We start from the raw sequence: 72,089 nt of genomic DNA on the forward strand, positions 1-72,089 counted from the left end.
TTGTGTGATGAAGCAGCAGAAACTTGGAGATACGAGGTTTCTGCCCGACAGAAACCTCGGGCAGAAACCATGCGCGGTCTGCCATCGCATTTTGTTAACGGCTAAATGTCAGTAAAAGGTTACTTTCTGGTTTGCAGAATTCAACAGAACAATCAAGAGGAGTATTGGCCTGAAGGTTTATGGAAAATACTGTAATTAGAAATAAGAACAAACTAAATGAAAGGGAAAGAGACAGTTTGGTTCAGCTGTCATTTGCACATTATTTGTAATTTATATTGGGCTCGGCTAGAGGTCCAGACGAGGTCTCCTTTTCTTTTCTTTTTAATGAAAACATGTCAAATTGCAGGAGCAAAGCAGCATGAGTTCTACATATTTTACCACTGGGCTTTTAAAGCTGCTGTTTGTGTTTTTGGAAAAAGAGAAGACCCAACATGTTTTCTGAGTTGGCTTTGATGAAAATATTGTAAATTATGGAGGGTTAGGCACATCTGCATAAGTTGTTTTCCGTCTGCAAGTCTCACCACTATTCTCCAGACCCTCTTGTCTGTTCCAGACAATAGAGCGAGCCATTTCTCATAGACTATACAAGGTTTTCACGTGGCATTTTTGCTGTCTGTGTGTGGTTCCGTTTTTTATGTGCAGTGTATAGTAGATGGTTATTTCAAAGCAGACAGTCAGTACTAGAAATTAAATATAAGAACAAATACAGTATTTATTGATTATGCTTTTTTTTTTATTATTAATAATAATTTAGCTCAAATCTGTCTTGCCTCCCCTTTTTCCTTCCACCAACATCAAGTTAGTTTAAATGAAACTGGACTTAATGTGGTCTATCTAAATCAGCTCTTTATATCGTCATCAAACTCCAGAGTTTTATTCAACTAAAAAGAGGCACTGCACTAATATTTATTGAAACGACTGTCTGTCTGTACGTACACATTACGCTTTCACAACATTGTCTTTGCTGTTTGATCTTTAGCAACGTCACGAACTCTGTATACTTCTTTACAGGTATTTTTTACACTTTGTGCTTAGGCCTGAACGCAAATCTGTGTCACTTTAGATTTGAACCACTTGAACCATTATTAACTATTAAGAAATAGCAGACAAGCTCACAGCGAGCTTGTAGATCTGCTATTTTTGAAAAATCGTTAACATTTTGTGCAAGTCTTTTTTTTACCCGATTCTATAAATGTCTTCTAAATCCTTCTTCTGAATCTGTGGTTCTCGGAACGTTTTCATGTCAAGGACCCCCAAAATTACATGTATTTGGCCGCGGGCCCCCATCTCAAAATATGTTGTTCCAGGGACCACCCAGAAGCAGAGATTTGAGTTACAAATGTTCGCTTTTAAAAGACATATATTCAAAGACTTTGTGATCGTGATATTCAAATCACGATTTTTCAAAAATAGCAGATCTACAAGCTCGCAGCGCGCTGTGAGCTTGTATATCTGCTATTTTTCAATAGTTAAAGCATTAAATAATTCTAGGCCTAAATGGGTTAAATGTACACTCTGAAAAAAGGGAGCTGACATGCACATCCCTAACCCAAGTTGGGCAGGTGCTGAGCGACGGGTAGATACTAAAAGTCTGAAGAAGAGCAGTGTGCTCGAAACGTCACTTATATTTGGTGCAATAAAAGCACTTATTCGCATATGAGCCCTCAGTGTGCTAGCGTTTTATGTCCACTCTGCCTTCTCCTCCTCTGCCACCATCTCCCTCCTGCAGCCACCTGCTGAACTCCAGTCACGCTGCGCCCTTTGTCATCGTCTCAGAGGAGGCCATCGCTAAGGGCATCAGACGCATCGTTGCTGTAACGGGAGACGAGGCTAAGAAGGTCAGCAACGCGCCAGACACACACAGATAGACATGCACATACACTCACAATGACACACACACACACACACACACACACACACACACACACACACACACACACACACACACACACACACAGGTTTGCAATTGCTACTTTGTGGGGACATTACACATAGTCTACTATATTTGTGGGGACATTCCATTCATTTTGAACCCTAACCCTAACCCTTAACCTAACCCCTAAACACCTTGTGGGGACCTATTAATTTGTCCCCACATGGTTTTTGAGCGGTGGTCACAACGCTCCTATACGTGGCCGTGTGTGTGGGTCTGTCTGTTTGTCTGTCTGTCTGTCTCCGTGTCCGTAGCCTGCACTCCTGCAGTAACCTTTTCTGACCACACATGTTAAGGGAGGGGCGCTGTTGCACACACACACACACACACACACACACACACACGCACACACACACACACACACACACACACACACACCACCGCTCAGTTCACACGAGTGTGATTTTTTCCTCCGATTGTACTATCTTTGTGGGGACATGAGGTTCCCACAAAGTAGTAATTCCCTGTCCACACACACACACACACACACACACACACACACACACACACACACACACACACACACGCACGGACATGACTACACAAAAACAAGACACAGCCACTGCCCCTCATTCGTGTGCTCGCTTGCACAAAGTACATGGGCTGCGACTATAGATTATTTAGTCATTATTCTATTGATTACTTTTCAGTTAATCTAATAATCTTGCAGCACATTTCCTTTTCATACATTTTAGTTTTTTTAGTTAAAACATTAATTGTTTTTGTTTTTGCAAATTGATTCGTCTGATTAACAACTTAATCCCCATTTAATACTTTGTCTCATCAATGTGTCGTGCAAAAATAGCCAATCTAGAAGCTCACGGCGTGTTGCAATTGTTTGCTGTTTTGGGCAATTGATTATTCCATTAACATCAATTATTCTAATGGATTAAACTGATTTGTTTAATCCAAGCGGTACAGATGAAAACACGTTATACAGCCTTGGACTTGAGTGTACATGCCCTGCATTACAAGATCTATCATGATCGTACTGTAGGTGTGTTGTTGATGCTGTGTCCAGAGTCCAGTGTTCAGCATTCAGTGACTGTTCCACGGCTGTGCAGCCTCTCTTTCTAACTGGCTGCTGTGTGAGGCTGCTCTGTGCTTGAGATAAGGCGCACTGTGGTCAGACTCTGTGACCTTGTATGTTCAGTGTTGATATTGTCCATATCAGCCAGCCCTACATCAAATACAGGTCGCATTCTTCTGCTGAGTCACCATATCTGGCATACAATACAGCAGGGGTTCCCAAACCTTTTTGTCTCAGGGCACCCCATGAATATTTTTTTAATCCGAGGCACCCCTACATTATAAGTTTCACTCCCAGCACCTTAAATTTATAGAATATCGTCATTGTCGGGTGGAAACCTTGTATGTCCAAAACTGTTCGTTTTGTATTTATCATCTATACGATGTACTAAACTAGTGAAAACAGCAGATCTACATGCACACAACGCCTCGCATCGAGAGGCGTTGTGTGCTTGTAGATCAGCTGTTTTCACTAGTTTTGTGCGACAGTCTTGTATGATAAAGCAGGGCTTTGCTTTACCAAAAGACGTACACATTTGAAACTTGGAGATACGAGGTTTCTGCAAATTCTGCCCGACAGTGACGATATTTTAGTGATTATGTTGTGAAGAAAACGTTGAGATAATAGCCATTTTGGTTAGAACTGACTGAAAATATCTTTGTACTTCAAGTTTAAAATGATACTAAATATTTTTTCAAGTGTCCAAATAAATTCCAAATATTATCAAATGATCTCGCTGCACCCCAGGGTGCCCGTCACCCACTTTGAAAACCCCTGCAGTACAGTATACTTGAGGAAACTGTAATTAGGAAAGCTAAGAAAATAATTGCCGACCCCTCCCATGTCCTGTGTTCAGAATACGAACCGCTACCCTCTGGCAGACGGTACAGAGTCCCAGGGAAAAATAAGGAAAGACTGATATACTGTTATTGTAACTTTGTAACTTTCACCGCTTCCTAGGGCTGTCACAATTATTACATAATCGTCTAATCGTGATTATTTGACATAAACGTGATTATTTTTCATAATCGTCATAATTGTTTCCATGTTGAAAAATGTTCATATTAAAAAAAAAAAAAAAAAAAAGTCCAAAATATTGGAAATAGCAGATCTACAAGCTCACAACGCGTCGCGATGCGACGTGTTGTGAGCTTGTAGATCGGCTATTTCCACTATCAATGTTCTTTTTAAGTGTAAAGTTGTCAAATATGTCAGTAATTTCTTTGTATATTTTGATTGTGTCATATCTGCCATGTGCAACTTAAAAGCCTAAAAGCCAAACAGAAATGTAATTGTCAACGACAAAAAAACACAATTAAAGCCTTAATCGCAATTATTTGAGTGACAAATAATCGTCATGTAAAATGTCATAATCGTGACAGCCCTAATTGTAACTTTATAACTTTCACCGCTTCCCCAATCTGTTTCTCCTCACTCTCTCTGTGTCTTTTTCTCTCACCTCTAATCTACCCCATCTGTTCCCTCTCTCTCCCATCACCATGCCTCTCTCCAGGCCCAGAGGAAAGCTGATGCCTTGCGTCAGTCTTTGTCGTTGCTGGGTGAAAAGGTGAAGGCTCAGACAGCCCCAAACAAGGACGTCCAGAAAGAAATCGCTGACATGACAGAAGTAAGAATCTGATTGTGTTGTGTGCTGTTAGGTTAGGTGCGGTTAAGACATCTTTAGATTTTGACTTTGGTCAGTCACACGTGTGTGTGAGTGATATACAATAGCCAGCTCTTGAATTTTAGAAAAATGATTTACTGAAAGGAAGGTCTGTCAAAATGCACTGAACAGATCTGTATGTGTGTGTGTCAGTGTTGATTTCGTCGACTAAAACTATGACGAAAAATGTTTGTCGACTGCATTTTTTTTCACTGACAAAAAACTAAATAAAAACTAAGCTGTGATGACTAAAACTGAGACTAAATATATTGACAATTTCGTCAACAAAATAAAAACTAGACTAAAACGTTAGGGAGGGACTAGCGGAGAAGAGAGTCATATTATGTTTGGTTGCTCTCAGGTTTTGCGCGCTGAAAATAGCCGATCTACAAGCTCACAACGCGTCGCAGCAACCAAGTGTAAAATCAGTCATTACGATGCCACCAAGGCCTGCCAAAATACATTTTAGTTGACTGAATCAGCTGTAGATTTAGTCGCCTAAAAATGTATGATATTTAGTCGACTAAAATTAGACTAAAACTAAAACTTTTCAGGTGACTAAATTATGTCTAAAATTAAATGACATTTTATTCAAAAGACTTTGACTAAAACAAAATCAAAATGTGCTGTCAAAAACAACATTGGTGTGTGTGTGTGTGTGTGTGTGTGTGTGTGTGTGTGTGTGTGTGTGTGTGTGTGTGTGTGTGTGTGTGTGTGTGTGTGTGTGTGTGTGTGTGTGTGTGTGTGTGTGTGTGTGTGTGTGTGTGTAGTCCCTTGGCACAGCAGTGATCTCCCAGTGGCAGAAAGACGAGATGAGAGAAGCTCTGAAGGCCTTGAAGAAGACCATGGACGACCTGGACCGCGCCAGTAAGGCCGAAGTGCAGAAGAGAGTCCTGGAAAAGACCAAGGAGGTGATTGACGGCAGCCCCAACCAACCGCTGCTCGTCATGGCGATGGAGAGTGGCGCCTCCGCCAAGGTGGGTGAACGAGAATCAATTTCACTCGCACATTGGAACGTAAATGGCTGGACAGTTAATAACCATGAACTCAGAACAGTTATTCTACAATCACTAGATCCATGCATCATTTCTTTGAATGAAACTCACCTACGTGGAGAGGGCATTATTGTCATTAAAGGATACAAATGGTTCGGAAACAATAGAATAACACACGTAAGAGCAAAAAGAGCGTCGGGGGGAGTGGGGATCCTTGTAAAATCATGTTTATTTGCAAAATATACAATTAAAATAATTGACAAATGTATGGATGGAATTATCGGGTTATCTTTTAAGCATACGAATTTGGAATACTCTTTTGTTATATTCTCATGTTATTTACCTCCAGAATTATCTCTGTGGGGCAGAGACGCAAATTTATTTTTTTGTCATTTATTAAGTCAAGTTTATTTATGCTCAGAGATGGATGCCATTTATATATGTGGAGATTTAAATGCGAGAATAGGTGGATTAAACGATTTCATTCCGGATATTGATAGTATTCCATCCCGAGTTGCTTTAGATGATGTTGTGAATAAGCATGGAAAAATGTTGCTTGTATTCTTAAGAGACTCAAAAATGTGTGTAGTCAATGGTAGGATCTGTCCTTTGGAGGATAATTTTACATCCGTGTCTTCAAAGGGAAAAGCAATTGTGGATTACATTATCACCCCTTTTGACTGTCTGATGAATTGTTTTGAATTTAAAGTTTTATTGGCAAATGAGATGGTGGAAAATACTGGGTGTAATGATTTAAAAAGAGATCGTTGTCGAGTGCCAGACCACTCTCTGTTGTTTATGAAATTTCATGTTGAGCTTGTAGAATCTACATCTGATAATGTCGCATCTCCTACACAACCTACAAAAAAACAGGTTAGGAGAAATATCTCTGGGGCCTTCCTTAGTTCCAATATGGCTCAAGTAGCAATGAGGAATTTAATTAGCAAACTAGAAGTTTCGGCCCAAAAGCAAGATGAATTGGATAAGTGGTATGATGAATTATGTAAATTAATTCATGAAGAATTAAGGAAGGATGATACTGGATCTTCAAATTTAGAAACTGTGATTGGGGAATGGGAGAAGGGATCTGGTCCTTTGTCAAAAATTAATATAGGTTTTGATGAGAGCTTTTATGCCGATAGATCCTCACAGAAGAGAAACTTAGATGAACAAAACAGTGACAACGATCTGAACAGAGCGCTGAGTAGGGACGAAGTTCAACAAGCAATTGACAATGCTAAAAGAGGAAAAGCCCTGGGTATTGAAGAACTGTACAACGAGGTGCTCAAGTCACCTAAATTGTTTGAGGTCTTATATGGTTTATTTAAATGTTGTTTTAACTCTGGTATTCTGCCTTCCATCTGGCTTAAATCTGTTATAAACCCAATCCCTAAGAACTCTCAAGATGATCCAAGGGTGCCATTAAATTACCAAGATATTAGCCTACTTAGCACAATATATAAATTGTACTCATCTATTCTAAACCGTAGGTTAATGACGTTCTTGGAACATAATCACCTTTTAGAAGATGAACAAAATGGTTTCCGTAAGAATAGGGCCTGTATAGATCATATACACACAGTAAGCACTATAATTAGAAATAGAATCCAGGAAAATAGATCAACCTTTGCATGTTTTATTGATTTCCAAAAAGCTTTTGATTGTGTGGATAGAGAACTTCTTTTATTAGAAATTAATGGAAACTTTTATTCTGCCATCCAGTCTATTTATAAGGCACCTGTGGCCTGTGCCAGGTTAAATGACCATTATACATCAAGGTTCCCCACCCCATCAGGAGTTAAACAAGGGGATTCTCTTTCCCCAACTCTCTTTGCTATTTTTATAAACGATTTAGCAAAAGAAATAAAACAGCTGGGAGTGGGAATAATATGTGGGGAAACGAGGGTGAGCCTTTTGCTTCATGCAGACAATTTAATATTCATGGCAGAAAATGAATATGACCTGCAAAAAATGTTAACTTGTGCTGATGGATGGTGTAAGAGATGGCGCCTATTGATTAATCTAAAAAAGACAGAGGTTATGGAATTTCGAAAACCAGGTAAGAAAATAAGTGAATATCAATTCAACTTTGGCAGTAACAAACTTCAATTCACAAACAAGTACAAATACCTTGGACTTATCTTTGATGAACATATGTCATTTTTACATGGTACATCAGTGCTGGCAGACTTGGCAAGCAGAGCATTAGGAGGTATCATCGGAAAAAATGAAAATTTAAAGTATATGGGATATGCTAAATATACTGAGTTATACCAGTCTTGCGTCTGTCCTATCATGGATTACTCCTCTGGAGTTTGGGGATTCACACCTACAAATTTTAGCAAAAGTGTAGATGTGCACAATAGGGCTATTAGATATTTTCTGGGAGTTAATCAATTTGCCCCTGTAGCTGCTGTTAATGGTGATATAGGATGGATACCATGTGAGGTTCGGTGGAAGATTAATGTGGTACAATTGTGGAACAGAATGCTTGACCTGCCATATGATAGGGTGGCAAGAAGGATTTTCAGGTGGGATATTTCAACAGGAGGCTATTGGGCACAGAAAATGTCTGATCTTCTCCAAGATTATGGACTTAAGCATCTGTGCATTCGCAGGCAGAGGGTGAATGTGAGGATGTTCAAGAAATTGGCCATGATAAAATATAGTCATAAATGGTTGGAAGAATTAAATGCCAAAACTAAATTACATACCTACCGTCAGTTTAAAACTGTGTATGAATGTGAAAAATATGTTGTGTATGATCTATCTAAGAGCCAGCGATCTCTGTGTGCACAGTTTCGCTTTGGAATATTGCCACTACACATTGAAACGGGACGATACACAGGAACAAAAGTAGACCAAAGGCTTTGTAGATATTGTGACCTTGATGAAGTGGAGGATGGAACCCACTTTTTATTGTACTGCCCTTTCTATCATGACTTAAGAAAAACACTTTTTGATCAGATTTTTGGTAAATCCCTGGACACAGTGGACAGTGATTTAGTTAAATATTTAATTGATAACTATACATTCGATTTAGTTAAAGATTTATTTGATAACCATACTGTCGCAATCTCCAATTTCATACATAAAGCCTGGAATAAAAGAAGACATGCAACTTATACATAGACTGTGGCACTGCGATTGATCATACCAACCTATCACTCAAGTGTGTTTCTTGTTCTGTTTCTTGTCCATTCTATCTTTGTGCCTCTCTCTCTCTCTCTCTCTCTCTCTCTCTCTCTCTCTCTCTCTCGCCTATTGATGTACTTTTGATCAGAAGTATACAGTATGCAGTATTATTGTATTGGTCCCACCCTAATTTACAGTACACTAATAAGACAGAATACAGCCATAATAAGAAATAATGTATTGGTTATTAGAACTAATATTAATTTATTAAAGAAACAAAGACAGAATAACAGAAAGAGCGAATACATTCTCTGGCACCGGCACCTGCCGCGTCCGCACGACCGACAGTTCGACCGGTAGTTCGACCGGCAGTGGCGCTGCATCGCCGGCGATAGGACCGGCGGCCGCCGCACGGACCGGCAGTTTGACCGGCAGTCCTGGCCGTAGGACCGGCGGCTGCCACACGGACCGGCAGGTCCCGCCGCAGTAAACTGCCGGTCCGTGCGGTGGCTGCCGCAGCAGTTCTGCAACAGTTGGCGGTGCCAGAGAATGTATTCGCTCTTTCTGTTATTCTGTCTTTGTTTCTGTCTAATAAAATAATATTAGTTCTAATTACCAACACATTATTTCTTATTATGGCTTTATTCTGTCTTATTATTGTACTGTAAATTAGGATGGGACCATTTTATTTTGTTTATTTATTCATTTTTGTGTCAGCATGTTGGCACTTGAAAAACTGTTATTTAAATTGTCTGAATAATCCCGTAAGGGACGGGCTGTGAAAGGCAGCCAGATATGAAAATAAAATCATGTATTCATTCATTCATTCATTCATTCATTCATTCATTCATGGACAATTCTCTTCCAATACAAAGGAAATAGGAGGGGTGGATGGGGATTGCATCAACAGTATATGTATGCATGTTCTTCAGCAAACTAATGCTCTGTTCAGTTTTCCATTTGAAACTGTAAACCGTGATGCATCTCTAGTCTACACTGTAAAATACCCTCAGAACTGCTGGCTAGATCAGCTTTTTTCCTATTCGTTGATGGACGTTATAAAATAGTTAATGTTGCTCTAAACGACGTTAAAAGCACTCTTGATGATTCACAGAATGAATTGGTGATTAGATTAATTATAGCACTGTAATGACCATAATGCAGTACAGCTCCCCGGACCGCAAGTTGTGTCTCATCCTGCCATTTGATCGGCCAGTCTGTCTGGTGATGGAGAGTGTCTGTCCCCAGACGCAGCTCTGAGGATCGTGTGTGAACTAAGAAATGGCTCATTATATGGTGTCGTATCACAACGTGGAGCTGAGCAGCATTGTATTGATCCCACAACCAAGATCATGTTAAATCCCAAAACAGACATTCCCTCTTCTCACTCCCTCCGATCATTCTCTTAATGTGTCTGCTCACTATTTGACAGCTATGATGGGCAATCCAGAACCTTGACCTTCCATTACCTGAAACTTTATAGAACCTGTGAAGTTGATGTGTTTTGCATTTTTATTTACACTTCCATTAAAACCAGAACCACCCCTGAAACAAACGTATAAAAAAACATACAAAATTATAAAACGTAGAAACTTCTACAACTCCTTGTAAAAAAAAAGGTTTTGAGTTTTACTAGTATACCGTAGACATAGCAGGTCCCAAATTAGGTTCTGAGAACCGAGCCATCATAGTGTATAGAAACAAACCCAGAACCTGTGAAAAACTTGACTCGGCTCACTTAGTTCTCGTGGTTGAAACTAACCATTCGTCATTGCGTTCCCAACCTGTCTGCGAATCCCTCCTTCACCTTGCTCCTCCTCCCCTCCTCTCTTGCAGGCTCTGAATGAGTCACTGAAGCTATTGAAGACCCAATCACCACAGACTGCTGCCATGCTCTTCACTGTAGACCAGGATGCTGGCAAGATCATCTGTTTATGCCAAGTCCCACAGGTAACACACACACACACACACACACACACACACACACACACACACACACACACACACACACACACACACACCACACACGTGCATATATCACTGTACAGCTTCTTCTTATTTCATCCTCTCTCAATGTCTCTATTTCTCATTTGTCCTTTCTCTCCATTGATATTTCTCGATTGATTGATTGATTGATTGATTGAAGAATTTATTTGAAGTTTGCATAGGAAAAACTACAGTTTCATGACAGTACAAATCACTGGTACAATGTCAACTAAAAGGAGATCCTAGTAAGCTTTTCGCCTTATTTACACAGGAACCACTTTATGTATCTCATATAACATTGAAATAAAACAAGGGAAAAAGAAACAATAGTATTAAAGTGAAAGGAAAGGACCTCCCCTTTCCCTTTACAAAGGAAAAGGGGAGGTAGGTACTCTATGGGCTTAGTTTTTTATTTCTCTTTATCTCTGTTCTTTTTCACTCTCAATCTTGATTCCTCTTATTTTTCTGTCTATCTTTCTCCTCCATCGCCAGGACGTGGCTAACCGTGGTCTGAAGGCCAAAGAGTGGGTTGACGAGCTCCAGGAAGTGCTGGACGGCAAAGGCGGCGGCAAGGACACGTCTGCCCAGGCCACCGGCAAGAACACACACCGCCTGGAGGAGGCGCTACAGATGGCCAACGAGTTTGCACGGCTCAAGCTGGGAGAGAACTAGGAGGTGTTGAAGTACAAGGGGGAGGGGGTGGAGCAGACTGGGATGTGAGAGTCAGAATGAATGGTGGGATCTGTGGCGGTGGAGGAGAGAAGGGGAGAGGAGAGAGAGGGAACCTCCATTTATTCTTCCTTTCTATCTTCCCTTCTTCCTTCCACCAGTCTTGTTTTGCTTCCATTTAAGTTATCACTGATACGATACTGTGGTTGGTACAGAATGAGATTGCTGCTTTCCCCTCCGTTGCTGTTTGAAATATGACCACTGACGCGGCTGTGCCTAATGGTAAACAGACACACCATGACAGATTTATTGGAGTAGGAAGATCATTCAGACTCATTACATTGAAATGGTCCTCTCCTCTCTGGGAACTCAGTCATAAATAAACCTGCCTAGGAACAAACGGTTTTAAAAGGGAAACAACAACATAGACAGGTGCATGTAGCTTCATTTTGTCTGTGGTCTATATATGACAGCTATAAAAGCTAATGATGTTCAGTAGCACCCGTCCTATGGGGTCCTTATGTCCATTTTGCCCCTCTCTGTCTATTTACTTCCTGCTCTTATGTTGTTTCTCATCTCAAACAAGTCCCTGGAACGTTTGCTGCTTTGATGCTTTTGATGAATTGTACAAACTCTTTTTTTTTGGGCACCTCATCATGCCTCCTTTGCTTGGCTTCTGCTCACAGATAATTAAGCTAGCGAGGTCCAAGCACAAAGTGAATTTGACATATTTAATGCTGAAAGGACTGGGAAGGTTTACCAATGTAGTTCATGATTCCACTGATAATTCTTCAACCATCTACAAAATCATCATTGAGGGGTGTTGTCTGCGAAAGCCTGTGTTCTCCCCTGTGATTGGTTGCCCCGTTGACAGTTATAAGCCAATCGGTGCTGCGTTCTTGTTAGTGACTAATAGTAAATGCATATTAACACACACTTGTTATAGTTCTGTGGAAAGTCATTGTCCTGACACTGAAACGACTTGTTTTATCATTGTAACTTATCCATGTCTGAGAAGTTCATAGATGAACACAGAATAAATACTGATGAATGCAAAAACATGTTCTGTTTTCCTCTAATAACTATTCAATGAATACAGTGTGTGTGCTGACTGCTCCAATAACATTTAGTTATTAAGATTATCTTAAAATAATATAGATATTATTTCCATTCGGATGATTTACCACATTTACCAACTCGATACAAGGTAGCATAGTTATTTGAAAGGCCTCATTTTTCAGCCCATGAATCGATTATTCACTTTGTCCTCACTGCAAGGAAAAATCGAGTAGGGTTTCTAAAAATCCTCATACAGTAGGTTTCAAATACTACTACAAATCTGGGCCCTAACATTTTGTAGAGAGTTAACTGGTTAAAGCTGACAACCAAGTCATGTTTAAAGAAGGATTTATTTGTTCAATAGCATAATAAGATGCAGTCTGTGATGATCACATAATGATACAGATTCAGGTTCAATGTAGTAAATACAAATGTACTGGCTTAATCCAGTGGCAGTCTTCAACCTGATAGATGCTTCAGTAACAAAGCGCTGTGTGGGCATGTCCGTCGTACGACAAAAACATGTTTCGAACAGAAGAAACCTGTGTAGTACTGTAGTTACATGTCGCAGGTGCTTTTTCACCAAAGCATAAATCAGGCATAACTAACCAACAAGGCAACAACGCAAGGACTGTACAGTGATGTGGACTGACGCAAACCACCCAAAATGAAAGGTTAAACTTACTGAGACCATGTTCTTTAATACTGACACGGTAAAATAACACCATACAGCAGTAACTGTGTGGCTATTGATGCTTTGACACTGTTATCCACTCCTTGTATTATTGTCCTCATTATGAGACTATTCCACTGAATTTTAATCTATCTTATAGATCCCTTACAGGTAAAGTTATGCACCAAGCAGTATTTTGTACAGTAGTTGTAGTTTTGATATTACCGTGTAAGTTTACATACAAAAACATATATAAAAGATTTACTGCTGATGATTCGTTCACTCCAAAATTGTTTCTATTGTATGCATGTGGGGGTGTCGATCTCCATTCCGACATGTCGCCACTCCGAAATTGACTTCTTATTGTCGGAGTGGCGACACTTCCATAGGGGTTAAGTTTAGGGTAAGGGTTAGAGATAGGGTTAGTGTCGGAAAGGAGACATGTCGGAGTGGCGAGGTGTAACCGCATGTGGTAGCCTTAAAGTCTTTTTGATATGTACAGTCTGCAATAGGATGATTTATACTTGGTTGAATGCCGGTGTAGCTGATCTACAAGCTACGAGATCTGCATTTGTTGATGTGCAACATAGCCTGCAACCAACTATAAATATAGATATACTGTTCAACACAAACCAAACCAGTGATCTAATGCAAGAAAAATACACAAGACTGCCCTAACGGAACAACTTCACAGCCCTAAAATTAAGGATATGCTGGCAACCTCTGAAGCAATATTCCTTCAGATATACTAATACTCTTTTCTCCATCTAACTATGTTCATTTTGTCCGAGTTTTCAGCTTTGATCTCCGCTGCAGGCTGTATTGACCATATCAACGTACCAATTTTTTCCTGCAAAATCAGCTTTGTACGTCAGAGGGTTGAGAATTAAGTGGTACGTCCAACCATAAGAAATGTGGGAGATGGACTTCCTGAATGAGCTAAATACAAAATAAATAGCTCCTTTACATTTGGTATTAAAATCCCAGTGCAGATACAAGATACTAGAAATTGTGTAGACAAGCATCCAAGGCACAGATTTTTGTCAATTCAACCCAGGCTAAACAGAAACGTCCAATCCTACACGAGTTGACCTTTTGCTAAAAGTCAACTTGTTGACCTGTCTAAATATAGGCTCTTGATCCACTTACTTTGACACTAGGATTTTAATGTCCTATGTAAACGAGGCACACAAATGTAGAAGATAGTGGTTCTCAGACTTAAACCTCATTCACTGTTTTCAACTAAATTACATTTATTGAGTTTATACTGTAACTGACGTTCAGTGGCTCTTATTGTGGCTTTCTCACACGGAGAAAGGGATATGGGTTGTTTGATACATACAGTATGATACATATTCAATTTTGGGGTGCCATCCCATTTAGTTTTTGGAAAAATCCAAGAGTGTAAGCATAATTTGAAAATACCTAAACTAAAATGAATCTTGACTGAAACCAGCAGTTTACAGTTTACAGTTTAGGCATTTAGCAGACGCTTTTAATCCAAAGCGATTTACAATAAGCAGATACAACATCACAATAATAAACAGTTGTTGTGGTTGTTTTGGGAATCCTGCCTTTGAAAAGTGATGTCGGGAGTCACCCTTACACCAGTATGCTTTTAAATCCCTCTTGCATTAGGTGGTGATGCACAACTGCTACAGTACCTTCAAGGCAGCACCATAAATGGGTCACAGAGTTATTGGTATACCGAGGATTCTATTCTCTGCTGCTCTAATTTAGAACAGTGAGCCAGTGAGTAGCTTTAACATGGATCTAATTTAAGACGGATCTCATACATTGGCTTCTTTTGCAATCCATGGCTGGGTGTTATTAAACTGGTACAGATCTGGTCTTGTATACGTGATGATGTAGCCTACTTGAGTTTACATTTTGTAAAGCAGTTGAGCAAAGTCATGTGTTCTTTGGGCAGAGGAATCGATTCTTTAATACAGGGAGATGGGAAATGGCAAATGGAGTTAAGTTAAATATTGCCAATAACACTCACAACCAAAGTCACAACCTTTGTTCCACTATGAACTATAGCAGTCATTTCACAGTCATGAGGCAATAATGACAATAAAGACCGAATGCTTGACTCTGTTTCCCTATAAACGAGACATTTGACAGTCGTGGGAGAGAGATGGGTCTATTGGGTTAGCAGGAGGAGAGGAGACCTACTTTATGTTATGAACGCCCCAGGAAAAAAAACTCACCAATGTGTGTCACATGTAAGTGAAATACATCACATTAGAGCTGCAGTGAAACTCCAATCTAATTTAGGACAGAACAGTAGAGTGAGTTCTCTTTTTCTATTCCCTCTCGCCCATTTTCTGTTTCACCCCCATTCTCCTTCTCTTATACATATCCATAAGTTCCTCATTCTTGCTCTCTTGTTCTCGCTCCCTCACTTCTATTTTCAGTGTGGCCTCAGCAGTCATTGAAAATACAAATTGTACTGTAGTTGAGCATCTTGCTGAAGAGCAAAGGTCTGCGGGGTAAGAGCAGACCATAAACTATGGGAACGATGCCTTATTTATTGGTTTTATTGATTCTCACATGTATGGCTGTAAGCCCCACTGTCTGCGGTTTGTCATTGTAACGGCCGGATATAAGAATAATACACATACCCTGATTTGTTTTTAACATTGTATTGCAAGAAAGTCAATTGACCTACTTTCAAACTGACACAATAATATGTGTTTTGGAGGTTCTCTAGAATGAAAAACCTACTGCAATTCCATTTAACCTGTAGTGTAAGAAACTGTATGACAATGTACTGTGTACAGCTGTATCATGTAGATGATGTTATGATGATTAACTTCATGTACTAGCTCTAAGTACACAGAAGCTGGTATAGTTTTTTTGTTAACTGGATGCATTATAATTACATTGTGTTGATCGGTGAAGATATGGCCTCCTTCACTCAGGATTATTTATGTCTTCATTGTCCGCAGGAACACATAATGTCCTGCCAAAACTGCACTTAGAAGTGTTTAATGTGACAGAAACACTCTAACTCATCACTATCATTACTGGTGTGTTCCATAGCCGTTCTGAAATCACACACAGAAATGTGAAGCTTTTTTCTTTTATAAGTAGCAATTGGACAGTCCTGCGTCTTTGTAGGGGGGAAAGGGAAGATATACTGGGTACTTGTGGTGGTAGTCGGAATCTGGTGTGGGACCTTCAAGCCTTTCTCCCATCTTCAAGATTCTTTTCACGTTGACATTGTACTGTTTTGTGGTACCCGGTTAAGTATAAACGTCTGAAAAATATATAGATATATTTAGTTGCAAATGGCCTAGTACTCATTCACAACGAGTCACAATGCATTTTGAGGTTTCATCATCCCTTTCATGCGCCTACAGCTTGCTGTGGATAACAATGTTTGTGTACAAAACAGTAAGAAGTTAACTATTGGAGACAACTGCACTTTTCCTGTGAAAGAAATATGACTTTGTATCTGTGTGTGTGTGTGTGTATGTACCTGTGTGTTGGTGTGTACAACATCTCAGAAGGCGGTCAAGGCACAGCTCTCAGCCAGGCCGAGGTGTGTGTGCGTGCGTGCGTGCGTGTGTGTGTGTGTGTGTGTGTGTGTGTGTGTTGCTGATGGGGCAAGCTGTAGGAGAACTGCGTCCAGAAGCAGGACAAGGCACAAAAGCATGACTTTGCGCACACATGTATGTGTGTGTGTGTGTGTGTGTGTGTGTGTGTGTGTGTGTGTGTGCGCGTGTGTGTGTGTGTGTGTGTGTGTGTGAGAGAGATATGACAAAATCTATATACAGTACATAAGTGGAGTCAGCCAGACCGATTTTTCAAAATGAGTCCAGCTCAATGCAACAGCATCCTATAAATGCCATAATGTGCAAAACAAGATACCAAATATTGAAAGCGGATGAAATACTGCGACTATTATGTTAAGGGTCAATGTGTGGTTAGACAATATATACACATCCTGATCACCTGATGGAACTAATCTGAACAGTGGAAGCACATATCTCTTCATCACCATTAGGCACCAGCAGGACCCAACATCCAAGTCCAGTCATTTCAATGTATGTGTTTGTGTCGACTCAGTTATCCCATTTAGGCCTGAACACATTATGACGCAATATTTTATGCTTTAAATATAAAAAAAATAGCAGATATACAAGCTCACAGCGCGGCACCGAGTGCCGCGCTGCGAGCTTGTAGATCTGCTATTTTTGAAAAATCGTGAAAATTTGATTTTTGACCCGATTCTATAAGTGTCTTTTGAATCCTTCTAAGGTTTTTTGAAAAACCCTATGTTTCTATGTCAGCAATCTGGCCAGCCATCGTCAAAGAATGTGAAGGACCCCCAAAATGATATTTATTTGGCCACATACCCCCATTTCAAAATATCTAGTTCCAGGGACCACCCAGAAGCAACATTTTAGTTACAAACGTTCGCTTTGAAAATACATATATTCAAAGATTTGCAAACATTTTTTTCAAAAATAGCAGATCTACAAGCTCGCAGCGCGGCACTCGGTGCCGCGCTGTGAGCTTGTATATCTGCTATTTTTCACTGGTTAAAGCATTCAATAATTTTAGGCCTACCGGTAAATGGGTTATTTAGCAGGATTGTTAGCCAGCTAAAATCGTTAAAAACCAGGAAAAAAACTAGTTATCATTGTTAATAAGGACATTCTCCTAATGTTATGTGGCGTTATCCCTGTAGGTCTCACCTTTAGTAATGACAGTCATGTAATTACAGTGTGAATGAACTCACAACGATGTGCTTCATGCAAGACATTTTGATCTTAGGTTGATGTTGTTTCACAACACCAAGTTTCCTCTATAGCACAGTGGTTCCAAAACCCTTTAGCTCGTGACCCAAAACAGAAACGTTGTGAGCTTGTAGATCGTCTATTTTCACTACTTCCTAGACATTCTTGTTGTCTAATTTATGGAATTTCTTAGATTTTTTTTTATAAATGAAATTACGTAGAAAAATCATTGAATTTTTTTAATTTATGAAAATCTTAGCTTTTTGAGTTTCTTTTTTTTTATCTTTTGAAATAATTAAAGGAGCTATAGTCAACTTTTTCTTGAAAAACGGATGACTATAGCTCCTTTAAGAACAAAATGTAGGAAAAAAATGAGGGGACCCATGAAAATGTGTCTGCGACCCACAAATGGGTCCCGACCCAGTGCTTGGGAACCAGTGCTCTAGCACAGTGGTTCTCAACCTTTTCTGGACCAAAGCCCGCTGGAAGATCATGAAAGCGGCCCACCCATGTTTATTTTAAATGCTCAAGCAATTGAGTTCTGGCTTGTATCAATGGACCTAACCAAGTACATACTGTAGTTCTTATTGGTATATGAAAACATTTTTCAAGGGTTTCAAGAAAAAACATCTTGAATTGTTTTTTGCCGATTTTTGATTAAAATCTTAGTGTCTTGCCAATTCGGAGGATCCTGCAAGTTGCAGTACCAAGCGTCTTTGGGTACTTAAAAATGTCCTACATTTGAGATATTGTTATTACCCTCACGGCCCACCAGTGGGCCCAAGCCCACAGGTTGAGAACCTCTGCTCTACTGTAGCACTCTTGGCTCACAAACATTTGCTACTCAAACATTCCTTCTTTAGACCACAGGTTTTAGACCACACAGCCTGATTGCTCTTTCTTTTACACTTTTGAACATAGTCTTATAACAGTGGTTCTCAACCTTTTCAGGCCGCGACCCCTAAAATAATCATATTTTAACTGGGTGGGGACCCCCCACCCTGACGAGCACTAAGAGTTGAGGCATTACATTTAGTATAACACGGTAGCTGATCTACATGCTCACAACGCCTCGCAACGCGAGGCGTTGTGAGCATGTAGATTGGCTATTTTCACAATTTCTGCCTCTAATATTTGACAATTTGGCCAATGTTTAGTTTGTCATTTTAGAAGTATTAAAAAGTCCTTAAATTGTGACTTTAGAAATGAGCAGATCCCCTCTATACACTTGGACTTTATGTTGGCTTGTTTACTGTTGAGTGAGAAAACAATGTTACACATAAAGTTAATCATCTGGGGACCCCCCAAAATAATGTGGGGACCCCCCTGGGGGTCCCGACCCACAGGTTGAGAAACAATGTCTTATAACACCACTATGGACTTGGTGGCACACACAAAACAATAATACTTTTCGTATGTTTAAGAACTTCATAGGCATTTTGTTTGCTCCAGTTATACTGTAGTAGTAACACTTGTTCATAAGCCACAAGCATGCTCTTTTTGAACAACTCTCATGCCCTTTTCGGATGGATTTACAGCTGACACTCGATCTTTTCACGTTTTCCCTCTACATGTGAAACCATGTGATTCCATCATGAACTTCTTATGTGTGTATGTGAAAATGTAAGTAGCTGATTTAAGTGCACTAGGTATTGGTTTGGTGATTTAAAAAACGCTGGGGGTCATATTGTCACTGTCGGGCAGAAACCTTGTATCTCCAAGTTTCAAGTTTTGTACGTTTTTTTCACCAAGTAACGCCCTGCTTGATCATACAAGGCCGTCGCACAAAAGTAGTGAAAACAGCCGATCTACAAGCACACAACGCCTCGCGGTGCGAGGCGTTGTGTGCTTGTAGATCTGCTGTTTCCACTAGTTTAGTTCATTTTTTAAAATGATAAACACAAAACGAACAGCCTTGGACATCCAAGGTTTTCACCCGACAACAACGATATGTATCTTTTTGTAAATACATAACTGCAGAATAAAAAGAAAAAGAAATCCTGATCTGAGCGGACAAGAGCATGATAGTCTAGGCTTTAGGCTTAAAACGGCATATAAAATTAACCAATAAAATTCACTCTACAAGTGGTAACGTACAGTTACAGTATAGTCTGTTAAGGTTCATTCAATTTGCAGTTTTAGGGCTGCCAAAGAGAAATGCCCAAACTAAGTAGCTGGGGTAAGCAAAGTTCAGCTTGATGAAGATGATGTTCCTCCTTTGGTTAGGTGTCTTTTTATTTCCATCCATCTTAAAATACTGCAGCAAACAAAGTCTCACGTCCAAGCTTGATCAGGCACTCTATTCTCTCCCGTCTTCCTCTGTCGTAACCTCGCCAGACCACGCAGTGACTGAACACGGGTCCCGAAAAAAACTGAATTCTCTGCTCAGACGTTTAACCGTGGATGATGTGGACCTGTGGGGGACGTGGTTGCATCGTGATATACCTGCGGTGAAGCCTTGGCAGCAACTGACAAGGGATCCCAGGAGAGGGGATCTTGGCCTTGTTGCTACAGTCTTAAGCAGCCGGATAGACTCTATGACAGGATGCAGAACTGTGGTAGGGTTGTGTTGTGCTAGCCTGGATTAGGAGCACCAGGCTCGCTGGCTCAACTGGTGGCTGCAGACGCCAGCTAGGGTTGCAATTAGCCTCCTGCAAGTGAAAACAGCCCGGGCAAAGAGTGTTGATCGTGTTTCTGTGGCAAACCGTGCAGAATACTGAACAGAACAGAGGATAAAGACCCGCGTGGGGCAAAGAATGAACTAAAGGAATCTCCTCCTCTATTTTACAAACCAGCACAGGTAGACAAAGACTGTCATTGTTTGGAGCCTTTTATTATCGTAATGGGTTGCTTTTACGTTTTTCCTAAAACAAAACAAAAAAGGTTACATTTGTGGCCGATCTTGCACAACTCTTTCTTTGTCCAGGGCAAAGTACCTGCAAGGGATTTAATGCGAAATAATGCATAGGCAGGGGTGGCAAGGGGAGCTTCAGCTTTGATATGTTTGCTTATGTGCCCAACTGCCCATACTGTGTATTGGTAGATGTACAGTTCATCAAGTGCCTGCTGATCACCAACATCCACAACTCAAGCTTAGATTTTAATGACGCCATTTTCATAGTCTGCCATTCACACATTCCACGTAACTGCAAAACAATGGTCCCAGTGACTGCTGATACGGCACCTGCTTTCTGTGTGTGTCCTTTTCAGAAGCAAATGTAGTGTTTTCCTCTGTGTATTGATTTCCTAATTGGAGGGCCTGCTGGCAATGCTGCTATGAATGCATCAAGATGCGATATCCTCGGTGTGAGCAAGCCAGTGTAGCAGTTTAGCTACCTTACCTTCAGTTCAGTTGCTCACAGCACTCCGCTCTTTAGTGGTTTCAGTTACCTTCCTCGGTTAAAACGAGGCAGTGTGGTTGATTCTTCCTCCCCCTGTAGGTGGTTATCATTTTAGCACTCCTCCGTCCACTTTTTTCCCCCCGACTTTTAAGTCTCATGTCCCACAGTAATGAAATACATTTGGAAACAGCTGTTCCAAATGTATTAGTATTTGTTTTCCATTTGTGTGGCTCCAAAAGTGTGTTCTCCCATCAAAGCTGTGGCTGTTAGGACTCTTCCCGAGGCAAGATAATTAGGCATCTCTCTGCTGTAACACTTTTCACTACCAGTTGAACATTTAAAAGATACAACTTCACTTTTTCACTTGCCACAGATTCCATTCATGCAGCAGCAGTTCGTATTGCTCCTCTCTCCACTTCATTTCTTTACTTATGCTCACAGACTGCTGCAAAGTGAAAGGAAGAATATACAATGCACTCTAAGCCGCACCTACGGTATAGCATCCCGAGCCAAGCCAGCGTTCTAACATGAAATCTAAGGTATTTGAGGTGACGTGTTGGCTACTTTCCACGGAATACAGTGATTTTGCCAGCCTTGGCCAGACGCTGGATGATCTGGGCTTCGTAGTCTGCGTCGTGGACGCCAGTTATGCGGAACTCTCCAGAGTAGCGGTTCTGCTCCCAGTAGTGGTGCCAGTTACCCCGACTGTCTGCCCCGAAACCAAACACATTCACCTAACAGACGCAGGATGGAAAGGGGAGAAGATATGTGAGGAGAAAATGAGGTCGAGAAATGAGCTTGAGTGTTTGTGTGTGCGTGCACAAATGAGTATTCATGCATTATGCATTGTAAGAATTATGGACAGATGTGTGATTGAAAGAAATAAAGAGAAATAATTCCTCAATATTATTATATTTTAATTATCTCCACCATGCCAAAGGCAAGGGGGAATTATGGTTTTGCCCCGGTCTGAGTGTCCTCAGCTAATCTCACAAACCACTGGGGCGATCAGCGGCAAATTTCAGGCGCATGGGTTAGGGTTAAAAAGGGTGGCCTGTGTTCTTCACCAATGTTAGACCTTTCATGGCGCCACCATGAGGCTGATTTGAACATTTTGTAGTGTAATTTCTTCCTTGGCCTTTTGCGAATGTGCGTGCACAATTTCATTACAATTGCACGCTGTGTTTGATTTGAGGCATTTTGTTCGAAACGGATCAATCCTGCAAAGTTTGGAGGCCAATCTTAGCCAATCAGGATGGAATATTTAATACGGGTCAGATCCGTCTTGATCATATGACTGTAGTAGAAATCTGAAGGAGTAATATCCAAAAATGTGTCTTACATAAGTCGGCCTCCTGGTGGCGCTATAAAAGGCTGATGTGAAAAATGCAAGGAAATGTTTTTTCCTTGGCCTATAGGGAGTGCGCTTACAAAGTTTGAAACTGATCGGTGGAGTTGTAGGTAAAACCACAAATTGGCCTGTTATAGCGCCACCATGAGGCTGATTTAAACATTTTGAAGTGGCATTTCTTCCTCGGCCTAGTGGGAATGTGTGTGTGCGATTTCATGTTAATTGCACTCTGCGTTTGTGATTTGAGGCATTTTGTCCAAAACGGACCAATCTTACAAACTTTGAAAGCCAATCTCAGCCAATCAGGATAGAATATGGACAATCAGACAGATCCATGTCGATCACATGACTGTAGAGATACTGTCTACCGATTTGCGTGATTGTTGGACAAAATCTGTAGGAGTACTGGCCAAAAGGTAGTTTTGCACAAATTGGCCTCCTGGTGGCACTAGAACAGGCCCATGTGAAAAATGTGGGGCAGAGGTTCTGAATTGGCATCCAGGGAGTGCGCTTAAAAGTTTGAAACTGATCGGTGGAGTTATAGGTAAAACCACGAATCGGCCTGTTATAGCGCCACCATGAGGCTGATTTCTGAAATTTGATGTGGCATTTCTTCCTCGTCCTAGTGGGAACGTGTGTGCGCGATTACGTGATAATTGCGCTCTGCGTTTGTGATTTGAGGCATTTTGTCCGAAATGGACCAATCTTACAAACTTTGAAAGCCAATATCAGCCAATCAGGATGGAATATGGACAATCAGACAGATCCGTGTCGATCACATGACTGTAGAGATACTGTCTACCGATTTGCGTGATTTTTGGACAAAATCTGTAGGAGTAGTGTACAGAAATGTGTTTTGCAAACATCGGCCTCATGGTGGCGCTAGAACAGGGCCATCTGAAAAATGTGGGGCAGAGGTTCTGAATTGGCATCCAGGGAGTGTGTGTGCTCATTTTGGCAGCGACCGGGCCAACGGTGCCGGAGATTAGCTGGTAACAAACTCGGAGGACGGACGGACGGACGCACGCACGGACGCACACACGGACAGGGGCGAAAACATACTCTCCCTCAGCCTTCGGCTGGTGGAGACAATAATTGAATTGAACCGAGGCAAACTGAAGTGTTACTAACCTCGTCGCAGACGTGCAAAGCAAAGAACAACACCAGCATGCCAGTGGAGGGGTAACGTCCATGATGTTTGGTCCAGTGGTCATGGATGTACTTAAAAAATGCTGGGTTGAAGATCTGGACCTGGATGGAATACACAGACGCACACACACAAACATATAATAACTGGTATTTACAGTATGTTTTAATCTGAGCTACGTACAGGGCCATATTTGGTATAATTATGAATAAGCATAAGTCAACTAAACCCAAACCAATCCTGTCCCCCAACAGAGCTAAGGAGTTCACCCTAATCTCACTAGTGGGAAAGTTTCTTTCTCCGCACCCACACCCCCAGCCCACCCACATAGATGTTATGTTTGCAAAAATACCCTCCATGTACGTTACACACTCCTTAAACAGAGGCGTCTTCGCTGGCTGGGTCATGTGTGCCGCATGGAGGAAGGCAGAATCCCTAAAGACCTCCTATATGGAGAGCTCGCTTCGGGAAAGAGGCCACGAGGGCGGCCACAGCTACGATACAAAGATCTATGCAAGCGAGACCTAAAAGCAACACACACCGACACAACCACATGGCAGTGTTGATTTCGTTGACTAATGACGAAAAATTTTGTCGACTGCATTTTTTTCACTGACGAAAACTAAATAAAAACGAAATAAAAATTAAGCTGTGATGACTTAAACTAAGAACAAATATATTGACAATTTCGTCAACAAAAATAAAAACTAGACTAAAACGTTAGGGAGGGACTAGTGGAGAGTAATTTTCGGTTAGGTTGCTCTCAGGTGTTGCGTTAACGCGTTGCACAACCAAGTGTAAAATCAGCCATTACAATGTCATCAAGGCCTGCCGGAATTATTTCAGTTGACCAAATCAACTGTAGATTTAGTCGCCTAAAATCGTATGATATTTAGTCGACTAAAATTAGACTAAAACTAAAACTTTTCAGGTGACTAAATTATGACTAAAACTAAATGACAATTTATTCAAAAGACTATGACTAAAACTAAATAAAAATTTGCTGTCAAAAACAACACTCAGCTAAAAACAGAGACTTCCCAAACAATATGGAGACGCTTTAATTTTAGAAATCCCTTCATAATTGACTAAGCAATGATCAAATCAAACTGTGGTGACTTTCTTTGCAATGTTTTGGCACAGTGGCCACTGTGCAGGGGTGCTGCAGGTGTTCCAGCACCCCTATGGGGAAGTTTTCATTTTTTATTTAAATAAGAAAAGAACAAATCAAACATAGCAAAAATACGTTGCCTGTTGTTGTCGTTTTTTATTTATTCATTTATATATATTTTTTTATATATATATATATTTCCATTATAAAATGGATACAAAAATTATAAAAAATATTAGGCCTATTATTTTTTCGCTGCAGGAAGGCCCCATAGCAGAATCATGCTTAGGGCCCCCATGGGCCCAGAAACGGCTCTGGACAGAAGGGTCTTCAGAGGTTTGAAGAACACCTGCTGCTTCAGTGGGACGAGAAGAGGGCCCACAGAAGAACAAACCAGGCTGGGAAAGACCTGCCACCTCCTTCATCATGTGAGCTGTGTCAGAAGGACTGCCACTCCCATATTGGACTCTACAGTCACAAGAGGAGCTGCTCCAGCCAGAACCAGCCAGAACCACTCCAACCATTTTCGACCTATCCTCATTTAACCCATTAAGGCCCAGGATTATTGAATGCTTTAACTATAGAAAAATAGCAGATCTTTGAAAAATCGTGAAAATTAGAATTTTGACCCGATTCTATAAGTGTCTTTTGAATCCTTCTAAGGTTTTTTGAAAAACCTATGTTTCTATGTCAGCAATCTGGCCAGCCATCGCCAAAGAAAAGGTCCTTTTCACTTAGCTGGAGCTCAGTTAGTCTGTTCTTGAGAGACTACTATGTCAGTGGTTCTCAAACCTTTTCATGTGAAGGACCCCCAAAATGATATTCAAAATATCAAAATATTTAGTTCCAGGGACCACCCAGAAGCAAAATTTGAGCTACAAACGTACGCTTTGAAAATACATACATGTATATTCAAAGATTTGCTAAAATTTTCACGACTTTAAAAAAAATAGCAGATCTACAAGCTCACAGCGCGGCACTCGGTGCCGCGCTGTGAGCTTGTATATCTGTTATTTTTCACTGGTTAAAGCATTCAATAATTCTAGGCCTAATTGGTCTTCACTAGTGCCTAGTCTCAACAGGACGGTTCAGAAACATGCCTACCAGTGACATCATCAATAGGCAGGTTTGTCCATTTGGTCTATTCTACGCATGCTAACTTGGAATCCCCAATCGATGATGTCATTGGTAGTTACTGTAGGTTTCTGAACTGTCCGTATAGCCCACCAATGAGATGCAGAGTGGGCAGGTGGAAATTGTTAGTGAGGACCAATTATATGAAGATGAGGTTGAAAATGGGTGAAGCGCATATACATACACATGCACGCATGCACGCGCGCACACACACGCACACGCACGCACACACACACACACACACACACACACACACACACACACACACACACACACACACACACACACACACACACACACACACACACACACAAACACACACACACACACACACACACACACACACACACACACACACACACACACACCTTGTAGGTCTGCATCTTTCTAAGTTGTTCAATTTAAAAAAATATATAATGTATAATGACATGCCCAAAATTGGGAGTTGAAGTGTTTAAAAACCTCTGCAGCATCCAAGGGTCCTTTTACCCTTGAGCAGATTTTACAAGGGTTTTGGTTACGTTACATTGAATTGCATCATTAGACTACTAGACTAAAATATTTGACCTCAACAACCTCAAACCTTCAAGTAATTACAACATGTATTAGCTTCCCTTTTACTTGAGTAATAGCCTACTACTGAGTCCTTGACTAATATCATACCGGTATGTTTTCTATACGGCAGTGATGCTGGTGGATGAAATCTTTTTGGGGGGTTTTGTTCCAGTGACATTTTCAACTTTGAACCAGGCCAAGAGTTTCCCCAAATCTTTGTGTAGCAGAGATTAGTGTGGGTATATTTATTTTCATGGATTAAAAAGCAAGCAGAAGGGTATTTAAAAACAAAGGGAGGGATTATAAACTAGAGGGAACAGAAGAGTGCAGCAAAGCAGGGTCACTACAGTACGTGTTCATAGTTGTACTGTTCTGTATGTGTGTGTGTGTGTGTGTGTGTGTGTGTGTGTGTGTGTGTGTGTGTGTGTGTGTGTGTGTGTGTGTGTGTGTGCATGCATGCCTGTGAGAGAGAGAGAGAGTGTGTGTGACTAACAGAAATGTTTTTTTGGGGGGGAAAACTATGAATTGTAATGTTACAGTTAGTTTGAGAAACCAGTTAGATTGGGAAAGGAGTGCTTGTTTTTGTTCACCTGGATGTGGAAGAAGCCCATGTCTCAGTGGTAGCTGGTGAATGCTAACCTGGTGAATGCTACTATGCCTAAACCTAACCTCAGTAAAACTATGCCTAAACCTAACCTCAGAAAAACTATGCCTAAACCTAATCCTAATCCTAACCCTAACCTCAGTAAAACTATGCCTAAACCTAACCCTAATCCTAACCTCAGTAAAACTATGCCTAAACCTAACCCTAACCTCAGTCAAATTATTCCTAGTTCCCCAAAGGAGGCACTGCCTGCTCCACCTTGTGCCCAAAAACGAGTGCTCCTGTTCTCAATCTAACTGAATCTCAAACTAACTGTGACATACTGTATACATATATATATATATATATATAATGTAGATATACAGTATTAGGGCTGAACAATGCGAACACATATTCAATTAATTGTTGCAATTGCAAATGTTTAGAAGTACATTTTGGACCCCTTCTCTAATTGCAATGAACTGTGGCCTCTACAATTTGAAAATTGCAGTAGTTCATATTGTGAGTTGCATGTTTTGACTAACTGTTGTTCAGCCCTAGGAGTACATGCATAATACAAAATATAGTATGTACGGTATAGTATAGCTAATACATTATACCTTGTCTTTGTCCACACGGAGAAACTGCTTCACCGGAGCATAGGTACTGAGAGAGGAAAAGAGAGGTAGAGAGAGGGAGAAGGTAACAGAGGGAGAGAGAGAGAGGGAGAGAGACAGAGAGACATTGAGCCAGTACTCTATGTGATTGCTTTGCGGTCGTAAATTTAAACTGAATGACAGATGACTGACTGTTTCCGCTGTCTGCTTCCCTGGGTTTCTCGGAGCTGAGCATCAATCAAAACAACTGCTTATGCAGGCTTTTCTGTGTCTTATACGTCTGAAAGTAAGCGTGCCCAAATGTTTCTTCACTGACGCTTGAATGTACGCTTGGATGTTTCCTAATCGCATGCTTTTACTGTGCACGAGTGTGGCATACTATATTTATCCCTTCACAATTGTGTGTGTGTGTATGTGTGTGCCTTGATGATGTGGAAGTGGTGTAAAGTAACTAGGTACATTTACTTAGGTACTGCACAAAAGGGATATTTCACTTTCAAAAAAACTTTTGGTAATTGTATCATCTAATCAGGCTTTTATGAACACCCTGAACAGTTTTTAATTAGCTTGATTGAATATTTAGATATTTGATGTAAATGTTACCAGGCCCTCCAGGCCCAGGGCCTCTCCCCACACACACCCATTGTAACTTCAAACTTCATTTTAACCATGATAGATTCATTAAAAACACCCATTATTTTTTCTGGTGACTCATACTACCCTCCTAATATGTGAGCAGGCCGTGTTTTTTCGATAACTTTCTTCATTTATTTTTAATAATATTTTATTTGTATTTCATTTTTTCCATTTTACCAAATAATTATTAAAAATAAATGAAAAAAGTTATAGAAAAAACACGGCCTGCTCACGTATTAGGAGGGTAGTTTGAGTCACCAGAAAAAATAATGGGTGTTTTTAATGAATCTATCATGGTTAAAATGAAGTTTGAGGTTACAATGGGTGTGTATGTGGAGAGAGGCCCTTCCACTGCTCCCTGTTGAAAGTGGAATATCCCTTTAAGTACACTTGAGTATTTCCAATGTCCAGTACTTTTACTTCTACTCCACTACATCTTGAATCCAGATATTGTACTTTTACTTCACCACATTTATTTGAAAACTTTAGTTACTAGTTACTTTACAGATGCTGATTATCAGTAAAACATATGCATTAACCACTTCAGCCGTAGTTGTATTTCAGCCATTTGAAAATAGCCGATCTACAAGCTCACATTGTGAGCTTGTAGAGCTGCTATTTTCAAAAGATTTGTATACATTTGAAAACTTGAAATGGGACATTCTGTATAATGAGAACTTTTACTTTTGCTACTTATTATATGTTGAGGCCAATACTTTTACTCAAGTCAATTTTGTATTCGGGACCGTTACTTGTAACAGAGTATTTCTACATTGTGGTATTTGTACTTTTACTTAAGTAAAGAATTTGAGTACTTTTTCCACCCCTGTGATGTGGTTTTATTTTTGGTATGCATTCTACAGTATATCTACATCGTGCTGCCCATGTTGGTGTCAGTGTGTTCTCTCACAATCGAATCTGGCCAGTGGACAGGGCACTGGTGATCCAGAGCAGATCCAGCGTTTTAAAAGGAACGAGGACAAAGCTGACGTTGGCTGCCAGGTTCTTGGCGCTCTCCGGATACATGAAGTGGTGTGTTGTGTGGCTGCCCACGTCCTCCTCGTAGCCTACTGTAGGGGCCAGGTTTATCCTAAGAGAGAGAGAGAGAGAGAGAGAGAGAGAGAGAGAGAGAGAGAGAGAGAGAGAGAGAGAGAGAGAGATTATGAACCACAGATACTGTACATGTACTGTAGTTGATCAGGTAGAGTGATAGGTATACATACATTACATACATACATACAGGTAATTAATTAATAGCTTGACACAAACATACAAGTCAAGTCTGGAACAGGGGAACAGACAGCAGTAGTTGGTCAGAGAATCTAAGAGGCCTGGAGGTAGAATACACTGGAATAAGGGCAAAGTAAAACGGTAAACTCAATTCTGTGTTTGACAGACAACCAGGGAAGAGGGGGACATGTGGTCTCTCTTCCTAGTGCCAGTCAGGTGCCAAGAAGCAGCATTCCGAGATAGAGATTGACTGACAGATCAATATCAGTACGAACAGGGTGACTGACAAATGGACAAATGAGAAGAGACAGAAGGAACAGAACACAGAGCCAAACCATAGAGATGAGATACAGCCTCCACGCAGGTCTTCAATGCAAACGCAATGACCCTGCTGCTTTCATTACACGCACGCACGTATACACGCACGCATGCACGCACGCACGCACACACACACACACACACACACACACACACACACACACACACACACACACACACACACACACACACACACACACACACACACACACACACACACACACACACACACACACACACACACACACACACACACACACACACACACACACAAGCTGCTGTCTTATTATCCTCCCTCTTGGTAAATGGTGCATTTATATGGTGCCTTTATCCAAGGCGCTTTACAGAGATTGTGCATTACATTCATATTCACACCGATGGCGGAGGAAGCCATGCAAGGCACCAACCTGCTCACCGGGAGCAACTGGGGGTTCAGAGTCTTGCTCAGGCTCCACCATACCATGAGTGTTGCATTGTGCCGGCGTCGTGACAGCGTCAAAAAATTAACAGGAGCGAATTTGGCGTCCGACGTTGACGTCGGCAGTTGAGCACCCTTCATTGATTAAAAAGGGAGCATTCTCAGCGCTGTCGCTGAGGCGACACTCGGCGCTCGCAGTGTAGCCAGGGGGGTAAAGGACTCTTCGACATGAACTCTGGGGGAGCCCATGATCGAACTGGGAAGCCTTTGGCAACCCTCCGTGTTCTACGACGGTTTCTCTACCCCTGAGACCTTTCCCCCTGTTGTTCTGTTTTGCAGCCCTGCCCTCGTAAAATCTCTGCATTCCTTTAGTAGGCAAACGGTAATGATGTCTTTGATAGCTTGTTAATCTTTGTAAGTCTCTTGCAGTAATTATCTTTGTCAGTGTAGCAGTAATTAGTCTCTTTTGTCTGTCCTAAGTTATTGGGCCTCATTCACCAACCGTTCTTAAGAATGTCATCTTAAGACCTCCTTACACAGTAAGTAATAACTCCAGAAGATTCTGACATTATTTATTTGTACTTAGGGAAGAACAGAATTTAGGCACACATTTATGCACATTTGAGTGTGCAAAATAATTGGCTGTATTTTCTTCATTTCCATAGTTGTATAATATAGGATTTAAAAAACAATAATATCAAACATATCATTTTCCGAATGTCTGTCTGAGTGTCTGTCCGAGCGTTTCTCCTCGGCGGCTGGAGCAATTGATCTGAATCCGCATCACCAAGGAACACACCTGACATAACTGCGAAGCCCGTTTGTCACTTTCACAAATCGTATGCTGTATATTAGCATCTTTATTGTGTATCTTTTCTGCATCTAGCTTGAGGCATATCTAAATCTGCATCTAGCATGAGGCATATCTATTCTGCATCTAGCATGAGGCAACATTTTTAACACATTTTAACTCTATAGCCATTAAACGAAACGGGTATTTCTTACATTGGTGCTCCTACATATTATACACACTGCACATCATTTCGGAGCTCATATCTTCGAACGGGTAAGGGCTAGTGTTTATAATATACAATATTTTGTTTAAATTATTTCAATATTTTACAATGCATAATGCTCTTTTAAAACACTTAAACACTACATTAACACTTCTGTTCACATCAATTACTTTAATGGGGCCATCCTGCAGCAGTGCTGTACACCTCCATATGTTCAACTGGCCCATGTCGGATCCCACATGTCTGCTCCTCCTGGACGTCCAATAGAGTCACGTTATTTATAGGCACAAAGTAGGCCTACTTCTGCACGCTGCTGCTGCTGCTGCTGCAAGAAGTCCTGAGGAGAGAGCTTATCTTCCAGGACCATACAGATCTATTTGAAGAGAGCAAAGAGTACCTCTTTAGGCTACCAAAGCTGTGCTCGTGGTTGTGTAATGCATACCGCGTGTCGAGTTCATAACCGTGATTATACCGCGATTCTTTTTTTATATGTTTTTTATTTAAATGTATTTAAAATGTATTGATTTTTTCCATTCGAACAACTTTTTTGGGAGATACCGCGATACCCGGCCTAACCCCTAAAGAAGGCAATTTGCTGCCAAAATGTTGGTTTCCCTATACCAAGGATGGGCAACTTTGAGGGCCACTATATTTCCACCTTCACTCCAGAGGGCCACATTGCATATTGCTACGTCCTACTTTGTCATTCTAGTATCTCATACAATAGAAGCAAAAATAGCAGATCTACAAGCTCAAAACGCATCGCGCTGCGATGCGTTTTGAGCTTGTAGATCTGCTATTTTTGCTTCTTTTGAATAGGAATCCTGAATTATTTTTTGTTATTTCTTAATTGGAAACCCTGAAATGTAACATTTTGATTTAACACATTTGGTTATATACTCATGTTAACTTTATGCCACTTTGGCTACAGTGTGTGCGGCCGCTTCTGGACGTCCAATAGAGTCACGTTATTTATAGGCACAAAGTAGGCCTACTTCTGCACACTGCTGCTGCTGCTGCTGCTGCTGCTGCTGCTGCTGCAAGAAGTAGTTGCAGATCATGCCCTGAGGAGACAGCTTATCTTCCAGGACCATACAGATCTATTTGAAGAGAGCAAAGAGCTACCGCTTTAGGCTACCAAGAGCTGTGCTCGTGGAGCTTTGCAACAGTTTGGAGCCAGCACCGCGGAGCCATGCCGAACGGTCTAAAAACCTGTACTTTCCACTTGGGCTTTTTTAAGCCACTGGGACATTTCGGAGGGTGCTAGGAGACATCGTAGGCATACCAAAGGCATCCACCGTGGATGGAATAAATCAACTAGCCCACACAAAACATAAAATCCCCCGGCGATACCGCAGCAGAACAGGACCCAGGCAACGGAGGGTTCCGTTCCATTGCTGGTCTCCTCAACACGCACGTGCACATTAAGGCACCCTATTCAGATCCGTTCCTGCATCTCAACCGCAAAGCAAAACCACTCAGTAAATGTACAACTCATGTGACTCCCAGAACCACCTTCTGATTGCTGTCTCCTGCCTACCAGCCAGGAGGTGCACTCACAACTGTTACATTTTTACAAAACATCTTCTTACAAACCCGTTCAATGAGCCGTGCTCATCCAGCAGCCCCTTGTTCGAGGCACATAAAAGGAGCTGCTGGAGAGAGACACACAGCTCATTCGTACACATCTTCAAGTAATTATACATTCCAGCAACAGAGGGCTTCTATTTCTATGATAACTTATTTTATTAGGAGATGGAGGCTATGTCTCGGTTTATAATGCCAGCAGGAGGTGCTGGCATTCAATCAGCAGCATGTATGTACTCTACGTACTTCACCACCTTTGGCATCTTATAAGGACACTGAATGTGTTTAGAAAACAGCAGCAGGCAATCTGCTTTACAAAACAGAGAAGGTGGGTGGATAAAGAGAACAGCTGAGAAAGAGTTTTGCATTCGTATCATCTTTGGGCATCTTTTCATCATTTTAGGTTTGTGGGATAATGATGGCCTGCTGTGTCTCGCACAACATCGCAGGGTGTATCAGTTCTGCCTCAGACACAACAAGTCTGACAGTATTTAATAGCATGTTTTTATACTTATAATAAACACTTAATTGTGACGGAAGGTCGCATATACCCTGAGAAATCTCGTAGCTTGTCTGACTGTCTGTACAGGAAGTGATGTCACGTGATGTCAGTGAGTCACAGTGATGTGGTACAGAATGACTCATATATGGGCAAAAAAAGGATATCACGTGACATCACTTCCTGTACTGACAGTCAGACAAGCTACGAGATTTCTCAGGGTATAAAAGTCCATATATGGTCATTCCCAGAAAAAGAAAAAAACCTTTTATGGCCATAAATGGAGATATCTGATGTCATAAATCCCAGGACAAAAATGAGAATGTTAGGGTACCCCCTTATGCCCATATATGGAGATCATCAAACCAAGGCCCTAACTCACCAAGGCCCTGCTTGGCATTACTAATTAACGTACGTTTTATGCCCATAATATAGAGATTCCTATTTTGTCAATATTGAGGACATTATTAAGGACATTATGTTATCAATATTAAGGACATGTATGGGAATGCCCATATTTGGTAATGTCCATATATGGGTATATTTTGACATAACATAACTATCATGAAGGGGTCTCCATATATGAGTAACTGGTCCCATATACATCACTGGCCAGATGGCCAAGACTTTTAGGGCGAGGTCGCATGTCACCCTGAGGTTGCAAGTCACCCTGAGGTGTCTTACTAGTACTTGATGTTAATACTGGACAGTGTATTGATAATAACGCATTATGGGCATTTTTATGCATGCTTCTAAATAATTATACAATATTATAAGCCCATTATAATGCATTATAGGTTAGGTTTATAATGGATCATAGACATGGGCTTCATTGAAAGTGTTACCGGGATTTTCATTTGGGTTGACACGTACATTCTTTGCTTTCTGAAAGTGCGAGGCCAGTATTCAGCACCTGTCTCTTAACATACTGTATATCATCTTGTGGGTGATGTTTTTTATGTCTTCCATGTGTAAAAAGTCTAGTGCAATCTATGCAAGAGATGGGTAGTCCCATCTCTAGCATGGATCATATTTTTGGTCTATTTCGAGGTTTCTGACCATGACAGTGTATACAGTATGTCTAAAAATCCAGATATGCAGCACCATACCTGTACATAATCACTGGCCCCTGTCAAGTGTAATGTATGCTTCCCTTTCTCTTTCCTCTCATCTGTTACTGAATCCAAATGTCAACTCTACAGACTAGCAGACTTGGTCCCTGCGGACTCCTGTGTTTCGTACTGTGACGTTGACTGACGTCAAAGTCTGCAAGGTCACAAGACTGTGTGCGTGTTCATTTTGCTAATGAGACAGGACTTCAGACCTCACTTTTTTTGCAGAGGATATGACCAGTGACAAGATCTGCCACTTAGTCAAGATGAAAACCAATGTTTGTTCAAGTGACCCTGCAGATTATAACATGCACATTCCTATATCAATCTGTGCAGTGCTTGCTCCACTATCATATTAACTGTTTGTTGTTAGATTGATTAATATGCAAAAATCACGATACAGTAATTGCGACCATCAGGTCGCACTTACTATCAAAACCTCCACAAACTGTGAGTCAGTCAGTCAGTCAGTCAGTCAGTCCGTCCGTCAGTCTGTCTGTCACACCTCACACGTCACACTATTGCCCTGCTCATATCTCCGCAACCGTTGCCCCGATCCATGCCAAATTTTGCACACACACTCCTTGCCTGCCAAACTACAACCTCCAAGACCCCCGGAGCTCCAGGGACCCCCAGGTCCCTGGGGGACCCCCAGATGTAAAAAATGACCAAATGTGCAAAAATGACCAAATGACCACCCCAACGGGGCTGCTCACGGGGAATTCCCGGGGACCACCGACTCCTGGTGCTCCAGAACGGATGCAAAAGTGGTGGCGCCCCCAGTGGAGGACCCCCTCCACTGCAGCTCACATAAAATGCCGTAACTCGGGCTAGGAGTGTCCGGGAGAGCCGGGGCCGGTACCTATTTGTCCGCCAAGGCAACGCGGAGACCCCACCCCTCATTTCTCACATGGCCCTCTTCTAGCGCCACCATGAGGCCGATTCTTGCAAAACACATTTTTGGACACTGCTCCTACAGATTTTGCCCTAAAATCACACAAATCGGTACACACTATGTCTACACTCATGTCATCAACATGGATCTGTCCCATATAGCGCCACCATCAGGCCGATTTTTTCAAACACATTTTTGGACACTGCTCCTACAGATTTTGCCCTCAAATCACGCAAATCGGTACACAGTATGTCTACACTCATCTCATCAATATGGATGTCCCATATAGCGCCACCATCAGGCCGATTTTTTGAACCACATTTTTGGACACTGCTCCTACACATTTTGCCCTAAAATCACGCTGCGACCTGACGGTCGCTTATCTCCCGATTAGGGAGTCTTACTGGTATTAACTATATGATGGCAGAGCAAGCACTGGTCCGCATACTGTAGCAAGTCTTTGTACAGAGTAACACTGCAACCTAACTACCATGAATATTGTGGATATACCCTTCTATTTGATCATTTTGGGTTATCTGCCCATTTGTCAATTTGGTAAAAAGAAATTGGTTGAATAGAACTCATATTTTGGGACCATCGCTCCAATGTTCACAATGGTTTGTAATGCAGGCTGCTATCCCAGGAAGTCATGTGATCCAAGATGGCAACGGTGTGAATATGGTCAATTGGAGTGCACTGTCCCTCCTGAGAGAAGCAGTGGGAGGTTTTCTGTCTCATATGTATGCATATTTGAAAATAAAAACATCAATCGCTAGGGTCAATTCTGAAATGTGCCAATTCATGAGTTTCAAATGTAGTCCTACACCTGCTATGTTGGGGACCAACACAGGTGTTTCAATTTGTCTAATAACCCATCAATTTGTTTGCAACACCTGTTGGTGGCAGGGGTCTTTCCTCCTTCATAAAAAGCTACTGGCTGCTTCTTTCGGCTGCCTCCGATGCAGCTTTGATGGCTGACCGCTGGCTTTGGCTGATTCCCAGGTCTGCAAACAGGTGGTAGATCTTGCCACCTGCACCCCACCTCCACTGGGCAGACTTCAGTGTTCCAGCCACGGTTTTGTGCTTCAGCAGCGAGCTCGGCGTAGCGTAAACCTTGTAAGACACTGAGTCCTCCCAGGGTACTGGGTGGACTCAGTAGAGGATTAATTGTGTATCACTTACACGAGAGGATCTTCTGTGGTTGTTTATCAGACATTTCTTTCTTAGTTTTAGCATTGCTTTCTTGATATCTTTAAAATTGTAAAATCTTTTTTGCAATGAAGTTTGGGCAATCCTACTAACAAAGTCTGGCGAAGGCATTCTGGAAGCCTACATGAGTCCCCCAATATGGACTTGATGAACTCTAGAATTGGCCAGCCCTAGCTGCCCTAGACTTTCTTCAAGTGCAGGGAATTGCAGACATTTGGATTCAGCATACATCTGTCCTGCTGCCTCTCCCCTCTGCTACCTGCCTCGCTGCTCCCCATTCACAGTTTCAATCTGTTCCTCCTCTTTTCAATCTTTCTCTCACAGTACTTCTGTATGTCACTTTGAAATCACTATTCACCATTCCTGCACATCTAGCCTCCACTGACTCCACTTGAGCTTCACCCAGGGACGTGCTGGGCCCCTGATTCAGCCCGGGAAAAAAAGTTGGAGAGGCCCTCATTGCGCGCTATAGCAAGAGAGTGATCTCTCTATAGCGCTGCTGCTACTCAAAGATTTGTGACAAAGTGACAAGCCAGTGGGCCAATTACATGAGTTATATTTCGTTGTTGTCGGGTGGAAACCTTGTTTGTCCAAAACTGTTTGTTTTGTATTTATCATTTTAAAAATGATTTAAACTAGTGAAAACAGACGATCTACAAGCACACAAGGCGTTGTGTGCTTGTAGATCTGCTGTTTTCACTACTTTTGTGTGACGGCCTTGTATGATGAAGCAGGGCTTTGCGAAAAAATGTACACATTTGAAACTTGGAGATACGAGGTTTCTGCCCGACAGTGACGATCTACTTTGTTGCGTCCCTCCACCAATACATCCATTCATTCACACCACACAATGTCTCACCTCATGATATAGTTGTGTCCGTCTATGGTTGGTCCATATCCTGCTCCACGGAGGTTTCCAGAGTTCCCCACCACTGCACAACGCAGGCAACGGCCTGGATCCCACGACCCGTAGGGGGACCGGCCCGGAATCACCTGGGACAAATAAGAGCAGTGACATCATCATGACTGACAGTTATTCATGGGTTTCTACAAGGCCACTTGTTTTCTCCTTTTTTCTAATAACCACTTGTCTTGAACCCTAGTGTCCAAAAATAGCAGATCTAGAAGCTCACAAGTAGATGGGCTATTTTCGGCAAAGGTAAAGTTTATTTTTGACGGTTCAAGTGGTTAAATATCAGAAAACACAAAGTAACATGAATCCAAAATACACTGATGATTGTGCTGTCAGCCTGTGAAACGATTAAACTATGTGGAATCTCTGAAAAGGTTGTGGGGGTCCCTGCTTCATCTCTCTCTCTCAACTAAGAGGTCCTTGGCCTGAAAACGTTGAAGACCCCTGCACCTGTGTTGGTCCTCAACATGGCTGGGTTAGGACTACAAATGAAACCCATGAATACAAAGGTTCAATCTTATCTGTTGGAGAGCGACGATTAATGTACCCATCCAGACTGGAATGGGCATCTTCCTTCCTGGGCCATTGTTGAACGGTGCCAGTGTCTGTGCACCTCTCTTCCTGCCACTCTCTCACTGTCACACTTCCTCCTGTCTCTCTCAGTAATGAAACAACACCAGCAGGGAACGCAGCGCCAACCTCCCTTCAAGAATGAAACAATATCAGCGGGGGAGTGCAGTGCCAAAATGCCCTTTAAAACCCATTCAGAACGGGTACACATTATTGTGTATCATTATTCTATGCTTTAACTATTGAAAAATAGCAGATATACAAGCTCACAGCGCGGCACCGAGTGCCGTGCTGCAAGCTTGTAGATCTGCTATTTTTGAAAAATCATGGAAATTTGAATTTTGACCCGATTCTATAAGTGTCTTTTGAATCCTTCTAAGGTTTTTTGAAAAAACTATGTTTCTATGTCAGCAATCTGGCCAGCCATCGTCAAAGAAAAGGTCCTTTTCACTTAACTGGAGCTCAGTTAGTCTGTTCTTGCGAGACTATTATGTCAGTGCTTCTCAAACCTTTTCACGTGAAGGACCCCCAAAATGATATGTATTTGGCCACGGACCCCCATCTCAAAATATTTAGTTCCAGGGACCCCCCAGAAGCAAAATGTGAGTTACAAACGTTCGCTTTGAAAATGCATATATTCAAAGATTTGCACACATTTTCACGACTTTTTTCAAAAATAGCAGATCTACAAGCTCGCAGCGCGGCACTCGGTGCCGTGCTGTGAGCTTGTATATCTGCTATTTTTCACTGGTTAAAGCATTCAATAATTCTAGGCCTAAAGGGGTTAAGAACAACTGTGAAAATGTCACGACGGATGTGAACCACCGCTAAAACACTATTATAGGACATGTGATCGCCTGAGCTGCTACTCTCACCTTTCCCTCTGTCAGCCTGTCAGTAATGAAACAATGGCAGTTGGAAAAGCAATGCCAATTTCCCTTTTGAGAATTAAACAAAAATAAGTGCCAAATTCCTGTTCAGAAGGAAACTATCAGCAGGGAATGTACAGTAGTGCCAACTTCCCTTTAAGAACAAACGTGAAAATGTCATTGTGGACGTGAACTACGTCTATAAGTCTATTATAGTAAATGTGATAGCCTGACCTTTATGACACATCCTGCGCATAATAGCCCTATTGGTTCTTTATGTTATTCTACAAGGGACATAATTGATTGGTTCTGTCCTCTGGGAATTCTTCTGAGCTTTAAAGCCGGGAGATTTTTAAAAGCACATCTTTATGCAGAACCACTGTGCCATTTTAATAGAAAAAAGCCTGTCAGTAAAATAAATTAAAAGCAAATGAGGCGGGTCACACCAATGAAGATTATCTTCTCTCTTCCCTTCAGCCATCCTTCAACAGTGAGTGCATAGAAAAAGAAAGTGTTACAAATATAAAATATATATTTTCTCACCTGGAACAACCTCAGCAACACCTGCTGAATACTGTGCGGCTTGAACTGGGGCTGCAACATCTAGGAGGAGAGCGGGGAAGGGTGTGTGTGTGTGAGGCGCGGGGGGGGGGGGGGGGTGCACAGAAGGAGGCAGGGTATTGTTAGGAAAAGGTGCAGTCCCCTGCAGAGAATACATCTCACAACTCAACTTTCGGTCTGGATGATGAGAATGAGCATCCCAAATGTGCAAGTCTGTATGTGCCTGCCCTACGGCTGTACAGTATGTACAATTGTACATGCATTTGAGTCTGTATTGTGTGTGTGCGTGCGTGCGTGCGAGGCAAAAGCTATGAGTTTGACTATTAACAGGTCAGATAGGAAGAGATGAGGTCAGAAGAGATGATGACGCTCAAAAAGGTCAAAGGTGAATGAAGAAAGTGATATCTATTTTGTTATAAAAACCCTGTTATTGAACAAAAACCCAATGATTACTTTCAGAATGTATCAGAATATATAGAGCTTTAACCTTTTAACCAAAATAAATGTCACTATCACTACCTTTAAGGCAGTCAAATAATAAAGGATCAAAAGAGAGAGAAAGAGGCCAGAAGAGGACAATACTCGCTGGGAAGGTTTAATAAAAAGTTAAAAACACGTATAAAGACAGGCTGAATTCACACCAGCTAAGCCTTTACTTGCAAGTAAAAAATATTCCATTTCCAGCAACGGGTCTGGTCTGCCTGTGTTCACCTGTCATGCACCTGAGTTTATTAAGCAACATTCAGATGTGTAACAACTACATACTGGAAAGGAGTGTAAAGTGGCAGCAGAGGACAGGAATATGCTCTCCTCCTGGACAGCACAAACAGCTAGAGGAAGGGACATGAAAAGACCACAAGAGGGGTGAGAGGAGAGGCGAGAGAGTGAGACCAAAACAGAGTTAAGTGCCTTTCAGATGGGACACAGGTGCTGCGTCCCATCTGCGGGGACCGTGCCGCGGCCTCTCATCTGGAGACACAAACACAATCGCTCCGTGAGTAAACGCCGGGCGATATTACATCCTATTATATCCTAGCAGCCACTGTTGTTTTCTTCCCGCGTGCCAGCCGCCAAGCCGCCCGCCCGCGAGCGCATGCACGAACAAGCCTCACCGCCCCTAAACTTCTCCGCACGGTCAAAATAACCGCCCGCCTCTCATTGAAAATGAATTACTAGGACGCGGCACCCGCAACCCGTCCGAAAGGCGCTTTAGTGAGTGAATGAGAGAGGGAGACAGATACAGTAGAGCTCAGCTAATAGAGAGTGAGTGAGACAGATAGCGATAGATGAGAGTATGACACAGAGAGAAACACAAATTGAGTTAGAGAGACAGAGAGAGAAAGATAGGGCCCTATTTACAGTAAATGATCTAAGGACCAAAGTGCACAGTACAAGTGCATTTCGAGTGGATTCCAACTCCAGTTTCGCTAATTAAATGATGCATAATTTGGGTTCAAAGCATCTCTCCCACTCCCTTTAAGAGCCAGGTTTGCCGGCTGTGTGTATTTGCATATGTTCAAATGAAATACGCCTTCCTAAGTCCTGTAATGTGTGCTAATTTCTTTCCAGGACATCTGTGATATATTTAACATAACTTAATAATGGCACGCTCATTCTCTTTATTTAAACCACATACAGTATTAAAGCATGACATGGACAGGACATCTGTACAGCTCTGCAAACTGTACAGCAGTGTTGATTTCGTCGACTAAAACTATGACGAAAAATGTTTGTCGACTGTGTTTTTTTCACTGACGAAAACTAAATAAAAACTAAACAAAAACTAAGCTGTGGTGACTAAAACTAAGACTAAATATATTGACAATTTCGTCAACAAAATAAAAACTAGACTAAAACATTAGGGAGGGACTAGTGGAGAAGAGAGTCATTTTATGTTTGGTTGCTCTCAGGTGTTGCAGGCTGAAAATAGCCGATCTACAAGCTCACAACGCGTCGCAGATTTTCAGCACACAACCAAGTGTAAAATCAGTCATTACGATGCCATCAAGGCCTGCCAAAATGCATTTTAGTTGACTAAATCAACTGTAGATTTAGTCAACTAAAATCTTATGATATTTAGTCGACTAAAATTAGACTAAAACTTAAACTTTTCAGGTGACTAAATTATGACTAAAACTAAATGACGTTTTATTCAAAAGACTATGACTAAAACTAAATCAAAATTTGCTGTCAAAAACAACACTGCATCATAGTCCATGAGACACCCATGACACATGGTAATGTTAAGACCATAACTAACTATAATGACGTGAGCATCTACTAAACAACGATTCTCAGTCAGTGGCTGTGTCGGAGCGCCAACATGGATTTTGATGACCTACTATGTGTGTGCTTCACAGTGACAGATGAAGAAAACCAGGTCTTTGAACATATTTGATCATATTTCAAAGTCGAGCGGTCTTTGATCATAATTTCTATCAGCGACAAAGAGCAGAAATGGAAAAAGACACATTTTGACATTTTAGACACGCAGTTATGAGATTCCCCATTCTTGGCAAAACGACGACGCTGTCTGTGTGAGCCCACGTTTTCTAAATCTGGGCACAGACAAGAGCTTAAGTGTGTCAACATGCATTTCTGCTGTTGAAAAGTGGGAAATCACATCTTCTTGGAGCTTGGTTTTGACTGTAAGAGGGACAGATCTGAGCTGCAAAGAGAATGGGTGACATGGTCGGTGACAAGTGTTTTATTCACTTTCGTGTTTTTCCGTGAGCATCTGCAAACAAAAGAAAATGCCCATACTGTATGCGCACAAATGTACGCGCAGTTTGCACACGGGTAGACACGCACACATGCACATATTTCAATCAGGACACAGGTAGCGTAGCCTCTTAAAAAAAGCCCAGTTCTCTCCATCAAAAACCTTTTAGTTTTTTCTTTTGTTCGTCCTATTGTCTTCTAACACAGCAGTCTCGCTCTCTTTTACCACTGCATTCCACCCACCATTGGCCTTAATTCTGTTTTCCCAACACAGCCCCTTTCATTTTCATTTACACGCTTCCTCTCCCTCACACATGTCTAATGCCCCCCACACACTCTTATTATTCCTCTCTGTCTCTCCACCCTACCCACCTCTCCTGGATGCGTATCGTCGCTGTCCGGGGGGAATCGGGGAACCTTTGTAATCTCCATATTTCAACTTTTTATGTTCTTCTTCTCACACGTTAATGCCCCACTTCGTCATACAAGAGTGTCACAAAACAGGAGTGAAAATTGACGATCTGCACGTTCACGAACGTCTTGTAGACCGGCTATTTTCACTATTTTAAAATAGTTCGCTAGAAGGTCCTGGGTTCGATTACCGCCGGGGGACGCTGTGGGCCCTGGGGGTGTGTTCGCTCCTCTGCGTCATCAGCGCCCACACCCTAGGTGGGGTTGGCGAAAGGGCCTTTCTGTGTGGAGTTTGCATGTTCTCCCCGTGTCTCTTAGGGTAGGTACCCTCACAAAAACATGCAGTAATCCTGGTCTCTATACTGCCTCCCCCTGGAAAAGCCGGGGCACCTGATGGAGGGGGAAAGGAACTGGTTGGAATAACGTGTTCCTTTCACGCGCTACGTCCAACCAGGGAATCTCCCCCCTGTCAGGTGATAAGAAGTAGCCTGCTCACTCCTCATGCACTGAAGGAAGCATGAGCTCAGTTTGGGGCCCTCCCCAGGTTGGCAGAGGGAGTGCAAAGCCCAGGATTACAGTTTAGGCAATAGAGGGTATGCACGTCCACTGGGATCCGCCCCCCTAATCTAGACTGAGTGGCAAAACATTGAGCAGCATGGAGCATTGGAGTTTGGAAGTGCTAGTTGCAAATCACTCAACAGCCCTGCATACCACCTGTTTCTAATTTGCACATAATGCAGGAGGCAGCAGGACGTTGTGTTGTTGAAAACGAGTGCTTCCAAACTCTGACACTTGGAAAAATAAAAACCTGCACAGAATGTCTTGACAGAAAGTAGCTCATAACATGCCTATGGTGGATTTTTATGAAAAAAAACTTTGCAGATAGAAAGAGGATAATTCAAGCTTTCAGTACAGCCGCAATGCTGGTGAGTTAACTTTGTTTAATACAATCAGATAGGACTTTTCTGTTTGGATGTATGGGCTGTCAATGGCAGAAATGAGTTTTTTGCCACTCAGTAGGCGTGTTCCCACATAACTTCCTGCAACAGTGATGTCATGCGCATACCCTCTATTGGCACTGGGTGAAAAATGGGTTACAAAAAATCGTGGGATAAAAATGTAGTAAAAAAAGAAAAAAAATCAAATAATAAAAGTACAAAAGTATAAAAACTATATTTAAAAAGGAACCATACAGTACAACGTTTCCACCCGACAGCAACGATATGATCTCGCTCTCTTCACCAGTGTTGATCGGAGGTCTCTAAATCTCTCTCTCGCTCTCCTCCCCCTCTGCACTTCTCTCTCTCTCTCTCTCTCTCTCTCTCTCGCTTGCTAATGGCTGCTTCTGTTTTTGCCTCTCTTTCCATTTCCCTCTACCCTTCTCCGTCCATCTCCTCCACCTTGTCCCCCATCTCCTCCGCCTTCCCCCCCCTTCTCTCCCTGCTGCACATTCATACCTTTTCCCCCTCCTTCCGTTTCTCCTTCCCTCACAATGTCATCTTTCTCTCTCTCTCTCTTCTCTTCTTTTGCCTATACCTTTTCCATCTCCCTCTACCCTCCTCATGTTCTCTCTCTCTCTCTCTCTCTCTCTCTCTCTCTCTCTCTCTCTCTCTCTCTCTCTCTCTGCTAGATGCCAGGGCCAGGCTGGCACAGTGCATCACTGTTGTTCAGGGGCTACTAATTCTTGGCAGATGTTTTCAGTGGGCAGCGATGCCAAACGTTTTTCCCCTCTCTCAGCTGCCTTTTGCTTCCTAAATTACAGACTGCCTGCGACATATACCTTAAATTAAATATTCCATCTTTGTTCGGTTTTGAGTTGATGCATCTTTTTTGCCCCGTTTTCTGCATCCTCAGTTTGGTGATTCTAATATTAGATGTCCTTGGAATGGAGTTATTATCACCCAAATTCACAATTGATCTTGCCTTCTGGAATTGGATGGAACTTTCTCAAAAGGAGATGATCATTCAACGCTGGTTGTTCGGAGGTTATTAAGTGTATTCTACCAAAGTTTAATATTAAATATATCAGTCTTTAATGCATTTTTTGGTGTTGCTTTTGTTTAATGCTTAATTATTTTCTTTATTGAGACACCTGTAGCCTACGTACATACCGTGTTAATAGTACATGCACTGCAATCCTGTATTTGACAGTACATGCAATCCTTTTCGTTCTTTTTGAACGGCCGTTGGTTGTTTTGATAAGGAAAATGGTCTCTTGCAATGACCAATGGAAGAGACACATTGGAACATTGCTGCTAAATTCTGGCATTCAGGCGCAGCCACAACGAAGTCTGACGCCGCCATTGTGGGTAAGTTCATTGAAAATAATGTGGGCGGCTGTTTTGTCGCGCGCCGTCCGCAGCTGGTGTGTGTGCACCCCTCCAGACAACTACAAAAAGAACAATAATTCAGTAAAACATTCCTAAGCCTCTTGATACTCCGCAGCTCTTTCTCTCTCCCTTGTTTCAGCGTGCATAACTACCAAGGCCAGGCCAGGCTGGTGTTTCATTTATAGGAGAAAATAGCTTTTGGAGGTTTGATAACCCTTGTCATAACAATTAGCTCCTGATAGCAGTTATGTCTTAACTCTCGTGAATTGCTTTCTTGCCGGTTCTCTTAAACTATTTTTTTCTCATTAGATGAAACCCAGAGATTAGGTGGTGGTTGGAACCACATACAAATGAGTTAAGCCCTTTGCACACAGTTAAGCTTTTTTTCGTTTGCTGCATGAATAAAACGCATTGGATTTGGTGTGCAATGCTGTGCGGAATCGGCGCTGCGGATCCCAAAAGGAGTCATAAAAGGAGTGATGAGTTTTTTTTACCGCATGCGACAAGACGCACAAATCGAACTGGGTTCGATCGAGAAAAAAAACGCACGGCCGCAGCCACTCGTCGCACGGCTAATTCGGATCCGGTGTGCATGAGGTCGTAGAGAATCATTGTTTTCTTTTTGAAATTGTCCGTTTTATCCGTGCGGATAAACGCGCCTGTGTGCAAAGACCTTAAAGGACCTACACCATGAATTTTCACTTTTTCTATTTTAAAACCTTTTTTTGGGGTCCCACTGGCACCTTCTATCCTCACAAAGTCCTATTTCTGTACATTGTGTCTTTCTCTGGTTTTGGGAAGACAGAGATGAAAAGCTTTCCACGGGTTCTCAGAACAGTGCTGTTCTGAGAGTTGACGCATGTGACGTCACACGCGTTTCCCGGTTTTTTTTCAGAGTCAAAAAAAAAAAAAAATCAAAAAAAAAATTTTTTTTAAACTTTTTTTTCAAAACTTTTTTTTTTTTTCAAAAACTGTCAAAAAGTCAAAAACATTTTTTTTCAAAAAAAAATTTTTTTCAATTTTTTTTTTCAAAACTTTTTTTTTTTTCAAAACTTTTTTTTTCAAAAACTTTTTTTCAAAAAACTTTTTTTTTCAAAAACTTTTTCAAAAAACTTTTTTTTCAAAAAACTTTAAAACTTTTTTTTTTTTCAAAACACTTATTCAAAAAACTTTTTTTTTCAAAAACTTTTTTTCAAAAAACTTTTTTTTTCAAAAACTTTTTCAAAAAACTTTTTTTTCAAAAAACTTTAAAACTTTTTTTTTTTTCAAAACACTTATTCAAAAAACTTTTTTTTTCAAAAACTTTTTTTCAAAAAACTTTTTTTTCAAAAAACTTTTTTTTTTTCTGGAAAAACCCCACTAGATGCGCCCCTGAGCAAACAGAGGCCGTTTTGGTATTGCAGCTGGAGAGCCTCATTATAGTAGAGCTAGAACAAACAAAAAGAATGGTCAGAGTGTTTGTTGAGGGTTAAAACCTGTCTAAGACTCAATTTTGAGCATATATTTATACAAAAAATATAGTTTTAAAAGCATGGTGTAGGCCCTTTAAAGGTGTCAAGTGCTGGTGGACGATTCATCCCTTCTCGTTCCTTACTCTTTCCTTCGTTCCCCTTTCATCTCGCCCTTCCATCCCTTCTTCCAACAATACCTTTTTTCTTATCATCCGACCCACACCACTGCCCAGGTGCTTGCTCAGCATCCCATTCTACGAGAATCATGATGAGAAAGGCCTATTACCTTCAGTATGAACAGGCCAGCGGCGTCAGTTCAGAAAAAAGCTAAGGTATGGCAACATGACTGGTGTCTTGCACGCGCGCGAAGACACCAGTCATGTTGCCATACCTTTTAGCAACAGACATGATACATTTATTTTAAGAAGTACATTCTATTTTTCCCCCCGCTTGGCATGAAATAGTAAACGTGCAGCAATTAACGATAATGAATTGCACCTGTGCAGCTGACCTGCGGAACCTGGGAATATACCATTGTGTCAAGATGGGGAGAATAAAAGTGTGGAGAATATAATTATAATACCTTGTTAAAGTGACCATTTTGTAAAATTTTGTATTTGTAGTTATTTTAATGTAATTTAACAACATGACCAGCACAGATAGACAAAGAGACATTCATGGATTTATATATTTAAAAGTAACTTTTATTCTCCCCCCTGGACGTGGACCCAGGGTATGGCAGCTGCATACCCCTGCCATTAGGGGTGGGCGATATGGAAAAATACAACATCACAATATTTTCTCAAGCTGTATCACGATGCACGATTTTATCACGATTCTTTTTCACGTTGGTTTTTATGTTATTTTTAAAGTTACTTAACTCTTTGCGTGCCAGCGCCCTCTAGGGGCCAAAGAATGCCAGCGCATCTCTCATAGGCGAGCGCTTTAGCTTCCAGGACTTCAGCTTCCAGGACCTGACGTGCTCACGTTGATGCACGGCATGGAAATGTCCCGGATGAAGATGCTAACAGAATGGCTATTCCCATTTTGTCATCTAAAAGATCATTTTTGGGCGATTTCGCCGTAAATAAACCTCGCGCCGCTTTCCTAAAACACAAAAAAGAGATATAAGCCTTTAAAGATGCGGTCTTCCATTGGATTAGGCGGAGATTGGCGATTGCGTTCGCAAATTACGGCCGGCCGGGACGTTGTTAGCTTTCGGCTAGTATCTACAAAAAACAAGCCAGGCTTCAGAAGGCCTCCTATCATTTTATTCATTTAATTAAATAAAGCCGAACTACTTCGGGATCGGCACACTCGTGTACTCATCGGAAGCGGCGCCGAACATCGGGTGAACATTGGGGAGCTCAAAAATGTATTTTAAACCATTTTTAATGGAATATATCGTCGGACAGAGTAGAACGGCTAGCTGGCTAGCGGCTAGCGAGCCAGGACCACCCACGACTCTACAAGCAGCTCGGGGTAAGTGAATTAATAAAAAAAAGATTGTATTGGATTGAAATAAAGCCGAACTAGTTCGGGATCGGCACCAGATGAGTTAACAAAAACTAGTCTCTCAAGGTTCCTTTTTGGAGGTCTAAATTGAACAATTTACAAGTATGTAACTCTGACAGTATACAAATGAAACCAAATTGACCCGTAAGTGGAGACCTTGACATTTTAAAGTTTGAGAACTACTGATTTAGACCAAAATGCAGGTTTAAATTGAATTCTGCAATGAATATCTGTATTAACGATTAAACACGATTGTTTTCTTCTTCAATTGTATCACGATATATTGGATACCTCTGAAAAGGCATATCGTGGAGACATTGTATCGTGGAGACATTGTATCGTCTCAACGATAATTATCACCATATCGCCCACCCCTACAGTACCTGCCATACCCAATTGACGCCCCCGGAACAGGCTACACACAGGCAGTGGGTGGGGCTGTGGAGGTGACAGCCCCTGATATGATCACCACATCCACCAGGGCTAAGCAGAAACGAGGAACAAGGAGAACGCTGACTCTGTGGCTTTTCAGGGATCAGTATTATTTATTCTGCTTTCTTCATACCTTTACCCCGTTCACTCTCCTTTGTTCCTCCTCCATCTCTTCTTCATACCTTTACCCCGTTCACTCTCCTTTGTTCCTCCTCCATCTCTTCTTCATACCTTTACCCCGTTCACTCTCCTTTGTTCCTCCTCCATCTCTTCTTCATACCTTTACCCCCGTTCACTCTCCTTTGTTCCTCCTCCATCTCTTCTTCATACCTTTACCCCCGTTCACTCTCCTTTGTTCCTCCTCCATCTCTTCTTCATACCTTTACCCCGTTCACTCTCCTTTGTTCCTCCTCCATCTCTTCTTCATACCTTTACCCCCGTTCACTCTCCTTTGTTCCTCCTCCATCTCTTCTTCATACCTTTACCCCGTTCACTCTCCTTTGTTCCTCCTCCATCTCTTCTTCATACCTTTACCCCGTTCACTCTCCTTTGTTCCTCCTCCATCTCTTCTTCATACCTTTACCCCCGTTCACTCTCCTTTGTTCCTCCTCCATCTCTTCCCCTCCGTCCTGTCGCTTCCTTCCCACTTGACCGTTGGTTCCCGTTCTCTTCCCTCTTGCTTCCTTGCTCTCCTCCCTTCGGTGTTGTTTTTGACAACACATTTTGATTTAGTTTTAGTCATATAGTCTTTTGAATAAAATGTATTTTAGTTTTAGTCATAATAATTTAGTCACCCGAACAGTTTTAGTTTTAGTCTAATTTTAGTCGACTAAATATCATAAGATGTATTTTGGCAGGCCTTGATGGCATCGTAATGACTGATTTTACACTTGGTTGCATGCTGAAAATAGCCAATCTACAGTAGATCTGCTATTTTCAGCGTGCAATACCTGAGAGCAAACAAACATAAAATGACTGTCTTCTCCACTAGTCCCTCCCTAACGTTTTAGTCTAGTTTTTATTTTGTTGACAAAATTGACAATATATTTAGTCTTAGTTTTAGTCATTATAGTTTAGTTTTTATTTCGTTTTCGTCAGTGAAATAAACGTAGTCGACAAACATTTTTCGTCATAGTTTTAGTCGATGAAATCAACACTGCCTCCCTTTAAACACAACCCTACATTTAGACCCCGGGGGTCTAAACCTTTTTCCTCTACACCAAATGTCCCTGGCGAAAATAACTGATCTACAAGCTAGCTCATGCGTCGCAACGTGATATGTTGTAAGCTTGTACATCTTAATTCTTTTTCGAATGTTGAACGTATTTTTGACGAATGTTCGCCTAATATGACATGTCCAGAATAGGAATTCTAGGTTTCACGTGGTTATTATGCCCTATACACTTTGTCAAACGGCGAATAGGAAAAAATAGCAGATCTACAAACTCACAACGCGTCACAATGCGACGCGTTGTGAGTGGGAGCGTTTGTTCGACGTTCCATTTGTTTGACGCGGGTGAATGTTAACCTGGTGAAATGCTAACCTGCTGACACTGGTGAATGCTAACCTGGTGAATGTTAACCACTATGCCCAAAACCTAACCCAAACCCTAACCCTAACCTCAGTAAAACTATGCCTAAAACTAACCCTAAAACCTAACCCTAAACCTAACCCTCAGTCGAAATAATGACACGTAGAAATAGCGAAAATTGCCCGTTGTGAGCTAGTTGATCAGTTATTTTGGAAATGTTTTTTACAAAATAATGTCAAGCCCAAAATTAGCGATGTCAGGGTTTAAGCTGTTAACTACTGTCCAGCTCATTCCGTTCCCTCCCTGACTCTCCTTTCCTTCCATCTCTCCTGTCCCCATTCTCATCCTCTTTGTAAACCTCCTGTCCATTATTTCTATTCTTCTGCCTCCCTTTCAGTCTCCGTCCTCCCATCCATGCATCATCTCACCTCACCTCTCCCTCCTTGCAGTGTGACCTAATGGCTTGGCAGCTGCTGGTCTGTGTTAGCACTTTTTCTACCATTACGGAGCTGGACATTGGCTTCAGTGCTGGAAAGAAGTCCAGGCCGCAGCCGCTCAAGGACAAGAACTATAGAACAGTGGTCACAGCACTCAGCACATGCATATAGGCTAAACAAGCACGCACTCACACACCCACAAGCACACGGTGTACTGTGTGTGTACGATGCACACAGGGACGTGCAGAGAATGTTAGAGAGGCAGGGGCTGAAATGTCTAAAAGGGCCTTTTGGTGAAAATATCGAAAATAGCAGACCTCCAAGCTCGCAACGCGTCGCGCTGAGCTTGGAGGTCGGCTCAAGCCCCCTTTGATGTCTATGTGTGCACGTGCCTGGATGCACACATACTGTATTCTCAGATTCATTCACAGGCATACAGTACAAGAGTGTATGAAACCATTTAGTGCACAAACACTGTGTTGCTCATGAATGAATGAATGCTACAAGAAACACACACACACACACACACACACACACACACACACACACACACACACACACACACACACACACACACACACACACAGTCACACACACACACACACACACACACACACACACGCACACACACACACACACACACACACACACACACACACACACACACACACACACACAGAGTACTTTAATTAAGTGCTCTCTCTCTCTCTCTCTCTTTGATGACATGTTCAATTTGGCTTCTCAGGCCATACGCAAGCAACATAAGCTTAGAAAACGCCCAGCAGCCCACTCTGCAAAATCCACCAGGAATACATACTGTAAATACAGAAACGCCGTGGTACAGTATGTGACTGGAGGAATACATACTGTAAATACAGAAACGCCGTGGTACAGTATGTGACTGGAGGAATACATACTGTAAATACAGAAATGCTGTGGTACAGTATGTGACTGGAGGAATACATACTGTAAATACAGAAACGCCGTGGTACAGTATGTGACTGGAGGAATACATACTGTAAATACAGAAATGCCGTGGTACAGTATGTGACTGGGATACAGATGATAATGTACACAAAGGATTAGGCAGATCAGGGATGACATTGGGAAAGATGTGGAGGGTTGGGAGATTAAGTTAGTGTGTGTCAAAACTTTAACGTTCATGTTCACAAAAACAACGTTCACCGTGCCTAAAGTCTAGTATAGTAGTAACAACAACAACAGCAGCAACAACACCTACTACTGCTACTACTCGGTTGAGCCTGCAGTACCACTGCGGTTCAAAAATTCACCACTCCTGAGTGAAATGTCTGGGGCTAAGTCTGGTACAACGCACATGTCCTGGACCTGGTGAGAGCAGGAGTGGACATGGTGAGACATACCGGTAGGAGGGGCCCGGACAGGAGTAAATCCACAGAGCCTAGACCTTCCAAGCGCCAGACTTCTTTCCCTAGTCTTGGCAGAGTAGTTCTAGAGTGGTGGAGTGAATGGTCCTGTCTTTCCCTAGTGGGACTGATCGTGGGTAGCTACTGGGACGTAAGTCGGGACTTGATAAACCCCGGCTGGGTCACCCAGGTGAGGGGTATGATGTTTGCGAGACCCGAAACCCCGATGAGCTTGGGCTACATCACTGAGGATACGTCCCAGGTGCATCCATGCGATGTTTTCTTTTTCCGCTACTACTGAATTTCAACGTTGCAATTTCATGTAGTGTCAGTGATGAAGATTAAAGTAATAATATAATATTAACATAATAATAATTAGCAATTTATTGTGAGTTAGTGGTAGCTCTTTCATGCGATAGAGGTCTATGTATTGTGAATAGGATTGACACCCACGGTATCACATTTTTTACAGTAGGCTTTGCACACAGGCCCGTTGCATTTTTTCCGTTTTCTGCATGATTAAAACGCATTGGATTTGGTGTGCAATGTAGCGCGGAATCCTCACTGCGGATCCGAAAAGGAGTCATAAAACTAAGTAGTGAATGAGTTTTTACCGCATGCAAAAAGACGCACAAATCGAACTGGGTTCGATGGTGGGAAAAAAACGCAATGCCGCAGCCACTTGCCGCACGGCAAATTCAGAGCAGGTGTGCATGAGGTCATAGAGAATCATTGGTTTCTTTAAACAAAGTTAAATCGTCAGTTTTTTCTGTGCGAAAAATCGTGCCTGTCTGCAAAGCCCTTAAGACTCAGACTCAGATCACTACTTGTTACTTGGTATGTGATGGCTAAATTATGTCATCATATTCAGTGAAATAATATTCTTCACGTTTCATTCTTTGCATTGGTTTAAAGTATGTACCCTTGGGTGAACACTTTTAATGTCTTAATATACTGTTTTTGCCGTAAGTGTACACATTGTTAGTTAAAGGGAACTCCCATTCACATGTAAATAGAAAACCTATGATTGGGGTTACTTACCACCCACCAGTAGTAGACATCGGAGGGCAGTTGAATGTTGTCCCTGGTCCAGACAGGGGAGATATCTGGGTCGTAGCTCTCGTCAAACCACTCCGAAACCCCGGGGTCTCCGACACAGCGAGGGCAGGCACACGTCTTCTGCTGGGGGCTCTCGGGCACGGACAGCCGGTGGGCGCCCGCGTAGCTGGGCACCAGCTTCACCCGCCTCGACTCCTCCCACCCGGGGGGCTCCAGGTAGTTGAACCCGACGCCCCCGCGGAGCGAGACGGAGAAGAAGAGCGAGGTGAGGAAGACGAGCGCCAGCGAGCCTAGGAGGACCCAGACTCTCAGGGAGCACCTAGATAGATAGATAGATAGATAGATAGATAGATACCTTTATTATCCTAAGGGGGGAAATCAGTCGCCTGGAGGCAGCACAGCAGTTTAACCCATTTAGGCCTGAACACATTATGACGCAATATTTTATGCTTTAAATATAAAAAAATAGCAGATATACAAGCTCACAGCGCGGCACCGAATGCCGCGCTGCGAGCTTGTAGATCTGCTATTTTTGAAAAAACGTGAAAATTCGAATTTTGACCCGATTCTATAAATGTCTTTTGAATCCTTCTAAGATTTTTTGAAAAAAACTATGTTTCTATTGTCAGCAATCTGGCCAGCCATCGTCAAAGAAAAGGTCCTTTTCACTTAACTGGAGCTCAGTTAGTCTGTTCTTGAGAGACTATTATGTCAGTGGTGCTCAAACCTTTTCATGTGAAGGACCCCCAGAATGGTATTTATTTGGCCACGGACCCCCATTTCAAAATATCTAGTTCCAGGGACCACCCAGAAGCAAAATTTGAGTTACAAACGTTCGCTTTGAAAATACATATATATTCAAAGATTTGCACACATTTTCACGACTTTTTCAAAAATAGCAGATCTACAAGCTCGCAGCGCGGCACTCGGTGCCACGCTGTGAGCTTGTATATCTGCTATTTTTCACTGGTTAAAGCATTCAATAATTCTAGGCCTAAATGGTTTAAGGATATTTACAAAGTTACAGAAAAGTATGAAAAGAAAACAATTGTACAGTAAAAGAGCAAGTATACACCAAAAAAGGGAACAAAGAATATATATACAAAAAGTGACAAAAACTGTCAACGCTCATAAGTGTAACAGCCATACTTGAATAAGCAAATAGCAATACTTAATCACAACTTATCAATACAGTGCCAAACTAAAGTGTCCATAACAGTCAATGCTAGTCAGTGCTACAAGTATCTCACCACCATGTCAAACACATGCAAAATACTCAATACTACTAACACAACCTAATAGTGCAGAGCCAAACCAAAAGTGTCCACTGGTCAGTGCAAGAAGAACTAAAAGAAAAACAAGAAAGGGTGACACAGCAAGACGCACATGAGAACCCTCCCTGGAAAGGTCCTTAGAGCAGGGGTCTTCAACAGGGCGTCCGGGACCCCTAGGGGGTCCTCAGAGTTACTATAGGGGGTTCTCTAAAACTGAGTGATGGAACCTTTTTTCCCCTTTTTTATATTAACCACTTGAACTCTAGTGTCCATATTCTGAGAACCTTTGCCAAAAATAGCCTCGCAGTTCAGCAAAGAGGTTTGGTGTAGAGGGGAAAAAGAGCAGACTAAGTACAGAGTGAAAGGTCAAGTTTATTAAGTATTGACCGTTCAAGTGGTTAAATATCTGAAAACACAAATTGACATGAATCCAAAATACACTGATCTTGTGCTGTCAAACTATGAAACTATATGGAATCTATAAAAAAGTTGTGGGGGTCCCTGCTTCATCTCTCTCTCAACTAAGGAGTCCTTGGCCTGAAAACATTGAAGACCCCTGCCTTAGAGGTCAGAGTCAGTACAACTATAGTTCCCAGTTAAATAAGGTTACAGTACCTCACTCCCCCGCCTCTCTCAGATCCTCTCTCTCCTCCCGTGCCGCCGCCGCCGCCGCCGCCGCCTCCTCCGGCCGCCCCGGCCGCCGCCGCTCCGCTCAGCCAGGGCCGGAGCTCCGAGAGCCGGCCGGCTGCCTTGGATGGCCCCCAGCCCCCCCACCACCAGGCCCAGCGTCTGTCCCGGTGCAGGGTGGAGGAAGGGATGCGGCCCCCCCATGGCCATGCCCCGACGCCTGGGCCTGCCACTGTCCCAAGCCCACCACCCCCCCTGCCTCCCCTCCCGCCTCCCTCCCCGCGCAGCGACCACACGGGGCTGGTCAGTGTCTTCCGGGAAGGAAGGAACCCCCCCTCCTCCTCCTCCTGACTAGCAAGCACACTGCCGGGTCACTGTCTGGGATCCCCCCCGGGCGCTCCTCCTCTGACTGCGTAAGCCGACACAAGTGATCGTAGTTTACGGGAACGCGGGAGACGACGCGTCACAACCGATCCGTCTCACATTCAGACTGTGTGCTCGCCGTCGCCGCTCCCACACACTCTGTCTGTCTGTCAGTCTGTCTGCCTCCCCGTGGATGCTTCTCTCCTTCGATCGATTCACTGCTCCAACTCCTATTCTCCCTCTCTCCGTTCCTCCTACACAGCTTTGTGGCCGTCTCGCATGCAAAACGCATGGGACAGTACGCACACGCACGCACACGCACGCACGCACACAGGCACACACACACAGACACACGCGCGCACGCACACACACACACACGCACGCACGCACACACACTCAGCTGTTGTCTTGAACGTTTAGGAAATATCTGCTGTCCTCAGTTCAGTGATGATCCCTCGCAGCTCCACGCTCGTTCTGTCTTTCCTTTCTTCCCATTTTCCTCCTCTTCAATCCTTTCTGACTTTCCTCTCTCTCTTTTTTGGTCCGTCTGTCTTTTTGCCCCCCACCCCCTCCTCCCCTATCTCTCCGCGTTGGGAACACTGTCCATCTTCCGCGGATCTCGCCTTGCGCAGCAGCAGCGAGTTAGTTTGTTTCCGCGGCTCCCGTTCCGACTAACTGTTCGCTCCTCCAGCTCTGCGGTGGAGTCTCTCCGTGCCGAGTCTCTCTGTCTCTCTGTTGCTCTGCTGAGGCGACGACGGAGCCAGAGGAAGCGTGCAGACTAGCAGAGAGCAGGAGCAGGAGAGGGGGAAGGAGGGAGGTGGGGGAGGCGTACAGGAGGGGAGGTGGTCTGGCAAGATGAGAGGTGTTCCATCACTTCTCGAGAAAAGAACGCCTCTGGCTCTTTCTCTTCTCTTTGGGCTCTCTCTCTCTCGGTCTCCGCGTTCCTTTTTCTTTCCTTGTCTCCTCCGGCCTCTGTTCTTCTCGCTACTAGTTTCCACTCTGGTTTTCAAAAGTCTTCTTAATAGTACATTTTTTTTTCTTCCCCCTTTCTGCCTCTCAGGGTCTTCTCTCCCTGTCAAGTGTTTCTAACCTCCTGTCTTGGTTCTTTCAGTCCATTCTCTGTCTGTTTTTGCCTGTTTCAAAGGCTACTTCGTGAGCCGTGGTCCAAAGCTCTTTTCTCTCGTTCATTTCCTGACTTCTCTTCCTTTTCTAATGATGAGGGTTGTTCACAAAATAAGATTCACATCCTTTGATGTAAATTATGAAGAGACAAATTCAGCACCAGATGTACCGTATGTGTCTCAATAAATGATGACACGGACACTTTCCAAACACCAGCGCTGCTGTTTCTGTTCCTTTGCAGTGTCAATCCTGACATGACAAGAGATAGCGTCCAGCAGTGAAAGGAGAAGATTCCCCGATAAGGCTTCTGCCTCCCAAAATGCCTGACAAAGAGAGAGAGAGAGAGAGAGAGAGAGAGAGAGAGAGAGAAGGAATTGGTTAGAAAGAGAACAACAACAAACCAGTCACTGTCAAAATATCATCCTCTGTCCAGCTGGCTATGAAAGGACTGTAGAAGAGAAGGAGGGAGCAGTGTCTGTGCTGCTGTCTTTGTCTATGAGTGTGAGTGTGTGCGTGCGTGCATGAGTGTGTGCGTGCGTGCATGAGTGCGTGCGTGCGTGCATGAGTGTGTGTGTGTGCGTGCGTGCGTAGTGTACAAGGCTAGGTGGTTTTCATTGATTCTGTGTTCCGGTATGCTGTTGCCTCTCTCTAATCTCCTGAACTGTAATCTGAGTGTGTGCCCTTAACCGTGCACACTTTACGCCGGCTGTCTGCCTGATCCTCCAATCTGATCAGCCCTGAATAGGCATGGGACGATATGAACATTTCACATCACGATTATTGTGACAAAAGAAATCGCGATTTACGATATTATCGCGATAATCAAAATCCATTATCCGGGGCAGAACATTTGCTAAAAAATAGCAGATCTAAAAGCTCACAACGCGTCGCAGTGGCTATTTTTTGGCAAAGACATTTGATAGAGAGTGAAAAAAGACTGTATCAAGTACGTATATTATAAGTACCTTTTACCCACCAGGGTTTAAATTATACCGGATATGCAGCTCGGTAAATAAAAGGTGAATTGATCCCAGTGCATGACGGAGGACGATATCACGATATATTAAATCTCCACGATACGATTATCGTGAGTGTTTTTTATCATGATAAACGATAATATCGCTTATCGTCCCATCCTAGTTTTGTTAGGGTTACTGAGGTTAAGGTTAGGGGGTTAGGGTTAGAGTTAGGCATAGTATTCTTAACACATTCGGACTAATGAACCTTCGGACTAATGAACCTTCGGACTAATGAACCTTCGGACCAATGAACCTTCGGACCAATGCCATGGCACCAAAATGCACATGCTCACAAAAGTATCAACATTAAACACATACTGGTCCGAAGTACCTGAGCCCCCTGCTGGTGCCGTTGGCTTGTCTTTAATCTGTGTGCGTGCGCTGTCCGTGTGAGTCGCTGGGTGTGTTGTCTGTCTGTGTGTCCTCCTGTGCTCAGTTACTGGCAGTTCCCAAGCGAGGGGTGGTGTTAGCCTCTCCTATACAGGCGGGAAACCAAGCTCCTGTCGTGTATTGCCTTTGTGTGTGTTCTTCAGGGATTACTTTCATGCTGTCATGACTGTCTTGGTGTTCCTCTGGAAACCTGGAGAGAGATTGAGAGAGAGAGAGAAGAGAGGATAGTGATATTTGCTCTCGTCTTTCTTTCTTCTTGAACCCTTTCTTTTTTTCTTTCCCTCTTCATTTCCCTCATTCCAACACGCTCCTGTTTTCTTTTCCAACCCTCTGTTTTCGTCTCCAGAGAACCCTCTTCTCATTCTCTCTGCTGATTCGGTCTTCTTCTTTTCACACATTCTTCATTCTGCCCCTTAGTTCTTGTTAGTGCTTGCTCACGGATTACGCCCTTTATACTCACAAAGTGTCTGCACAGCTGTCTAGCCTTTGGCAAGTGCAGTAGAGAACAGCTACACTATTTAACAAAATACTTTAAAACCGCTGTTTTAATTATGATATTTTGATGATTGAAATCTCATAATTACTTTTAGTGATTCATTTAGTGATGAATTATATTACAAATGACGTTTTGTCACAAATTACACCTAAAAGAAAGGGAGGTACATTGTCATGAATGTTGTAGCTTGTATTGTCCTTTTAATATGGCTCTTGTGCATCCTGAAAAGGGTTTCAGGATGCATAACATCATAACATGCACAACATCATAGCATGTCCCGGCCATCAGCTGATTATATGTCTTTCTACAAAATCTCCATTTCATTGTAGATGCAATTGAATATAAAATTGCAGTTGCATAACACACCTAGTTAAGAATGCGTGTGCATATTTCACCCACCAGGCATTATGGAATCAGCATTTGCTATGGATAAAGCAGTGTTAAATATGTTCTGTGTGGATTGGAGGTAGTTGTGCTATACCTAGGGATGCACCGATATCTTATCGGTATCGGGTCTCGATATGACTTAATTAAGTCATATTGGGATATCGGACACGAGATTAAAAATAACAATAAAAGAATCTCTGGCTTATAAATTGTAAGCCCATAACCATATACTTACTTAAATAAACAATATCCCACAATCTTATCCAGCAAATATTTTTTGTTGCTCCGCCACTCTTAAGACAAGACACGTGTTGCCATTGCATTTTTCTCTCAGTTGCACTGACTGCACTCTGTTATTTGAAGTGAAGCATATAAATTAATAAATGGCTTTAATTGAAAGGTGATGCATTTTTTTTAATATACTTGCTATGTAGCCTACTGTATCGGGAATCGGTAAAGTATCGGTGCCGCGCTGTGAGCTTGTAGATCTGCTATTTTTTTTTTTTGTTAAACTAAAGCATAAAATAATGTTTAAAGTGGTTCAAATCTAAAGTGACACAGATTTGCGTTCAGGTCTAAATGGGTTAATTTAGGCACAAACTAAAACTGAAAGCGATAGTAGAGGAGATGGCACTGCAGGTCCAAAGATAGACTCCCCCCCCCCCCCCCCCCCCAACCTCCCCACCCAGCCAGCACTGAATAATTATGTCCTGCTATGGTCTTTTGATACATTGCCATAGCAGCCAGAAATGATGCAAGGTAACCAAGGCAACAGAGAAACTTCAACACCCCCCCCCCCCCCCCCCCCCCCCCCCATCACGCTGACCCATTCAAACAATGTAGAGAGAAATGCATGTTGTATTCTCCATCTCCTGTTGATGCATGTTTGTATTCATCTCTTTTACTGTATGTACCGGTATGTGTTCTCTTATTTGTGCGTGTGCGTGCGTGTGTGTGTGTGTGTGTGTGTGTGTGTGTGTGTGTGTGTGTGTGTGTGTGCGTGTGTGTGTGTGTGTGTGTGTGTGTGTGTGTGTGTAAGCTGCTATGCTGCCTGTTTCCTCTGTAGTCCATGTGTTTTAAGCCATTTACTTATCTAGGAAATGTTCGCGAGACATACTGTTAGATGCTCTTCCCCAGTGCAAGCACAGCATTCTACCACTGGACACTGACCTGACCCCTGGTAGTTGGTTTGGTTACCCGCCTTGCTTGCTGGAACCTCAAATAGCTGTTGAGTGAGAGTAAACCATTGATCATTTGCTTCCCCCACCCAGCGTTTCACTTTCTGCTTTAGATTTTCCCCTAGACGTAAGATGTTTTACAAAGCTAGGAGAAACTTTGGTGTTGAGCATGCATTCATGCATGATTGCATGTGTGCGTGCATGTGTTCCTGTGAAGTATGTTTGTTGCGACCGTCACGTTACTATGAAAACCTCCACCGGCTGTCCGTCGCGTCACACTTTTGGCCCTACTCTTATCTCTGGAACCATTGCCCCTATCGATGCCAAACTTTGCACACACACTCCTTGGATGGCAACTCACAACCTGATTTCTCACCTGGCCCTCTTCTAGCGGCACCATGAGGCCGAATTTTGCAAAACGCATTTTTGGACACTGCTCCTCCTACAGATTAAATGATAAAATCACGCAAAGCGGTACACAGTATCTCTAAAGTCATGTCATCAACATGGATCCGTCCCATTTCCCATATTCCCTCCCGATTGGCTACGACTGCCTTCTAAAGTTTGGGTATGCAACCTGACGGTCGCTATCTCCCGATTAAGGAGTCTTACTGGTTAGTTAGTTGTGTTGTTCCTGTTCCTCTGGGTTTAAGATCTTCACATACAGTGAGTCACTATTCACTATTAGAAACCATAATCTGTGTGTGATCCTGCAATGGGTAACAAAACAGACACGTACACACACATAGTTTATCTATGGGCTACAATCTGTTATTGTGGAGATTTCTCCTTGCTGTCTCTTTTTGGATTATAGATACTTCCATGAGCGGCTTCACAGGCTGTGAATCTGGAGGTAAAATTAAACGGATGCTGATGATATAAGAATTTTAACAGGTTATTTTCCTCACCAGAAACTTGCCACATGGGAAGACTTTTCTTTTCTACATTTGTCCTTCACAGTTTCTAAAAGAGCTTGTTTGCATTGTTGGTGAACCTCATTGATGCCAAGGGATATAATTAGGCTACTCGTGTGGCTAGCTCCTTGGATTTAATGATGAATTCTACCGATGCTAACAAAAGAAGCCATTTTAGGAAAATTAAAAACACCTCCCCGGGGTTATGGGGAAGGTATAACAAATCATTTCAAATGATGAACAGACAAAATAGAATACTTATTATGACAGCAAGATGGACTTGAGAGATTTTCCTTTTGCACAGATCCTTTCATTCAACAGGCTTATGATCCACTGTGGCGTTCATAATGTCCTCACCAGTCGACACACCGTTTCCCCGTGTGATATTATAGTAAATGATGCAGTTGCCATGGTAACACAACAGCACTTTCAAGGCTCTAAAAGTGTAGAAATTCTCATTACTAAGACAACAGTATCAGCTCTCTGCATGAAGTGCTACGTTCTGGTGATTTCTGTTCCCCAACTTAAATCACTTAGAAAGGGTACACATTATTGTGTATTTTGAATAATCGTGAAAATTAGAATTTTGACCCGATTCTAGAAGTGTCTTTTGAATCCTTCTAAGGTTTTTTGAAAAACCTATATGTTTCTATGTCAGCAATCTGGCTAGCCATCGTCAAAGAAAAGGTCCTTTTCACTTAAATGGAACTCGGTTAGTCTGTTCTTGAGAGACTATGTCAGTGGTTCTCAAACCTTTTCATGTGAAGGACCCCCAAAATAATATTTATTTGGCCACGGACCCCCATCTCAAAATATTTAGTTCCAGGGACCACCCAGAAGCAAACTTTGAGTTACAACCGTTCGACTTTTTCAAAAATAGCAGACCTACAAGCTCACAGCGCGGCACTCGGTGCGCTTTTTTTTGTAGATGAAATTGACAACAGGGTCAAGTGGGTTCTCAGAGTTGGGTACCCATCGTTCCATTTGTGGATAGCCTTTTAACATTTCAACACTTTTAACACAAGTGGCCAAGATACATCCATTTTTCACTGTGACAACCCCTTCTATGCATCCTGTCTCTGGATGTCAGACCTTGAGAAGATGGGAATATGTGTTTTGCTCATCCTCCTTCTCTTCAGTGCCCTCTCCTCATCTCATCCTTGAAAAAAGCAATTGTCCATAAGATAGGATTTTTCATATGATCATCACAATGTACCCAATATCTAGCAGTACTGACAGCTTGTAATAATGGAAGCGTGATGAGAATTTAAGCTTCACAGGATATCACAAACTCAATTCCTACAGTATTTATGTGGCAATATGTCACAGACAAATCAAGTATGAAATTCCGATTGCCTTTTGAATACAAGATTTCTCCAATGTTGATTTCATGCTGACTTGAACGAGAAGAGCAGCATACTTTTAACTGTCAATCACCACCCACATGTCCCCTGCTCTCTCTCTGACTTTCTCTGTCTCTCACTTCCTGCATTAAACTTGGCTTTTGTCTGCCTATCACAATAGAGGTGTGTTGTTATCTGATTCTTTACCAGTACCAATTATAACCCCATTCCCGCCTCCCTGCTTCTCTATAACAATGGAATGTAATCTTAAAAGAGGCAGTTCTGCACACTTTCTATCTTCTCTTCTTCCCCATTATTAACTTCCTGTTGTGTGCTATCGTCTAATTAATATTCATTTATTTTACTTGTCCTCTGTTGTCTCTGTCTCTCTCATTCAGTCTCTGCTGTCGTGGATGCATTTGTAAAGACTGTTGAAGTTTGAGAAGCTGAAAGAATATGCACATCTTTTTTTTTCAGGATGCTGGGTTAGCCAGGGTTACAGTGAGAAAGAATAGAACCCTGAATACGCTCCAATGTTACGGTATATTTACTGACAAAGTTTCACGCCTCTGCTCTATCAGGTTATACCATTTTTGACCTGAGGTTTGAGAAGCTGAAATAATATCCACATCCGTGGTTGGGATGCTGGGTTATAGGAAAGAATAGAACCCTGAATATGCTCCAATATTTACTGACAAAGTTTCACGCCTCTGCACTTTGTCAGGTCAAAACATCTTTTGTCAGGTCACTGACAAACAGCAGCCTGGGCTCGAAACATTGTCAGAAATCCCCCTCTGCTTTCTCTCAACCTCTCCCACGCATAGTTCCTATCAGTTAAATCATACTGTGTAACATTAATTTGAGTTATTGCGACTGGCAGGTCGCAGTTACTATCAAAACCTCCACCGGCTGTCTGTCAGGCAGTCAGTCAGTCACGTTACGTCACACTTTTCCCCTACTCGTATCTCCGCCACCGTTGCCCCTATCCATGCCAAATTTTGCACACACACACACTCCTTGCCTGCCAAACCACAACCTTCACCCATCAATTCTCACATGGCCCTCTTCTAGCGCCACCATGAGGCCGATTCTTGCAAAACACATTTTTGGACACTGCTCCTACAGATTTTGCCGTAAAATCACGCAAAATCACGCTACAGTCATGTATGTCATGAACATGCATCTGTCCCATCTAGCGCAACCATCAGGCCGATTTTTGCAAAACACATTTTTGGACACTGCTCCTACAGATTATGCCCTAAAATCACGCAAAGCGGTACACAGTATCTCTATAGTCATGTCATCAACATGTATCTGTACCATTTCCCATATTTCCTCCTGAATCGCTACGATTGCCTTCTAAAGGTTGTGTATACAACCTGACGGTCGCTTCTCCCGATTAGGGAGTCTTACTGGTATGTTTTATCGACACCTCTTGTAGCTCAGTTGTCATTACAGCTTTTGTCTATTTGGAAGGAATGCTGAAAGACCAATGCTGCAGGGTAATAGTGCCTATATTAGTAAGTATATTTTGAAAAGTAATAGCACACCCCGTCAAAAGCTGTATTTATTAACTGTTAAATAAATACAATTAACTGTTAAATAAATACACAAATACATCCAGTACATTTCTGGTACAAATGTCATGTTGGCACAAGACTATGTTTAATAGAGACATTTATGTGGAAAGGTTAATGTGAAAGACATACCAGTGAAAGATTATATACAAAATAACTTTTGTTTGGAGTTGGGACAGGCTTTCCGAACTATAGTTCGGATGCTGTTCGAGACAAAGTTCTGAAACCACCCATCCAGTGGAGAGTGACAGGATATGGGGCTTTTAAGCCGTGACATCATTTTGTAGTCAGACCTCCAAGCAGATTTATTATCAATATCTGTCCCTCGCTATTTCAACAGATCCAAGACGAAAATAACGACTAAAGTATAAATCTACCACTTTACTTTCAACAACAAAGAGAAGAAAAATTAGTAAATAGTAAAAATAGTAAAAAGATTCACGGGCGCTGGGGCCTTTTGGCCCCAAAAGTTCTCCTCTGCCTACAAAATGATGTCAGACTTAACAGCCCCATAGCGAGAGAGATGCAGGGATTGACACACGCAGCTCGGGAATCAAACCTGCTGCGAGCCTATAATCCTATATTATGTGGTTTGCTCCTTAACCGCTAGGCCAGTGTCACCCCACTCTCCTCCACATTCTTAAAACACAGCAATGCGGGGTGTCAGTAGCAATGGAGAATTACATTTTCACAGAATTTTTAAGCACCCAAAATATAACTTTTACAGCATGTGTCACTAGTCATACTAGAGAAGCTACAATGCAATCTGAAGCTTTTAAATAATACATCAGAGAAATGAAACCAAGTCAATCTGCTACACTCTTTCTTTACTTTGTTGAATATAGACGACCGTTAGCTGAAGTGTATTTGCCTTTCACAGCCTGTGAGTATTAGTCACAGGCTCACAGCAGGGTTTAGTCAAACATTCGGCAGAAATAGACCAGAATTCTGAAAGATATAGCAGATCTACAAGCTCACATCCACCCAAGTATATAGGATTTAAAACAGTACCTTCCCTCTCAAGTCTTTTCTTTATTTCCTTTCATAGTAAGTTGTGGCAGAGGATACGGGTAATTATAGAATGCCTTACCGTATTTAGACAGGTGTGAGATTTTATTAAGGACTTTGTGAAATCTGAATGTTGGTGTAGTTGTAGGGGACTAAATAATTCGCTCTGCCCGAACCCATGTAAACCCGGGAATATGACAGTCAGGGCTCGGTCTCTACAACCATGCATGAGCTACGAAGGTCTAAAATCGCTTTGAGAAACCCGGCCATTGTTTGATAGCCTCAGTTACAGGTTTCTAAAGCTAAAACGTTATGTCCCACCCCCATTTGTCCTTGTCCTGTATAGTTACGGTGACCGCACACAGCCCGACAGTTTCCAGGTGCAAGCAGCCAACAATATGAAACTGCAGGGTGAAAACCATTTTATCTCAAACATTCATTTCCCAAACTATACGCTTGCTGCACATGACCAACACACACACACGCTCGCACATACAAAAAATACACATACATATACCATACACACACACACTAGCTAACACACGCACGCACGCACGCACGCACGCACGCACACACACACACACACACACACACACATACATTATTACACGCACACACGCACACCCGCCCGCCCACACGCACACACACACACACACACACACACACACACACACACACACACACACACACACACTGAGTTTAATCTTGTACTGAATTAAAGACCTGCGGCCACCTGATCTCCGGTGTGTTTGTGGGCATGTCTTCCAACAGCTGAGGGAGGATTTGGTTTGTTTGGCTGTCATTAAGGTTCTTGTGTTTGTTGGTTTGTTTGGGTATTGGCTCTTAATTCCCTTGTCTTTTACAGATTCTCATAGAAATTAGAAAGAGATGAGTGTAGAGTTTTGGTCCTCATTGAGGATGCTTTTAATCTGTGTATATCATCCGATGAATGGTGATGTTTTGAAGTTTTCCAGTCTATCGTGATGCGTGAATCATGAATACAAATGTGTTTATTAGTTCTGAAGGCTGCAGTATACTCCAAACAAACGATAGAACTTTCATCGGCTTTGGCATATCAATGACAGAATTATGATGAAGAACTTAGGCAGTGCCTTGCCGATGTTCAGTAGTTCTTGCACTAGCTGAACATTGAGTCCAGACACTTGTTTTATTTATACAATCTGCCAGCAGAGTACCATGGACAATCTTGAGAGAGATGGAGATCGCTGAGAGAGAGATAGCACAGGTTGTCCACTCTGTCTGTTGCCAGAAATGGCTAAATCTTGGGGCACATTATGTCAAAGCACATCAGAGTCTAATCTAACATTCAGAATTCAGATTGGAGTCGCATCAAGTATTAAACAGTTTTGTGCCAAACTACATTTTCTGGCATTTTTCTTCACAACACTCAAAGAAGAGCTCAAGGAGTGTTGTCTGCAGGCTGGTGTCTGAAGAGTAAACACAAACAGATGTATTAACTGTTAGTTACCAGACTGCAATACATTGCCACTGTACTGCAGGTCGTCATGGAAACTTTAAATCTGTCTTGACTCTCGGTGGAGAGAATATTTGATTCTCTCAAGAGTACGTAATATATTGTGTATGCATTATTATAAGAATATAATATAATATGTTAATTCTACCCTTCATTCAATTGTGTCGGCAGCTGCCCTTTTTTACACAATCTATTGGACAGATTACTGTCAGAATGCTGTCTAAAATTGAATTTCTGAGCTGACATTTGAATTTAAGCCTAGGTTGATCAACGTTTCAGGACTCACAGACTCACTCACTTCTCATAATGTATATGCATGTAGGTGATTCTCTTTCAACATCACTGATTTGCATCTAAAGGGACTGATTGATTATTCTTGGTGTGAGGGAACGATTTAATTACCGTCCAAAAAGTGCAACCCCCCATTTATCATTCACTCCTGCTGGCAGTGGGGAATCACCACAGAACACCTGATGCATTATGATAGATACGTCGCTACTTGGGCCAAACTTTGTAATGTTCTAAGATACATTCATAAGAATGGTTTATAGAGCATTCAGTGCCTTAAAGCTATGCATATGAATTAATAATTAATCCTTATTCATCAGTGAAAAGTGGGTTCCTAATGGTTTCTAAAGACCCAATTTTGATTATATTATACAACCTCATTTAAAACTGTTGGCACAAACTGTTTTATTGAATTGACAATTAATGTGAAAATGTATTGTCTGAAGTTGAACTACTAGCAATAAAAACCCAACAGTCAAAGTCTCAACATCATCTAACTATTAATCTACCGAATGTCTGTCTGTCCGGCCTCTGTCTACAGTACTCTGACGTCACATACTGGCCTGGATAAGAACACCATATATGTATGGCAATTGGGCATAGGACACAGAACACCATACGGTATATGGGCATAAATGAGTGAAAAACAGTACCCACAATTTCTGACATCACTGCTACCGCCGCCTGTACTGCGCATGCGTCGCCGACATAACAGTAACAGCCGCATGCTGAAACCATGCCCAAATTTGGAGATGACTGATACTTCTGGGTTCTCCAACATTACTTCTGAGACTCCTACATTCAATCCCTCATATACTGTGCACACCCCCGGGCAAGGTCCTAGTACATAATAAACAACCGAATGTCTGTCTGTGTGTCTGATGTCTGTCTAATATGCATGCTGAAACAGTGCCCAAATTGGGAGATGATACGTCTTAAATCCTACTATCCTGCGAGCCGATACTTTCACCTCGGTACACAAAAAAAAAAAACAACGGGCAAGGACTAATTTTCGTTTGCTCAAAGTTTGTTAACAACTTAAACTCTAGTTGACTGGAGTCCCCCTGGTGTCTAGACAAAGGGGGTACTTAGTGGCAACCCATAAAAATGGTTCCGCAACCTGAAAATGGGTCTCGACCCACTGTGTGGCAAACACAAGCCATGTCTTGGCGATCTGATGGCTCTCTCTCTCTCTCTCTCTCTCTCTCTCTCTCTCTCTCTCTCTCTCTCTCTCTCTCAGCAGACTAATCAAATCAAATGAGGTTTAGTGGATTAAAGCCATAGAGTTGATGGCAGGCTTGTCAGGTCAGGAATCCTCAGGGAGGAACTGCGGCTGACAGCAGTCTCACTGTGCGCTCAAACGGGCAGTGACAACACAAAGTGGCTGGAAGTTGTTCATTTCCAACGGTAGCAGCGCTACCCAGAGCAACATGGAGCTGTGAGGTGTCGCACGACAATATCGCAGCAACACAAAAGGTGCAAAAATGTATACTGTATGAGGCCCCGTTCACACGAGAATTCTCCCATGAGAATTCCGCAACATGAAATGTCAGAGGCCTCAGTCATCTCTAGGCTTAATTACAACAACTCCCTCTGTGGTCTGCCAGCATGCTCCCTCAAACCCCTACAACTGATCCAGAATGCTGCATGGCAATCAAGCCTTCCCTACGACACCATGGCCAACGCTCCAAGCATCTAGAAACTTCTTCCTCATCATCATCATCAAATGCTGGGGAGAGCAACAGACTAACCTCATGCTTACTTCTATGCATGAGGAGTCCAAGCCCCTAGCTTTTCACCCGGTTTGCACATAACGGATGGAAGGAACACGTTATTCCAACCAGTTCCTTTCCCCTCCATCAGGCGCCCCGGCTTGCCAGGGGGAGGCAGTATAGAGACCAGGATTACTGTATGTTTTTGTGAGGGTATCTACCCTAGGGGACACAGGGAGAACATGTAAACTCCACACAGAAAGGCCCTTTCGCCAACCCCACGTAGGCTATGGGCTGTGCAGGCAACAGCGCCTCACAGCTATGTACCTTTTATTGTGCAGCACTTAATTTGGAAACCCTGTGTTTATAAAATGTGCTATATAAATAAATTGGATTGGATACCGACTGCGCCACCGAGACATTATGGTGATGACATTATTGTCTGTGGCATGGAAGCCAACGCAGACCAAGTTAGTAAGGGGTGATATCACTCAAAGAATGAAGGTGTCAGGTGTTGATTTTATGAAGATATTTCCAATCATATTGGCAGTGATGGACAGTAATAAAGTATGTTTACTTACAGTAGGCTAAATGTTTTAGTATCAGTACTTGTATTTGTTTATATTTTTTGGAAGACAATTACTGTACTTGTATTTATTTACACATGGGCTCCTATATATTTTTATACTATGCTTTTAAGAACTAGTTTTAAACATAGTGCTTTTACCGTTGGGATTATTTTGTTTTTTTGTACTGTGAATGTATGTTGTCTTTTTAACCACTGCACAAACAAAGTTCCGAAAGGAAAATAAAGTTCTTTGAATTGAATTGAATTTGATGCCACTACATTTCTGAAAAGGGAAACGGTACTGTGTGAGCTTATAGATCTGCTACTTTCACTACTACTTATTTTGGAAAATGTGTCAATTTCTGTACAGCAATGCATTTGATTTAAAAAAAAGGAAATGAACTTTTTTAAAAGCAAGTACTCCAGTACTTTAACTCAAGTACAAATGTGACTGAGCAATCAGAGGGCATATGGACAACCCTGTGCTGTGAATCTATCAGAATAAATAAATACAGATAATATACATATACTGTAGGCCAGTGGTCTTCAACAGGGGGTCTGGGACCCCTAGGGGGTCCTCAGAGTTACTACAGGGGGTCCTCCAAATCATTGTGAGATAGAATCTTTTTTTCTCCTTTTTTATATATGGTAACCACTTAACCCTAGCGTCCATATCCGGAGAACTTTAGTCAAAAATAGCAGATCTACATGCTCACAACGCCTCGCAGCACGAGGCGTTGTGAGCATGTACTGTAGATCGTCTATTTTTGGCAAAGCCGTTTGGAGTGGAGGGAAAAAAGAGCAGACTGGGGCGCCCGCTGGCCTGGTGGTCAAGGCGAGTACCATATACTAGGCTATGATGCCTGCTGGCGTCGCCGGTTCGATTCCCGATCCGGACGACCTTTGCCACATGTCATTCCCCATCTCTCTCCCCATTTCCTGTCAGTCTACTATCCTGTCAAATAAAGGCATAAAAGCCCAAAAACAAATCTTTAAAAAAAAAAAGTGAAAGAGTGAAATGTCAAGTTAAGTATTGATGGTTCAAGTGGTTAAATATCTGAAAACACAAATTGACATGAATCCAACATAGACTGATGATCGTGCTGTTAAACGACAAAACTATATGGAATCTATGAAGAGGTTGTGGGGGTCCCTGCTTCATCTCTCTCTCAGCTAAGGGGCCCTTGGCCCGAAAACGTTGAAGACCCCTGCTGTAGGCTATAAGAGAGTTAAGTATATTAAAAAACAAAATAATACCATCTGGGGTAGATAAGTGAACTGTTTTAAAAGGCGTGTGTGGATTTGGAAAGGGATATTATGGGCCTTAACTGAATACCAAGTAGTTTGCGGCTAAGATATTTTAAAGTTATAAAACTGTCGGTGCCGATGCAGAAGTTTTGGTGCACAGCAGGGAAATTAATTCAAGATGCCAAACTTGCTGCTGCTGCTCATGAAGCAATTTAAATTCATATTATTCTGTAGAGCTGTGGAATATATTGTCACGGACAAATCTGAAGCCAGTATCGTTATTCTTAGAGGGTTAGGGGTTTAACCCACTTAGAACGGGTACACATTATTGGGTATCATTATTTTATGCTTTAAATATTGAAAAATAGCAGATATACAAGCTCACAGCGCTGCACCGAGTGCCGCGCTGCGAGCTTGTAGATCTGCTATTTTTGAAAAATTGATGCAAGCTTGTTGATGCCCCTTGACCCGATTCTATAAGTGTCTTTTGAATCCTTCTAAGGTTTTTTGAAAAACCTATGTTTCTATGTCAGCAATCTGGCCAGCCATCGTCAAAGAAAAGGTCCTTTTCACTTAACTGGAGCTCAGTTAGTCTGTTCTTGAGAGACTACTATGTCAGTGTTGCTCAAACCTTTTCATGTGAAGGAACCCCAAAATGAAATTTATTTGGCCACGGACCCCCATCTCAAAATATCTAGTTCCAGGGACCCCCCAGAAGCAAAATTTGAGTTACAAACATTCGCTTTGAAAATACATATATTCAAAGATTTGCACACATTTTCACAACTTTTTCAAAAAATAGCAGATCTACAAGCTCGCAGCGTGGCACTCGGTGCCGCGTTGTGAGCTTGTATATCTGCTATTTTTCACTGGTTAAAGCATTCAATAATTCTAGGCCTAAAATGGGTTAATAAGCAGTCAAGCGGGAATTACAGGCCATTGCTGTGTGCTTGGCGAGGCTACGCTAAAGCTGAGATCCAGCTAAATAAAAGGAAAAGAGCGAGAAAAAAGGAGCCCTCCAGTGGCCAATTAAAGACATCAGACATCTATCCGCTGGTAGAATTTAAACGAACGTGAGCGACTGAGTGTATGTGCGCTTGTCCTTCTGTCTCTCTGTCTCTCTGTGCCCTGTGTGCGTGTGCGTGTGCGTGTGCGTGTGTGTGTGTGTGTGTGTGTGTGTGTGTGTGTGTGTGTGTGCGTGCGTGCCCTTGGCCTATAGCTTTTCCAGGGTGAGGCAGACTTAAGAGAGTATAACGAGTGAGAATCAATGTGCGATCTCACATACTTGAAGACACTGCACTGCGTAATGAATAGTGTCCCCTGCTGTTTCCAAAGGAGGTGCCTCTGGGGTCAAGAAGTGTGTGAGTGGCGTGTGTGTGTGCGCGCGCGTGTGTGTGCGCGCGTGTGTGTGTGTGTGTGTGTGTGTGTGTGTGTGTGTGTGTGTGTGTGTGTGTGTGTGTGTGTGTGTGTGTGTTTGTTTGTTGGTTTTTCCGGATGGAAGCAGGCAGACACAGCACCAGAACCATTGTGATCTGGGGGCACGGTGGCGCAGTGGTTAGCGCTTCGCCTCACAGCTAGAAAGTCCTGGGTTTCGATTCCCGCCGGGGGACGCTGTGGGCGCTGGGGGCGTGTTCCTCCCTCCACGTCATCAGCTCCCACACCCTAGGTGGGGTCGGCGATAGGGCCTTTCTGTGTGGAGTTTGCATGTTCTCCCCGTGTCTCCTAGGGTTGATACCCTCACAAAAACATGCAGTAATCCTGGTCTCAATAATGCCTTCCCCTGGCCAGCCGGGGCGCTTGATGGAGGGGAAAGGAACTGGTTGGAATAACGTGTTCCTTCCACGCGCTATATGTCCATCCTGGGGAAATCCCCCCTGTCAGGTGAAAAGTAACAACTTGGACTCCTCATGCATTGAAGGAAGCATGAGGTCAGTCCGTTGTCTCCCCAGGCGTGGCAGAGGGAGAGCAGAGCCCAGGATTACATAGGCAATTGGCACTGGGTGAAAAAATGGGTAAAAAAAAAAAGAACCATTGTGATCTGACAACTCAAAGAAGATTACAAATCTTGGAGGAAAACCAGGCCTCTATAATAGGTTAACAATAAACTATGTTTTCTCATGGGATCTTTGTGGAACAGCAAGCCATGACACTAATGTACTGTACGCAATATTGTTTTCCCTACTATGGTTGGAGAGGACTCGGCTTGTGGCTGGCCTTGCGTTTTGCTCAACCCATTTAAAG

General features: G+C 42.3%; 2 protein-coding genes across 2 annotated transcripts in view; one reads left to right on the top strand and one right to left on the bottom strand.

Moving 5' to 3' along the window:
- The window catches only part of LOC308293750 (alanine--tRNA ligase, cytoplasmic-like), a 40,832-nt gene extending 28,379 nt beyond the window's left edge, over nucleotides 1–12,453 (top strand). The window contains exons 16-20 of the mRNA XM_080736370.1: nucleotides 1,730–1,838; nucleotides 4,477–4,590; nucleotides 5,397–5,603; nucleotides 10,593–10,706; nucleotides 11,235–12,453. Of these exons, the coding sequence (XP_080592496.1) occupies nucleotides 1,730–1,838; nucleotides 4,477–4,590; nucleotides 5,397–5,603; nucleotides 10,593–10,706; nucleotides 11,235–11,414 (724 nt within the window). The 3' untranslated portion in view covers nucleotides 11,415–12,453. The remainder of the gene's footprint in view (nucleotides 1–1,729; nucleotides 1,839–4,476; nucleotides 4,591–5,396; nucleotides 5,604–10,592; nucleotides 10,707–11,234) is intronic.
- A 9,342-nt stretch (nucleotides 12,454–21,795) lies between these two features.
- st3gal2 (ST3 beta-galactoside alpha-2,3-sialyltransferase 2) lies at nucleotides 21,796–60,095 on the bottom strand (the record flags this gene model as incomplete). The annotated part of the gene is made up of 10 exons (XM_080736851.1): nucleotides 21,796–21,969; nucleotides 23,718–23,837; nucleotides 27,737–27,782; nucleotides 29,280–29,459; nucleotides 37,513–37,646; nucleotides 39,549–39,608; nucleotides 52,822–53,158; nucleotides 54,729–55,087; nucleotides 55,780–55,881; nucleotides 60,072–60,095. 10 exons carry the CDS (start codon nucleotides 60,093–60,095, stop codon nucleotides 21,796–21,798), a joined length of 1,536 nt encoding a protein of 511 aa, XP_080592977.1.
- Nucleotides 60,096–72,089: the final 11,994 nt, after the last annotated feature.

The sequence above is a fragment of the Nannobrachium achirus genome, assembly GCF_963921795.1.
Source record: "Nannobrachium achirus genome assembly, chromosome: 11".
Classification (NCBI taxonomy): Eukaryota; Metazoa; Chordata; class Actinopteri; order Myctophiformes; family Myctophidae; genus Nannobrachium; species Nannobrachium achirus.